This window comes from Lactuca virosa, chromosome 7, assembly GCF_052849685.1.
Source record: "Lactuca virosa cultivar CGN04683 chromosome 7, Lactuca_virosa_CGN04683_v6, whole genome shotgun sequence".
Taxonomy (NCBI): domain Eukaryota; kingdom Viridiplantae; phylum Streptophyta; class Magnoliopsida; order Asterales; family Asteraceae; genus Lactuca; species Lactuca virosa.
The window spans coordinates 46,995,844-47,067,932 of record NC_136432.1 but is presented as its reverse complement, the minus strand read 5'-3'; the positions used below and the strand labels follow the sequence as shown (position 1 = coordinate 47,067,932).

Here is a 72,089-nt window from a genome sequence, read left to right as displayed (position 1 = left end):
ACCCAAACTTCGATTGTACTGAGTTCGAAGTATTTAATTAGACCCGAGGTATAGCTGACAAGAGCAGAAATAAATTCCGAATTGATTTATTTTTAACGTTTTGGACGAAAGAAGTTTCGGGTTGTCACAACATGTAATCAATATGTGAATTATATGTGATTTACATGTGAATCACATGTAATTCATATGTGAATTGCAGGTGAATCATATGTAATTCATAGCTTTTCTTCTCAATTCCTTCTATAGAACATACTTTATTCCTTGCATTTTTCCAAAAAAAGTGAGTATGTGGGATTTGTGGGTGCCATCTATATTTTCTCCACATGTGCAAATTTTATGAGCTCCAAACTCGCTAGCAATATTTTACACTTTTCACTGGTTTTTAGCTTTTCTTCTCAAATCTTTTTTATAAAATTGACTTTCTCTAATCATTCTTGCAAAAAAAGCACTATTTTAGTGGGATTATTGGAGCAACTTAACTTTGTAAACTATATATTGTTATATCTTTTTGACTTAATACATAAAGAATGACTTGATAGAAAAAGTCAGCCATTAAGTCCTAGGTTTTTAATATGTGCCCTCATTTGTTCAGACAGCACAAGAAAAAAAAATAGCCTTAGTTTAGAGAACTTAAGAGAAGAAGTTATAAAGTAAACTAACTATAAAGTTGTTAGTTAAAACAAGAGTAAAAGATTTGAAATGAAAAACTATAATTATAACAAGAACATAAAGGGTTCTAAGCACATACTTGTTGATAACTTGATTGCAAGTTTTGCATTGTCCAAAATCAGCAGAAGTTTCGAACTTTAACACTTGTGGAGCAGAAAAAACTGTCAAAGTAAATCCTGATTTCTGAAAAGAAATTGATACAACAAGGTTGATATTATATTATTATCCCTATTCAAATACAAATATAAGCACAAAGGTTGCATTTATCACACAAAACAAGACTAAACAACCTTTCTTGTTCTACTTTCAATGATGATGATGAGAAGGGCATTCACGTCTTTTGCACAAAGATGATATTAAGAGTAAAAACTAGTACCGATTTTGCGTTCTTCCGAACTTCACAATTGAATAGAGCAAAGGTTGTGCCAATTTCTTCTTTACTGTTCTTTTGATAGGTATTTCCAAACAAGAAAAGGGAAACAGTTTTTTCATCTAAGCATCCAATAGTCCATATGTTGTAGGGTTTCCCTGTAAAACTAGTCCTTATTTCCCCCTTCTCACATAAAACTCCAATAGTAGCCCAGCATGCAGAAAGAGTGTCTCCTGATAAAAGATTCCTAAAATAGTACACAGGTTATAAAATGAACTTTACAATCAGAGTAATGAAGAAAAAAGTAGAGGTTTATGATGTTTACTTTATTGTTGTTAAACGAACAAATCGAATATCAGCTAATCAATCAATCAATTCTGTTCGAGAGACCAACGGATTCCTGAAAATAAAGGGGATATAAGAAAAACATAGGGTGTCAGGCTAGGTTTCACTATGTGCACTGGCACCTGTTATCACAACTTTGCTTTGTGTTAGGTACATGCCTGATGCAATCTCAATCTCTAGCTCGTTCACAACAGGGAAGACAACATACACAAACACTTGTAAAAGCAGTCTCACTTTCATTGGTAACACACAACCACAAGGTGACCCAATAAGAGTCAAAGCCAGTGGTTCCAAACATGTTAGGCCACAACCTGCATAATCATCTTTATTTTAATAATAAGATTGTTATTGAGTCTAGAAAGTAGATGAAAGATACTTATATACCTGGTCCAGAGGATGGAGATGGGGAGACTGCATGAGTTCTTATCCCACGAGGATGATGATGGCGGCCGTGGTGGTGGTGGTGATGTGGCGACAAGCTGCTACCAATAGGACCAGGCTCATAATCTAGACAGTCCTTAACAGTAGTTCTGAAAAAAGTCATGTCTGCATGTCCCCTCTGTCTTGCAGAGATAGATATCCTGTATTCATATAGATATTGGGTGAGATCCACGTAATTTTTTTTGAAAATGAACAGATTCATTATAAGCTTAAAGGCTAGGAACTTCATGGAAATTAAGAAAAGTTACAATGCAGTTACAAAGAAATTGTGAGAACCCTTTCAATGTTCTATAAGTTTAAGCAATCGGAAAAAAGTTAAAGTGTTTGCATTGCCCTAATTGGATATGGGGATGGTGAAACAATAGATTATGTGCAATTAAAAGTTCACTGACCTAAATCGAACAATCAAACAACCAAACATGCGGATTAGGGCTTATGACATAGGTATCCTCGTCTGAATTTGATCAAATCTAAAAGCTCACATCTACAGGGACCGCCATTAACGGCCATCAAAAAGCTGATATGTGAGGTTTTGTGAAGGCGTTAGAGATTTGTTGACTCTTCGATTTGTAGCCGACAATCTAGAGAACAAAGAGTCGATGGCCGGAGGTGGCATGGATTCCGGACGGTGATGCTTTTGGGGGAAACAAATCGACAGAGGGAGAAGGTGAGTAATTATCGGTGATATGCAATTGCGAAATTGGTTTTGGAGAAATGAATAGATTCGACATATTTTAATGCCAATAACACCCTTGGATCCAAAAATCTACATACCCTCGCGTCTCTTTTTTACCACTTATTTACAGAACTGCCATAAGAAATCTAAGTCCTCTATTTTTTTGATCTAAAGGTCTAAAATTAATTCTCAGGTTATCGGGAAACTATAGGTTCTCAAATGATCCTCCCTCATATATATATATATATATATATATATATATATATATATATATATATATATATATATATATATATATATATATGGTGGAGATCGGTTGAGAACTCATAATTTCCCGAAAACCTGAGAACTAAAGGTGGAGCGTTAGATCAAAATTAACTCATTAAAGGCATGATCGTCATCTTACCAATCTTATTTCATGTTTAATTATTTTTGTTATTAGAAAGATTAATAAAAAGTTCTAAAAAATTAACATAATAAATCAAATTTCAAATTTAAAAAAAAAATTGTTTTTTTTTTAAATGGAGATTTTTTAATTTTTTCAGAAAACATGAATTTTTTAAAAAAAATGAATTTTTTCAAACAAAAACTGCAATTTTATTTAAAAAAAACTGTATTTTTTCCAAAAATCTGCACTTTTTTCAAAAAAAAAAACTATAATTTTTTTTAAAAACAAACTGCAATTTTCTTAAAAAAAACTGTATTTTTTTTAAAAAGTAAATTTTTAAAAATCTGTAAATTAAAAAAAAAAACTAGAATATTTTAAAAAAAAAAACTTTCATTTTTTTAACAAAAAAAAATCAATGTTTTAGATGCATATATGCATATTTTTTCAAATGCATATATGAATATTTCTTATACTATAATATTCGTAAGTAAATTATAAAAAATCTCATTTTTATTAATCAATCTATAAACATAATACTACAAGTATTTTATTCGATACAAAATAAAATATAAAAAAACTACAGCGATTCACAATGTGATCATTTCTTCATATCACAATTTTTATATTTTCTTCAATTTATCACTTTTCACCTCTTCAATATTTTCCACAAATTCTTCAAAATCTACAAGAAAATTAAAAAAAAAATGATTAATGCAAGAACACTCACAAAAATGCACATGTATATATCATGTAAGATTCACATGAGATTATATCATGTAAGATTCACATGTGATTATATAATGTGATATTCACATGTGATTGTATCTTTTAAGATTCAAATGTGAAATTCACAAGAAAATTTTAGAAAGTAATTAACAAAGAACACTCACATAAAATGCATGTATGCATATAGACGTAATTCATATGTGATTCACTTGTGATTTACATGTGAATCATATGTAATACATATGTGATTCACTTGTAATTTACATGTGAATCACATGTAATTCATATATGATTTACATGTGATATATATGTGAATTACATGTGATTTACATGTGAATCACATGTAATTCATATGTGTTTCACTCGTGATTTACATGTGAATCACATGTGATTTACATGTGAATCAAATGTGATTTGCAGGTGAATCAAATGTAATTAATATGTGAATCACATGTGATTTTCATGTGATTAACATATGAATGTGTGCATATATACGTAATTCATATGTAATTCACTTGTGATTTACATGTGATTAATATGTGAATCACATGTGATTTACATGTAAATATATGAATCACATCCAAATTAATACAATGAAAATTATATACGACAAAAAAGATAATAGTTGAGACTACATACCTAGAATCCAAATTAATGTGAAGGGATTAAAATACAATTCATAATGCAGCTGTAGAAGAACATAAAACTTGTCTGTAAAAAATTATTAAAAAAAACTAAGAAATCTGAAATTAATTGAGACTACACACCTGGAATCCAAATTGATGAAGCATTGCATTGACATCAGGCTTTTTTAGCATTTCCAGAATATCAAGAATAACCTTCAAACAACTGATATGGATAAGGATTCAAATAACAACATTACAACAACAACAAAAGTCAAAAGGAGACTATATCAGGAACCAAAGTTATCAAACAGTGGGAAATAGCAACATATTACCATTTGACACAAAAGCATGTGCATCCTACAGAATTCATTAGCTAATACATGTTTGGGCTAGAGAGGGAAGTTGAACGTCTTGTAGCTCTTTTTAAGTGGTTTTTAGCAAAATTTTGTAATTTCATTCTTAATCAACGAAACGGGGTTATGCTAACTAATTTCATAAACTCAGCATTCCATCTCATTAAACAATTCCATTCAACCCTATGGTTTTAGGTTGACAGAGATTTCTAAAAACAAAAACTTGGTGTAAAAACAAAGAAAAAGTCTAAAAATGCCTTAAATGGGAGACACAATTTCACAGCAAATAGTCGCAGCTCCCATTTGCAAAATTGGTGGTTATTTGTGAAAAAAAATCAAAACAGATAACTATTTTTGTAAAAGAGCTTCAAAGAAAGTGGCTACTTTTTGTCCTTTTTTATTTCTAAGTTCTAACAATAACATACATACAAACCCTAAACACAAAATTTCATCTTGAACCATGATCCCCTGTGTAATTTACACCATTACATATAGATAAACAAGATCCCCTGTGTAATTTACCTGGAAGAGAGTTGATAGATGGATGGATTTTGTATTGATTTGTATGAGGGGCAGGAATGTAATTAAATCTGGCTAATAAAGAGAATATACAATGTAATGTATCCAGAGTAGTAGAGTAGTAATAGCAGTATTCTAAACTTTCTGACAAAAGAGGCTTTCATCAATCATGATTTTCATTTTCCTCTTGTGAACAGAAAGAAACAACAACTATTTTTGTTCCTCTCCCTCATACTCTTTTTTTTCTCTTCATTCATATGACCAAAGTGACTGTACATCTGGAGTTGAGCATAACCCACCAACAGCTCTTGCACTTCCACCTTTCCCTTCAACAACAGCTCTCTCTTTTCTGTCACATTATTAAATTCACACAACATTATATAAATATATAAATATATTTATATATTTACAAATCAAATAATCAGACACTTACTTGGCCCAAAAATTGCCTTGAGAAAGCTGGTTATTTGAAGATCCATTAGGCGTTGACAACAACCATGAATCATCATGAAAACCTCGAAGTGATCCTGAATTTTGCTAGGATCAAAGGCCTGGCATGAGGACCAACACATGGAGTCATCATATCAGGACGTTGATACATGTTGGAAAGCAATAGGTAGGGCTGATGTTGGGTTTAGTATGGAGACTTGAGCATCGATCCCCATGGCGACAAGATCTGGAAGTTTAAGGAATTTGAGTTATAAGAAACAATAATTTTAATTGTTTCTTATATTTCAGTACTCTGGACACCATCAAATCCATTCAAGTTTCTTTTTCTTCATCTCCGATTGCATTTATGATCGGCAAATCGACAATACGATTGAATAAAAAAATTAGATATCGAAAACGATTCCAACCCTCCGCAAACCCTAGGTAGCGATTCTTTAATAAAATCCCCATCGGTGAGGAATTTCATCGATCTGCCGAACCGTAGTACACCGTCGGTGTATTGTTTCTTCGATTCGCCATCGACGAGCTGAAGTGTTCATTGCGGGAGGTGGAATGAAGATCAAAGGGAGGCGGGATGAAGAGACCGAGAGAGATAGTAGAGGCTGACGTGATTCAATCCGGGTATGAATTATTTTATTCTTTTTTCCATTCCTAAAATGCTCTGATTCTTTTTCAAAAAACATACCCCGTGCCTTATGTTTCCATATATTTACAAAAATGTCATAAAGCATCCTAACCATCGTTTATTTTGATCTAACAATCATCGTTTGGTTCTCAGGTTCTCAGAAATATATGACTTCTCAAATGATCCTTCCTATATATATATATATATATATATATATATATATATATATATATATATATATATATATATATACCTATTGACTATTGATTTGGTGATTAGGGTTAAAATATTTTTTACTACGACGTTGTTTGTGTGTGCACGAGCCAAAAGAAAAGAAACATAATACAATCTAATTAAGATGAGCACGTCTAATTATAAAGCACATACCAAATATGTTTACCAAAATTTCAACTTTGGCCATTGACTTTGAAGTATTGTTAATTTTAAAGACAAAAACCATAAATTTCAGTGAACAATAAGATTTATTGAGTCTATATTAAGTTTAATAAACTCAAAAAAACAAATACTCTTTTTCAAACATTTAATTGTTCTTTGTTTTCAACTCTTTTCCATGTTCTTCTATGAAATGAACTCCATCTAATTTTTGCTTGCTTTGGCGTCAGTTGTGAGTGAAAGATGACATAGAAATGGTTGTGGGCAGAATCACACATTACAAGCTCGGTAGTTGTACCCACCCGCACACTGCATGGTGGTGGCATGTGACCGCGGTTATGTGGTGAACACCACACTATAACATCCAATTTTTTAAACCAATTTTTTTAAGTAAACGACCCAAAACCATTTCATAATAAAATGCAAGTATCAAATTGTTTCATTCGTCAAAGAAAAGTCAAAAACATGAATCAGAGTTTGTAGAAGTCAAAACATAATAATCTCCAAATGCGTGTACAGTCAAGCCACATCATTCTCTTTGCCAGAAGAACAATTAAAACACATGCACTAATTATTTTTCTACAAAATTCTAATGATTTCACCTGACCATATAATTGCCCCATTTTCTAGACCAATCGGTAAAAGTTGTCATAACCACCCTAGAAGGGATGAGAATCATTCCATGGAGACATTATGTGATAAACTAGACCCTTCTATCTAACCTCAGCTTTTGGATTCATGCAACTTGGGTTTTCTTAGATTTATTTACACATTTTACAAAATGACTAATAAAAACAACATTTTTCTGGACCAATATGTAAGGAATGCCAATTACATCAAACTTAGGAATGTAATTAGACCAATCCAAATTTATAGAAGAAACTACACATTCCTACCAAAATCCAAATGGAGTTTGTTATATTTAATTATGATGTTTACAAAAAGACCAAAGTGATCACTTACTACCATATCTTGCAACCAGGTCGTCCTACACTTCTTTATGGTTATCACATTGCCATATTTCCTAGTCAAATTCCCATCTCCCATAAGCGGACAAAGCATGTTGACATTGATTAACACTTCGTACGAAAAAAATCAAGTATTATACAATTTTTTAGGTGTTAAACCACTAGAAAAAAACTCATTTTTATGCCAGTTTCCATCACAAAATCAGTTACTAAAGGGTCACCGACATATTTACACTAAATTTACATTTATCGGACTCTGTGACGACTATGACAGATTCGGACGGATTTACACTAAATTTACATTCGACGAGAAAATTTGAAGAGTGACACGTGCTACGTGTGGGGTCCGCCTATGGTACCCAAAGTCAATGTTAGCGTGTTTTTGTATGAGTTGTCAACCCTTTTTTTTCCTTTTCACTGAGTTGTCAAATCTTCAATTTTTTTTTAATATTTCTTTGACATTTCATTGGAAATTAAAAGAAATTAATCATTGTATCAAAGTTTCTTATTACAGACAGACGGAACTTTTATTTGTTAAGAGTTTATCGACATGTTTTTTCCTAATTGAGATAGCGACTACACAATGTCACCTATCAAATTTTATTAACATTTAATAGATAGAGATTTGCGTGTTTAACTCTTAATAAAGGACAAATAATATTGTATCAAAGTATAACCACACTTTTGCCTAGGTTGATATTATATGTTGAATTTTTGAGGTTTAACTTATAATTATGATCTTTGATTTAGATATTTTTATATCTAAGGTTGCATGTTTAATATTTTACGGTTTGTATATTGGTGGTTGTCGAGGCCAACAAAATTAATAACCCTAATTATTACACACTAAAATAGTGTATAGTGGTAAAGGGATCGAATCCACGGGGATTGGTTCAATTTAATAACTCTATGAAAAATCTCTTTGTAAAAATACTTGGAAAATGACAATAAATTAAAACTGGGGGTTTTGGTGTTTTGAAATACTTGAAACAAACTAGAATTAACTAAGATTTAAATAGACAATTTCAACAAAAATAAGAGTTTGATGTAAAATCAATAAGAGAAGGATGGTTGACTTAAGGTTCCTCACTTTGACTTTTGATGAACATATCATTAGAATCAAATGGTGCAATACTTGTTTTAAACCCTTAATTTGGCTATAGTAATCCAAGGAGCTTGAGATTACCTAGACTTTTCTTAATTGTTGAAATGGTTAGAGAAGCTCATAACAATTTCCTTAGTTAAAGTCACTAATTCCATTAAGCATGTAATTAGTGAAAGTCAACTAGCATTAAGAACCAAAAAAGTCACCAAATCCAAGAGGGGTCAAATGTTTTCACCACCATGTTGGAGAAAATGTTTTTATGATTGTGTGAAGTAAAACTAACACAAGAATCACTTGTTGCTTGCTAATTTGAAGATCCTTTACTTAATCAAGAAATTAGCCAACTAATCACCACAAACACATTTAAACTCATGAATAAAAACATGCAAGTAATGATAAGATGTTAAAACACAAAACATTTTCATAAAGATTCAAACACAAATTCATGGATTCTTCAATATTCAACAAAAGTTCAAAGGATTCAACAAAAGTCAACCAAGATTAGTTTAACCAAGCATGACTAAACTCAAGGAAACAAAGTTAGTTAAGATTGTACCAAACATTTAGCAAGAATTAAGAGATGAAATGGTGAAGTTCTTGAGGGTTCTTGGCCTTCAAAAATGCTCCAAACTCCAGAGAGAAAGTATCAAAATCGGACCTCCAAGATGATGCTAAAGAGGCACACCAACCTTCCCAATATAGAGCTCTAAGTAAAATCCCGAAATTGCCCTTGTCAGGAATCCACGCGGGCCGCGGGGAATCTTACGCGGGCCGCGTGACTTCGACGGAAATTTTTGGGCTTCTTCAAGTCTTGGGCCCCCACAGCTAATCCATTGGCCCAGTTCGAATCCAATCTGCTTCTAACCCAATTCTCTTCAATATTTCTTCAATTTGAGCCCAATTTGTCTCTCCACATCACTCAAAACTTCCGCAAATTCCTAAACATCGATCTTGCACACTCAAGAATTCTCCCGTGGCTTTCAAATTTAAAGTTTAATTCTTCCAACCCTTCAAATAATTGACAATCCCACTCCATGCATCACCTCTATAGCCATCAAGCCTAAAATCCTCGTTGTCCTCCAAGTCCAATTGCTTTCCAAAAGATCCCGCTCCGCTAGTCTCCTTAAAATCTGTAATTAAGCTCACAAAACTCGAAAGAACCCGAAAGTGGTCATAAAATAACAAAAAGGAAAATATGCATGGAAATTATCTAAATTGTGAATGAAATATGCTAAAATAAACTATAAAAAGAAGTAAATAAAATGAAGCTATCATATATTGACAACAAGAATCAATTTACATTATGTTTACATAGAGTGTTGTGATAAAAACTCAAATGAACCTCACATGTCTGACCTAATGAAAATGTTAATTTGTTTATTTAGTTATTATTTTTTCAAGTCGATTAGACTATTCCATGTAGTAAAATTGTTGTCTTCCTACATTTTTTTACCAGCAAAGATCTATGGCCCTTAAACGATAATGTTTATTAAATATATGACCACCTTATTTACTTTTATCCATATTACACATGGTTTCTGTAATTTCGGGATATGTTTTAGTGTGTATAGTTATGTTCAAAGATTTTGAAATTTTCCTTATTATTGTGTCAATTACAAATTTATAAATATTAGGTTGTCAATAATTTTAGTTATGATGGTATTTATTTTTTTTGGTAAATTGATTGACATATTATATCACCAACTGATCTATTTTGTGAAAAATATTTTATGAAGAACTTAAATGTTATAGTTTAAGTGTTTATTAATGTAAGTATTAACCTACCCAAAAGTAGGTTAATATTTGATCGAATAAACACATATGTGGCCGTAAGCATGTGACAATTCCTGGGTTCCGTGTGATTAATAAATCATTCCAAAGAAAGGCTTATTGAAATAAGTACATTTTTGCAACGTTTGATTTCAGTAAGAAATAAGGGCAAAGGAAAACTATAACACCCGTTCCCAGGTATGATTCTTCCGATCTAAGTTTTTGGGGTTTTGGCTTGGCCACGATGTGGTGATTGAGTGACCACGACGTGGCAGCTTCGTTCAGAAAACGCGCATTCGTGATGCACCACGATGTGGCAAGTTCTTGGCCACGACGTGGTGGCGGTTGGGGTTCAAAACCCTAGAATTTGGGATTGGTGCCCTATTTAAATGCACTAAATCTTAGGGTTGCCTCATTTAGCAACCTCCATCACCTCTAAAGTGTTCTTGTCTAAACTCTAGCCCCCCTTCAAGCTTTTGAACTCATTTTGTGTGTTTTTGTGATCTTTGAAAAAAGAAAAAGAAGCTCTAGTGCTAGAAATCATCAAGAAACTCATATCCACCGTTGTTAGCATCTTCTGGACCTTTGTAAGTCATCAAGACTTGATCTTTTTGGTTCCTTTCTTATAGATCTAGGATTATTTGCGTGTTTTGATTCATATTTGAGATTTGAATGGTTGAATGAGATAAATTTTGCAACTTTATAACTCACCAAGGTCCCTTGAGCATAATACCTTTTGTATCTAGATGTTAGATGAGATTTGTAAGTCATGCATGTGGTTTTGGTCATTTTTCCATCTTTTGACCTACTTTGATTGGAGGACATGCATAGGGCATGCATGTCCACAAAGTTCGGATTTTATGTATCTTTAGGGTCCCAAGAAGCTTACTAGAACGTATGAATCAAAGGATTAACGGATTAAGGACTCAATCCATTAAGTTGTCCAGATGCAGAAACCACAACGTGGCAAGGTGCTAGCAACAATTCTGGAAAATTTTGGAATTCTTCTCCGAATTTAGAAGTTTTATTGGTCTATGTACGCATTGGTGGGATCTGTTTGACTTCATTTACTGCGTGGGAGATTGTTTTGGTTGTTAGGAGAGTGTTTCTATTAGCGGTTGAGGTTCGTCATTTCATTTGATCCGCTGGTACTTCACCCTTTGGTTAAGGTTATGTTAAAGAAGTAACACATTCGGCCTGAGGAGTGTTGTGTTTTCTCCTGGGGAGTATGAAATGTTGTGTTTTCAAGTTGGAGCAAGCGTTCAACTGTCTATCTTGTTTTCTGGTTGTGTACGGTCATGTTTCGTTTAATGATCAGTCGGTGGCAGCCTGGACTGTGGAGGAGTTTGGACGAAAATCTCTAGGAAGGCCCTATAATTTTCGTCCAAGGGTTCTTGGATGGGGATTCTTGGGCTGCTTGGTCCCTAAGCTAAGGGAATTAGGGTTTCCTCCTAAAACCCTAGCTTTGGCTCTAAGCTACCTCACTATATAAATGGCATTACCCCTTCACATTTTCAGCCACTTGATTCCTTAGAGGAATAGTCGAAAATCCTAACACTCCTCTCCTCTCTCCTCTCTCATCCTCTTGCTTAGTTTGGGTGTGAACCATTAGAGGCGTGACACTTGTGATGCATGCTCTCAAGGTTTCAAGAAGACTAGAATTTCATTGTTATTACTACATAAAAATCAAAGGTATGTTTTCTAACCCTAGATCTAAATTTCGAAAATAACATAGGTTTCCTAGGTTTCCCAATTGATCAAATGTTGTATGTTCAATCAGAGAAAACATAGATCAGGAAAATTAAGGTTGCATGCACACATAGGTTTTTGTTTGTTATGCTCAAACCCATCAAGTAACTCTAACTCATGCATGGGCCAAGATGACTCATCAAGATTGCATTTTTATGAACAAGGGACCTCAAAAATGCCAAGATCTACCATCCCTAGCTTCTGGAGTAGCTCATACTCTCAAGCATGGCTAGATCTATCATAAGGAACCATCAATTTAGGATCTTTATACCTCAAATAGCTTGTAAAGTTGATGAAGATTATGGATCTTCAAGCTCCAAGTCCACCAAAGCTTCACCACCAAGCTTCACCTCCTTCAAATGATCCAAAAACACCTCAAAATCACAACAAAGGCTCACAAACACTCAAATGAGGACTAGGGTTTCGTTCTTAGGGTTTTGAGAGATGGAGGTTAGTCATAAGAAACCTCAAAGGCAACTTAAGGTGTTTAAATAGGGCACAAACTCTAAAAATTAGGGTTTGTCCCTGCCAAGCGTACACCCTGCATATTCCCACATACGCGCAGTGTACGTGGGCGCCTCCACGACCATCTTGAGAACCATTACGCTCAGCGTACTCGGCTCCGACCAATCTTGCAAAGATTTTTATATAATAAGGGCTTAAAGGGAAAACCTAGAAATACAGTGTTACATATGGACACATGTCGGAATGATGTCCATTTTGGGCACAAAAATCGCAAGGAAGAGGTGTAGGTTGCACACTTTGGTCACTTCCAATCATCATAACTAACTCAGCTAGATCAAAAAGTTGGTCTTCAATGCAAGGAGTGTTCATTTCCGAGCCACACTTTTTTTTCAAAATCGGAATTGTAAATTACAGTACATGCATGATGAGATCTAGGCATAGAGAAACAAACTAATTAAAAATAAACCAATCACCGGCAACGGCGCCAAAATTTGGTGGTTTTCGAGGCCAACAAAATAAATACCCTTAATACTGTACACAAAAATAGCATATAATGGCAAGGGGATCGTATTCACTGAGATTGGTTCCTTTTATGACTCTATGAAAGCCTCTTGTTCAAGCACTTATGAAACAAAAACAAAAGTAAAAAATAGGGGTTTAAATGTTTTTGGTTGTTTTAATAAAAATAAAATTATGCTAGAATATAGAAATTCCAAGAAAACAAGTAAAGAGTTTGATTCAAATCAATGAGAAAAAGATAGTTGACATTGAAATTTCATCACTTGAACATTTGGTTAATAAATCATTAGAACTCAAGGTGCAATACTTGTAGTGAATTTCTAATTTAGCTATAGTAATTCAAGAAGCATGTAATTACCTAGACTCTTCTTTGTTAATACAATGGCAAGAGAAGCTCAAAGCACATTTCCTAAATCAAAGTCACAAAACTAATGAAGCATGTAATTTTGTGAAAACCAATTAGCATTAGGATTTAAGAGTCACCAAATCCAAAGAGTAATCCATTGCTTTCATTACCACTATGGAGAAAATATTTTCTTATTCTCAATGAAATGAAAACAAACATTTAAACTAATTGTTGCTTGTCAAATTGAAGACCCATTACTTAGCCAAGAATTTAACCAACAAAAATAACATTCACATATCAATATTCATGACTAGAGATATATAAACATGAAGGAAGTATTTGATGGGTTTTATACAAACAATCCTATGTGTGCATGCAACCCTAAAATTGGATCTATGTTTTGCTATTAGATATACAACATTATGAACACATGAAGAACCCTAGCATGCTCCTAGTAATTTCAAAATTTACAAAGGAGAAAGGTTTACATACCTCTTGTTGTTATATTGTAATAACAACTCAAATCTTCAATCTTTTTGTCTTGAAAGCAAGTACCACAATTTTAGTACCTCTACTGGCTAACAAACACCAAGAGCAATGGAGAGGTAAGAGAGAGAGGGGGGAGAGGTAGAAAATCGGCTCTAGGACTTCTAATGATCAAGTGGCCGATTTTCCTAAGCCAGGGGGTCTTTTTATAGCTGTAGGGATTAGGGTTTCAGTCCTTATCCTTATCTGGTTGCTTAGCCACCAAGCAGCCCAAGGATAATTCTATAAGCCCTATCCTTGGACGAATTCTAGGGCCTTATTCCCTTAAATTCGTCCACCCTATCCCTAGGGCATCCTTTGCCCTACTTTCCAACTATCACATAATTGCATTTCAGTCCCCCTAGTTTAGTTAATTTCTTTTGATCACAAAATTAATTCTTAATTAATTCTTGAACAATATTAACTAAACAAATATGATTACTCTTTTAATATATTATTCTTATAATATATTAATAAACCATAACAACCTCTTTCTCTATTATTTCTCCAATCAAGTTGCTTTGGTGAAGGCAACCCAAAAGGACCATGCACAACCGGGTCAAGTACTTACCAAATATGGTTACGGGCTTAGACACTAATCCAACAGTCTCCCACTTGGATAAGTCTAGTAACCATAAATGCAAGTAGAATCCGATTAGCAATCGTAGCTCTCAAAGACGTTGTCTAACTCTGATCCTATCAGTAACCTGTCCTTTAGATAAGGGATCGGATGATCCTCTGTTCTAGATATCATGTTGACAATCACATGGAACATAGTCATACTTATTGTCCATCAGTTTGTTTCTCGATCTCATATTCATTTGACATAGAACTTAATTGAACACATCAATTTAGTCCTGACCAGTCCCGGCACATAAGTCAAATCAAATCATCGAGGGGCCCTGATATCGCTTTTACCCTCTTAGGATAAAAAGAACAGATAAACTTCAACTTATATGCATTTACTATTCACTAATCAAATCATACACAACAATGTGTTTTATAACATCAAGTTACTGATGCGTTTATGCATTATCAATGCACAACCAACCAGCAAACAATAAACCATATATCTAGGTTTTAAGACCATATGATATTATCGTCTTGCGATCACTCGTGATGAATTCCATGAAGTGATTCCAGCAAGCGTGGGTTTATTCCAATGCTCAAAACTTGTTCATAAGCACTCATGAACGTTGTAGCAAACTTTTGCTATGTCTAACACACTTTAGACAATCTACACACCAATTCATGACAGTCTTCATTCATACCTACTTCCAACATATGAACGATTGTGGATCGTTTGAATAATCCTTTTATTCAGGAAGTCAAAACATGCAAAATGAAACAACAGGTAAACAATTAACATAAGACAGTAACATTACTTATAAATAATACCCTTTTATTTAATCATCAAATGTCAATGACATTTATCTATTACACGTTTCTAAACTATCTAATCTAAACTAATATCGTCCTTCAGCCCTATGCTCCTAGCGTGCTGCAAGTGCTTAACCCTACTCAGTCCCTTCGTAAGGGGATCTGCTGGGTTATCCTCCGACGATACCCTCTTTACTACGAGGAGTCCTTCTTCCACCCGATGTCGAATAAAATGATATTTTATGTCGATATTTCGAGATCTACCATGATCCCTTGGTTCCTTGGTCAAGGCAACCGCTCTTTCATTATCACAGAAAATTTCCATAGGCTCTCGTATGGCTGGCACAACTCCAAGGTCTCCAATGAAGTTCTTCAACCATATCGCCTCCTTTGACGCTTCGCTCGCCGCTATATACTCTGATTCGCACGTTGAATCAGCTACGGTTTCCTGTTTGGAACTTTTCTAAGTCACTGCTCCTCCATTGAGGGTAAAGACCCAGCCCGACTGCGCACGGTAGTTGTCCCTGTCGGTCTGAAAACTGACGTCACTATACCCTCGCACCTTTAAGTCATCACTCCCACCGAGGACTAGAAGCCATTCCTTGGTCCTCCGAAGGTACTTAAGAATATTCTTGACTGCGATCCAATGTGCTTTGCCAGGGTTCCCTTGATATCTGCTGACCATGCTCAAAGTAAAGGCCACATCAGGGCGAGTATAAGTCATAGCATACATAATCGAGCCAACTGCAGAAGCGTATGGTACTCGGCTCATTTCTGCTATCTCGACTTCGGTGCTCGGACTTTGAGTCTTACTCAACTTGCCATTACTTTGGATTGGTAGTTCCCCTTTCTTTGAATTCTCCATACTCAAACGTTTTAGTACCTTGTCCAAGTAAGTATTCTGACTAAGTCCTATTAGTCTCTTACTTCTGTTTCTCACTATCCTTATTCCCAAAATATAGGCAGCTTCTCCGAGGTCCTTCATAGCGAAGCACTTCCCGAGCCAGGACTTAACTTCCTGCAGTGTCGGGATGTCGTTTCCTATGAGTAGTATGTCATCGACATACAATACGAGAAAGCTAACTATACTCCCACTGGCTTTGACATATACACATGATTCATCCTCGCTTCGCAGAAAACCAAACTCTTTGACCTTCTCATCAAAACAAAGATTCCATCTGCGAGACGCTTGCTTAAGTCCATAAATGGACTTCTCAAGCTTACACACTCTATTAGGATGCTTTGCATTGACAAAACCCTCTGGCTGAGCCATGTAAACATCCTCAGCCAACTTCCCATTTAGGAAAGCGGTTTTGACATCCATTTGCCATATTTCATAGTCATGAAATGCAGCAATGGCCAACATCACCCTGATAGACTTTATCTTCGCAACTGGTGAGAAGGTTTCATCATAGTCAACTTCGGGAGTTTGAGTGAAACCTTTCGCAACCAATCGCGCCTTATAAGTGTGCACGTTTCCATCCATGTCGGTCTTCTTCTTGAAGATCCATTTGCACCCGACCGTCTTACGACCTGGTACATTGTCAACCAAATTCCAAACTTGGTTGTCATACATGGACTGAATCTCGCTGTCCATAGCCTCTTTCCATTTCGCAGACTCCGGGCCTGCCATGGCTTCCTTGTAGCTGTTAGGTTCATCCAGATTTACTAGTGTACTATCACTAATGAACGTATCCCCCTCCATAGTAATATGAAAACCATAAAACTGGGGTGGAACACTAACCCTTTCGGAACGTCTAAGAGGTAAGGACTCGTCAATTAGTTCAACCGGAGTTTCCTCCTCTGGTTGAGCGCCAGTGTTAGAGGTTCCTTCATCGCTCGACTCTTGAATCTCTTCAAGATCGATTTTCCTCCCACTGTCTCCTTGGCTTATGAGTTCTCGCTCTCGGAAAACCCCTCTCCTCGCAACGAAGACAACATTATCACTTGGTCTATAGAAGAGATATTCAAAGGATTTCTGCGGGTAGCCGATGAAAATACATCGCTCACTACGAGGTTCGAGCTTGTCGTGAGTCTCTCGTCTTACGAAAGCCTCGCAACCCCAAACCTTGATATGTGCCAACGAGGGAGCCTTCCCTGTCCACATCTCGTGAGGTGTTTTGGCAACCTTTTTTGTAGGGACTAAGTTAAGGATATGGGTGGCAGTCTCTAAGGCATACCCCCAGAATGAGATAGGTAGTGAAGCACGACTCATCATGGAACGAACCATGTCTAGCAAGGTTCGATTACGCCTCTCAGCCACACCATTCAACTGCGGTGTCCTAGGTGGCGTCAATTGTGAAACACTTCCGCATTCCTTGAGGTAGTCGTGGAATTCAAGACTTAGGTATTCTCCTCCTCGATCAAATCGAAGCATCTTGATTTTCCTTCCCAATTGATTCTCCACTTCTTGCTTGAACTCTTTGAACTTTTCAAAGGTTTCTGACTTATGCTTGATTAAGTAGATATACCCATATCTGTTATAATCGTCGGTAAAAGTCACATAGAAGCGGCTCGCATCCCTTGTGGTGGATCTAAAGGGTCCACATACATCTGTATGTATGAGATCCAATAAACCCTCACCCCTCGCACAAGTGCCAGTGAAGGGTGACTTGGTCATCTTTCCAAGTAAACAAGACTCGCATGCGTCATCATCCCTAAGGTCGAATGACTCCAACACTCCATCCTTTTGGAGTTGGCCTATGTGTTTCTTGTTGACATGTCCAAGACGACAATGCCACAAGCATGCTTTATCCATACTATTGGAAGAATCCACACACAATACATCATTTCCTAAGTTATCTATAACCATCACAGTTTCATATATTCCATTACAAGGCAATGCTTCAAAATATAAAACATTATTAAAATAAGCATAAATAGAACCCTTTTCATTATCAAATGAATATCTAAAACCTTGTCTATATAAACCATGAAATGAAATGATGTTTCTTGCCATATCTGGCGAATAGCAACAATTGTTAAAATCTAAACCTAATCCATAAGCACTAAGGAATAAACTCGAATCTTGGTCACAGGCGACGATCTTCTGTTTCCCATGATCAGATTCATCCTTCCATGCTCCACATCCCTATTTCTTTTTAGTCCCTGCAAATCAGAACATATGTGAAAACCACATCCTGTATCAAGAACCCAAGAAGTAGCATGTGATGAACTATTAGATTTAATTGTGTAAATACCTGTGAAAGATGGCTTGATCTTCCCATCCTTGATAGCCTGCAGATATTCTGGGCAGCTTCTCTTCCAATGCCCTATCTTGTGGCAGTAGTGGCACTCTGCCTCCTTAGGGTTAGAGTTGGGTTTAGCAGAACCAACTTTGGTTCCACTAGAAGAGGTACCATCTTGGGACTTTCCCTTGTGGTGGCTCTTTGAGGGAGCCTTCCTCTTCTTACCCTTCCCTTGTCCTATAGCCAAGATAGGGGCAGCAGTGGGAGTTGGAGTTGGTGCAATAGATTTGTCCTTGAGGTTGCTCTCAGCAGTCCTCAACAAGCCCTGAAGCTTGCTCAAAGAGACCTCCTCCTTGTTCATGTGGTAGGTCATGCGGAACTGGCTATAGCAGGGAGGCAAGGAGTGAAAGATGATGTCAATTGCATTTAGCTTTAGCAGGCGATCGACATATCTCTGCATCTTTTGCAGATGGGCAGTGAGGGACTCTCCATCCCTCATTTTGGTAGTGATTATCGAAGTGATGATCTCGTACCTTTCTTGCCTTGCGCTTTGGTGGTACCGGTCCAGCAGGTCCTGATGCATTTCATAGGGGTACATGTCCTCATAGGACTTTTGGAGTTATGCACTCATAGTCGCTAGCATGATGCAATGGACTTTCGTGGCATCATGCTTGTGGGCCTCAAAGGCCGCGATCTCTTCAGCAGTGGCAGTGTTGATGTCAATCTCCTTTAGCTTCTCATCAAGGACATACTCTTTGTCCTCGTAGCGAGTGATCATGCGAATGTTGCGGATCCAATTGTTGAAATTGGTCCCATCAAAGATCACTCTCCCACACAAGTTCATGAGTGAGAATGTGCCAGAGGAGTTTGAACCAGAAGCGTTGTTGTTGTTGTTGGTCGACATCTGAAAAGGAAAAGAACAAAGTTTGATTAGAAATGAATCCCCAATTAAACACCCAAATGAGAAATTAGGGCTAGGATCCAACAATATTATTTACAAATTAGAAGAGGGATGCCGTAATCTAACAGGTAAATAATTTGAAGGTAAGTAAATGACGATTCACTAATTCTCCACCATGAAAAAAAATTAAAGCTAAGTTTTAAATGTATTGAAAACTCCTAGATCTTTTGAGATTCATTAAACTTTTCAATTGCATGTTTAAATCTCGATGTGCCCCTCTAGTTTGTGACTGGGATGCCGAGGATCACAAAGTGGGTGTGAATAACCATGCAAATGTACATGGTGCCCTCATTGTTACAGTCACCTATTCGATGTGCCGGTTAGCCACACACGCTCCATCGAACTATGAAAAACAATGAGTCATCCTTTGCCACCTATTCTTAGAATCCAATTAGTGTGCCGGTTAACCACACGCGCTCCACTAACGTCTTAGCAAGGGTGCAAAGTGTAATTTCATGGAATTGCACCAATTCACTTTTCCTAAAATAACTAAGATTGGGAATTGTTTGTAAAAACATCTAGTTATTTTTATAGTTCATTATACTTTTAATGAGGAAGGGTTTGCCCTATCCTACCCGTTCGGCTAACGACCCTCCACCAATCAAGGAAACGGTGGGTGAGAGTGGACACCCATTAAACGGCCATTTTATAGGCTATAACCTTATACCCCCCTTATAGATTGGCTTCGTGAATGAGGCCTACTAACGGTAAGACTAGCATTTTAAGTTTTATATATATATATATATATATATATATATATATATATATATATATATATATATATTAATCTTGTAATATTATAATAGTATAGGTTGTATTTTAAACATTTTAAAACACTAGGGTTTTAATTTCAATTTAAAATTTTTTTGAATTTTAAACCTTTTAATTTAAAATTTTAAATATTAAAACTCTCTTGATTTAATAATTATCCTTGAAATAAACATTTTATTTTAATTATCAAATCTTAAAGGATTATCATTTAAATTAAACAGTTAATTTAACCTAATCCCTTAAATCCCCTAAAATCGAAAATATGGGATGGGATAATTCAAAATCTTTAATTACCATATTTTAAACACTTAAAAGATAATTACAAGATAAGGTATTATCCTAATCCCTAAAATTTAGGATCTTATCTTGGGGAGGAGGCTAAAATCGAAACCCTAGGGTTTGCAAACCCTAGATTTCGAAATCTTGGGGGCTAAGGAAAGGGTTTGAAAAACCCTTATCAATTTTCGAAATTTAGGGTTCAAGAACCCTAATTTCGAAATCTTGCCTCCTAGGGTTTATTGGCCATAAACCCTAATTGTCTAATTCATACTTTTGTATAAACTAATTGAAAACAACAAAACCAATGGCTTTGATACCACTGATGGGTTTTATACAAACAATCATATGTGTGCATGCAACCCTAGAATTGGATCTATGTTTTGCTATTAGATATACAACATTATGAACGCATGAAGAACCCTAACATGCTCCTAGTAATTTCGAAAGTTATAAAGGAGAAAGGTTTACATACCTCGTGTTGTTATATTGTAATAACAACTCAAATCTTCAATCTTTTTGTCTTGAAAGCAAGTACCACAATTGTAGTACCTCTAATGGCTCACAAACACCAAGAGCAATGGAGAGGTAAGAGAGAGAGAGAGAGAGGGGGGGGGGGGGAGAGGTAGAAAATCGGCTCTAGGACTTCTAATGATCAAGTGGTCGATTTTCCTAAGCCAGGGGGTCTTTTTATAGCTGTAGGGATTAGGGTTTCAGTCCTTATCCTTATCTGGTTGCTTAGCCACCAAGCAGCCCAAGGATAATTCTAGAAGCCCTATCCTTGGACGAATTCTAGGGCCTTATTCCCTTGAATTCGTCCACCCTATCCCTAGGGCATCCTTTGCCCTACTTTCCAACTATCACATAATTGCATTTCAGTCCCCCTAGTTTAGTTAATTTCTTTTGATCACAAAATTAATTCTTGAACAATATTAACTAAACAAATATGATTTCTCTTTTAATATATTATTCTTATAATATATTAATAAACCATAATAACCTCTTTCTCTATTATTTCTCCAATCAAGTTGCTTTGGTAAAGGCAACCCAAAAGGACCATGCACAACCGGGTCAAGTACTTACCAAATATGGTTACGGGCTTAGACACTAATCCAACAGTATTCATAGAAAATATAATCATAGATATTCAACACAAGCTCATGGAGTTCTTTAAAATAACCAAATCATTCAAACAATTACATCCAAGTCAATCCAAGATAGTTTAGCCTAGCATGGCTAAACTCATAAGAACAAGGTGAAAGTTATAAATACCAAACATGAAGTAAGATGGAAAGATGTAAATCTTCAATCTTCAAGTTCTTCTTGAGAGAAAAAGTGTGTTCTTCAAAGAGTTTCTCCCTTTTTTTCTCTAAATTGCAGCAAATATACCCCAAAAATCGAATCCAAGAGTGTCCCAAAAGTGCCCCACCAACCATCCTTCAATAGCCATAAAACTTGAAAACCTGGAATTACCCCTGTAGGAGCCACGCGACCGCGTGAGCTGCAGAGTAAAATCTCACGCGTCCTGGTGAGATGTGCTAATCAAGAAAAGTTTGTTGCCCCCTTTCCTCTTTGGTCCAATTTTGTCCTCCTGCTTTTGACTTTGTTGACTGATCCAAATGATCCCAATGTAGATACCAAGGAGCCCAAAAATCATTCAAAGACCCATTAATTTCATAGCTCATAAATTCCATCTTCCAATCCATCAAGCTCAAGTTTCTTCTATACAATCTTCAAAGTAAGCTCCAACGATATCAATCTTCAATCCAACTCTCTTTGATAACCTCCAACAATCTCGATCATTCGCTCAAACTTCATTAGTCTTCCAAATCTCCCTCCACGCTCTGCTCCATTTCTCCAAATATCTATAATAAAGTTAAAAAAACTCGAAAGTACCCGATATAGATATAAAATAATGAAAAGGGAAAATATGCATGAAGATTAACTAAAAATAAAATAAAATATGCTAAAATAAACTATAGAAAGAAGTAAATAAAATGAAACTATCACTCTTGTATGTATTGTATGTATTTGTATGTATGTTGGGCGGGGCCCACTATGTATGTTTGGGCGGGCCCATTACATGTTATTAATAGATTTGTACCGGGCGGGGCCCGATGTATGTGTGGTATGTGGTATTTTGGGGAATTCACTAAGATTTTTGCTTACCGTTTTATGTTTATGGCTTCAAGTACCTCTGGTTCGAAGGGGAATGGCCTGATATCATCGCATTGCATGCACCAATGTTCCGCATTCTATGATTTTGATTTGTAATCTGATAACTATTTTATACATTGTCACATTTTGATTGGCTTATAAAATAAATGTTTGATGGTTTTGGTTGACTTAAAAATATAGTTAGTATTTTTGGGACGTTACAAATATATCATGATTCCTATTATTGTTTATAATAATCTGCAAAATTTTGTACCTACTGGAATTTAGGAATAAGGATCGACAATGTTATTCAATACCCTATTAATAATGAACAAATTCAAGAACCTCAGCTTAATAGATTATGTTGTAGTAACACAAGTTTCATCAAATCATTATCTTGTTTGTTTTTGTGATAGATTTGGTTAATGATTTATGTATCACAAGTTCATTAAGAGCAAATGTATCCTTGTGATTTCTTACTTTGGTTTTGAGAAAAAAATTATCATATAGTAAAACATATGTTCACATATAGGTTTTGAGATGTTTCAGTTATATTATGACATTAAAACATTCAACAATCTCATCCTCAATAGCCTCACATGATAATCTAGTACCCCAAAAAATCCATGCACCAAGTAGGTTCCCTGGCTATAAGATGATCATAAAGAAGCATGAGTAATTTTCTTGATCTTATCCGTATTGATCATGAAACCCCTTAACAGTAGGTTTAGTAGCTACCCAAAACATGTTTTTGAACTCTACCCCACCATATACTTCTGAAATTGGCATAAATATATGCCTTACACATTGTTTGTGTTTTACATGGGGTAGGATTTCCTTTACAACTTCAAGAAGACCCTAGTAATGACATCGACATATTAATTATTAATTACTATACATAGATACATATAAAGATATATAAATTTATAAATTACTTGTGTTGATCACAAATAACATATATACCCCTTCCATCTTGCAATCCAAGATTATCATCAACCATTTCCAAAAACCATTTCCAATTTGGCTTGCTGTCAATGTCAACAACAATCCAAGTTGTAGTTAACATTTCCCATTTACACCTTCCTTTTATAAAAGAACCATCAAGCTTAAACGACAACATTTTTTCCGTCATTATTTAATTGCCTTAAAACATATGTAAAGTCTTGAAAAGTAATGGTGTTATCAGGGTTTACACTAACACTAACTTTAAATGTACTTCCTAATTGGATCTTATCAACTCTTGTGCATAATCTCATACATTAACATAGCGATCACTTAATTTTCCTTCAATTAAAGACATTATCATACACCTTGATGTGTAACAGGTTGACGGGGATCTTGTAATGAAATTTACTTTGGATAATGGCTTGTATTTTCTCACTTTAATTTCGATTTTCTAATCACCTCCTTCAGAATTGCCTTGTTATACATGTGGGATTCACAAGTGATGCAATATTGAAACCCCTAACACACTTATGTTTATCAACAATTTTTTTTTATACCTTTCAGTAGTACTCATTTAGTTTTCCCTAACAATAAAGGGACACTGAAGTTTGTCTTAATTACTGACACATATAGCAACTAGTCTCCCATGATCACATTTCTTGAAACGAATATGATAACTATTACTTATGGCATAATTGGTTAAACATATTTTAGTTGGTGCGGTGATTCATACCTCTCTCCACATACTAGTTTTATTTTATTCCATTTAACCTTTGGATTGTGGATGTAGTACTCGAAGCCAACTCCATATTCTTCCTTGTTTTCACATGTCAATTCTTTCGTATGATCTTCTTCTTTACAGTTGTCATGTTTTGAATCCTCTATATAATCCCCTTCAACATTGTCCCATTCAGGGATTTCTTGGGCATCATCTTGACTAAGTGTGTTCAGAAAGTATCGTTGCATCTTGGGGTTTGTTTCTTTTTAAAGTCTTCATCAAGTTAGAAAGCATCGTTGCATCTTGGGGTTTGTTACTTTTTGAAGTCTTCATAAAGTTCAATGTTTGTAGTGTGTAGTGTCCAAATCAGTATCTTCTCCATAGTCAACACTGACCCCAAGAACTTGACTTTAGTGAATTAGTACTAACTATCAACAAACCAAGAAAAAGATAGATAACATGGATAGTTTCACCAATTTTTACCTGCAATGTGTGGATTCCGTGATTTTCATTGCATCTTTGAGGGTAAAAAACCAAGTAATGAGGACCAAGAAAGGAAAGAAAAGGAGGGTGAGTTTTTGGCCAGAGTGTACCCTCGATTAATGAGACAATTACTCAGGTGTTGTTTGTTTTTTTGAAGGGAAAATTCATGAAGTCTGCGGATCACCTCTGCAAATCTCTGTAGCCGAAGAGGTGGACCAAACGACTGCAGTCTGTAATAAGAAACATGTTTGTTTTTTAACATCTGCAGACTGATGTAGTAAACTGAAATTTAAATAAACTAATTTTACAAACTGAAAATTTGTTTTTCAACACCAAATTTTTAATAATTCTAGTCTTAAAACATTGAAATAAAATTCATACAACAAAGTATATATTAATGAATGGGCTACTGGATCGTTTTAGTTTTCTAGAATTTGATTAATTTCATAAATAGGTTGAAAAAGTTCTTATCCACAAAAAAGATACTTAAAACATTTGATCACATAAACAATATGATAAGAACAAACACAACATTGGAATCTTTCAAAGCTAAAACCTTTACTCCTATTCTTCTTGTTCTTGTTCTTTTTCCATATGTTATCTGTTCATGGGTTTCTCCTTTGGGCTTCCATTGTTTTTTGATTCGTGTTGGAATCTTGGCCATAAGATTGTCAAACACCATAAGATTGTCAAACATAGAGGAAAATGAAAAAAGTCTCAAAATCATGTTATATATACATGCTGTCAGCACCAATTGCATAATAAAGCAGAAAATATAAACAAATTCGATTATTGCAACAACTACATAGAAATTAGAAAAAAAAAACATACCTTTCAATGCAACCTAGTTAGCCTTTAGATTATACACGAAACTCACATACATACCCAACTGCAATTTTAACAAATAGAAAAAAAAAACACACACACACACAACAATCGATTTCATGTTCTGCTTAGTATCCACATCCCACCAAAACACAACTCAAATGATAGTTCATGAACAATCAATTTCAAGAAAAGATTAATCAGAATCTAGCAATCGATTAATCAGAATCAGCAGAGATTAATAAGAAAAATTGATTTTAGGATGATACAATCGATTTTAAAAGCTGATTTCAGGAAAAGAAACATACTTGTTCATGAGGCGGCGACGGTGAAGGCCTGGCTGCCCGACAACGATGTTATGCCGATGTGAGGTAGCGAATCGAAGGTTGAATAGAGAAGGAAGCTACAAATCGAAGGTTGAATGGAGAAGATAGGTGCGACGGATTCGATGGGGGGAAACAAGAAAGTGGCGTTTTTTTTATGTTGAGCCCATTTTTTTTAGGTTTTAGGTCAGAAGTGGTTTAAAGAGGCAAAACAAATGCTGCATGGCGCAGAACACGCGCAAATGTTTTTTAAGCTGAACCGTTGAAGGCTTTTAAAAAACAAGCTGTTGCGGGATGGATTAGTTGGGCGTGCTGGGCCGTGCAGCAATAAGTGGTTAGAAGAATTTAAAAAAAAAAACATACAGTACCTTATATTATTTTAGGCAAATTAACTTAAGAGTTTTAAAATTATTTTTTCTATAAAAATTACAGATCACCGGGAAATTATTCAAATCATCATATTCCTCAGATAATTTATCTGGTAACGGTGCTGAGGTGGCCTAAATTACCAATAATCTTATTTGTTATTATAAATTATAAATTGTAGAACTGTTGAAATTGCGCAGGAGAAACCACCAAATTCCCAACGCCCAACGGATTGGCGTGATTCATCGCAACAATCAACAACTTCACTACAACCTCTGATGGCGATTTCTAGGGTTTTAGTTTTACACTTCCCAATTCGAAATTCTTGTTACAAAAGCTTCAACATAAGGTATCACTTTTCAATGTTCAGTCTGCTGTTCGGTGGGAAGTTGGTGCGTTGCAAATTGCAGATGTGATATTTCCCCTGCATTTGATGTTTTATATGTTTACAATCTCCATGACCAGGTCCGTTTACGCAACCTTCTCCTTTCTTCCTTTAAATATCTTATACATTACTTCATCACTATTTCTTTTTCTTTTATCCAATCTATTGTTTGCCTTTCATTTTCACCTAATTTAGCTTCACTTCCAATCCAGAATTTGATGCTTCCTTTTTATCTTTATATTTTTTTTCCACAACAAACTCTGACATTCTCATTCCAACGATTTAAAATATATGATAACAGTAAGTGAAAGGAACACATGTCATGACTTATTAGTATCCCTATATAGAAAATTCAACTGGGGCTCTCTCAAATCAAATTATTTGGAATGATAGTATGAATTAGTGGGTATTTCATACTGTATATGAAACGTTTTTGAGAAGTGAAGCTCTTCATACATTATGGGGAAGTCAGGGTCTAAACAAGGAGATGCTAATTCACCATGTGGGTCGTTTAAGTATCAGTTTAGGTATCAAAAAATGGTGCAAGGAAGTGATCCAACAAAGGGGAGGAGGGTGTCAGGGGGAGTCTACCAGTGGGATAAGCTTGAGTTGTTTAATGGATTAAGGAGTAACTCCATGAAATTAGGTTCTATAAAGGGTGCTTATGTTGGAAAAAGGCATACTTGGATCCGTAAACATTTTTCATCAATTGTTTTCACACTTTTATTGATGGGTTTTCTTTTTCTTTTGGATTCTCTTATGGGTTCCATCTTTGAACCTTCGGTTCTTCAAAGTAATCCACCTCCCAAAAAATTGTCTACTGAAACTGAAATGGTATGTGTTTTTGTGTTTCTTTTTTGGGTCTGCATCAGCAAAGGAAATTGACCAAAACCAATTGTCAGTTAATCTAATAACCAAATATCAAATGTAAAAATGGGTTAAATGCAAGAAATAGCAATGTACTTCCATTGATTTGTTTATTATAACATTCTACTTTCATTTCTTCCTATTAAAACATTTTATTTTAAAAAATCTACACAGTTAGCAATGTCATCTGAATACAAAACAATTTTCACTTCTATAATTGGGTAGCTTTTTCAATATACAATGCCTTAACAAAGTAATGACTCTTTTCTTGAAGTTTGGAGATAAAAGTGGCAAAAATGTGGTGCAAATGTATGGTCACCTTGCAAGCATGGCTTCTAGTGCTCTTGTAGAGGTTTGATTACCATTTTGACCTTGCTCATTGCTCAATATATAGTTTTTGACTTTTTGTTTTGTTTATAGTTGATATGTTTTGTTGTATGTTCATGAATAACTTCCAACACAGAGAGAGCTTAAACAAGAGGAATCAAGATTTTGGAAGGAATCTTATCGAAAAGCATCATTATGGAGTCCTTGTGCAGATAGAAAGGAATCAAGAAATACAGGTTAAAAAAAAACTGAATTTACTATAATACTCATAATGAAATTAGTGATTCAATGGCTAGATTGATAAAATGGTGAATTTCTTTCCATAATGAAATATTAGAGATTATGTTTTGCATGATCTTTTTCATGATTTGTCAAATGTTGTTAGGACAGGAAGTTTTCAAAGCAACACTGGTTATATATTGGTTAGTGCAAATGGAGGTCTAAATCAACAACGTGTTGCTGTAAGTAAAATGTTTTCTGATACTTATTAACCATTTTGATCATTTTTATACATATGATTGAAGGCTTTATGGAATTTATTATATAAAAAAGTTTGTTACTTTGTATTTAGGTATGTAATACTGTTGCTGTAGCATCATTATTAAATGCAACATTAGTTATTCCAAGGTTTCTTTACAGCAATGTATGGAAAGACCCAAGGTTTGTTACTCCAACTCTTTTTTTTTTAGTCGACTTATTTTCTCTTTTTTCATTTCTAAATTAAAAAATATAGTTTTGATGATTATGTTTATGATTCAGCCAGTTTGGTGATATTTATCAAGAAGATTATTTCATGAAAACATTGAAAGATGAAGTTAATATAGTAAAGGATCTCCCACCTCATTTGAAATCACTAAACTTCAAAGAAATCGGTAGTCTGGTATGTTGTCTTTTATTCCCTAATTTGCCCTCCATTAATAACAAAACAAGGAATATCAATATATTACTCCAATTCTTTATGATAATGTTTTCACCATTGAATTTCAGATAACTGATGCAGATCTCACTAAAGAAGCAACATCAGTTGAATACATCAAGAAAATTCTTCCAATTTTATCAAAAAATGGAGTTGTTCACTTTCTTGGATATGGAAATCGCCTTGGATTTGATCCTTTGCCTTCTGATCTTCAGGTTACATTACAATTATCAGATTTTCAAATTTCTTACAATATATATTCACATGCATAATAAATCTTATTTATTCAACTTCAGAGGCTAAGGTGCAAATGTAATTATCATGCTTTGAAGTTTGTGCCAAAAATCCAAGAAATCGGTTCATTGTTAATTAGAAGAATAAGAAAATACGATGAGCCAAGGAACAAATTAGATAAGGAACTATTAGGAGATTTCATCACAAATCCTCGTTCAAAGTCAAAGTCAAAGTCAAAGTCAAACAGTCAAGATACAGATGGAGAACCACTTAAGTATCTTGCTTTGCATTTGAGATTTGAAGTTGACATGGTTGCCTACTCTTTATGTGATTTTGGTGGTGGAAAAATTGAGAAAGATGAACTTCAAACTTACAGAGAATCCCACTTTCCATTACTAATGCAACGATTAAAGAAGTCAAAGTGCGTATGTCAAAAAAAAAAAACTTCCCAATTTTAGTAATTGAAACTAAAACTAAAACCATTTTTTCTTTCTATAATTGGGTAATTGTAGGCCTATTTCACCAGAAGAACTAAGAATTTCAGGAAGATGTCCATTAACACCAGAAGAAGCTGCACTTGTTTTAGCTGCTCTTGGTTTCATGAGTGATACATATATTTATCTTGCTGGATCACAAATATATGGAGGAAAGTCAAGATTACGCCCTTTGACTAATTTATATCCTCATTTGATCACAAAAGAGGATCTCCTTTCCCCTAATGAACTCGCACCTTTCAACAACTTTTCTTCTCAGGTACCTTAAATAGCAACATACTTTCTTTTACTTTTATTTATTTATTTCTTATTAAAAATTTGATGAAAGTACATTGCTATTTCATGACTTTGGTTTTTAGTTAGCAGCAGTGGACTTTATTGCGTGTGCAACTTCAGATGTATTTGCAATAACAGATTCAGGAAGCCAATTATCTTCATTGGTGTTGGGTTTTAGAACATATTATGGTGGTGGAAATGCTCCGAGTTTGAGACCTAATAAGAAGAGACTTGCAGAAATTTTATTAAAGAATAATAAAACTGTAATAAATTGGAATGATTTTGAAGCAAGAGTAAAGAATATGATAACTGAAGCACAAACCGTAAGATTGAGGGGTTGGGGAAGAAGCATTTATAGACAACCCAGATGCCCTGAATGTATGTGTCGTTTTCAGTAATCGTTGTTCAAAACAATCTCTTTTTGTTTTTTCTTCTGAGTTTTTAAGGTTGTCGTTTCCTCGTTGTGTTGCATGGATATGACAATGTTGCACATAAGAACGTTCTTTTGTTGTATATTTTTTGAGAAACGATTATGCACAAATTTAGACTTGAAGTATAAATTTTTTAGGGGTTGAAGTAGAAATTTCTTTCAAAATTTAGACTTGAAGTACAACTTTATTAATTAATATGTTTTAATAAATTTCTATTTCAAATTTCATCTTAAAAGTAAAAGATAAACGATTAACAAATGGAGAACTCTAAATTAATTCCATTTAATATGGCTAAATAACTCGAGACAAAAAATTTACATGAAATTAATGAAATTTAGAACAACAACAAAGCTATCATGCTCTCATGAAAAAACAACACATCACAAACTTCCTAGCCTCGAAAAGGGATTGTGATCAGCACAATCTCTATCTTGAAAATGACAAAACTACCCCCAAGGAAAACCTCATGACGGTGGGAAAAAGCGGTTAAGATTGAAAGGGAGAGTGTAAAACTCTTCATTTCGGCTATCTCCTTTGAATGTTCTGAACTTGGCCCACCATGGCATCCCTCGGTCTTTTGCACTGTCTTTGAACTCGAGTGTGTTGTCAAGAAACACTGACACCATCAATGCCACCGTCGGGGAGGAGAAGAAGATGGTGTTGAGGAAATCATTGAACTGCATACACAAAAAAAAAAAAAACATTATTAATAGATGTGAAATGACCAAAATGCCCTTCCGGTTATGTAAAGATATGCTAACATGTCTATCGTGTGCAAAAAGATATGGGACCTTTTGTATGAAAACATACTTGAGAACAACATGTAAAGATGTAGAGATATGAGACCTTTTGTATGAAAAGACCAAAATGCCCTTCAGGTTAATGTGGAATATATATAGATAGATGTAAAGATGCTAACATGTCCCTCGTGTGCAAAAAGATATGGGACCTTTTGTTTGAAAACAACAAAATGCCTTTCCAGCTATCGTATGTGGAAGGACCATGAAAAATAGATGCGAAAATACCAAAATGTCCTTCTGGTTGTGGTTTGTGGAAGGACCATGAAAAGTAGATGTAAAAAAAGGATGCAGATTAAAAAGACCAAAATGCCCATCTGGCTTTGGTATGTGGATGATGGACCATGAAAGATATATGCCGATATGGACCTTTTGTATGTAGGACCAAAAGGCTCTTCTAGTTATTGTATGTAGAAGGACAACCGTAAAAAATACAAACTTGTCATGTATGCAAAAAGATATGGAACTTTTGTATGAAAAAATAGTAACTTGCCGATGGTATGTGAAATGACCAACTTACCCATTCGGCTTTGGTATGCGAAGGACCATGGAGAGCACCAGCCGTGTACTCCCTAAAGTATTCGGGAATAGACAAGCCAAGGAAGAAAGACACGCCCACGATGAACAAGTTTCTCATCGAGTTCATGTTTGTGAATTGCAAGAATGACAACCCCACAGAAGCTGCCAAAACAACAAAACAATTATTTTTCACATTTCACACTTTCATTATTAACCAATCAAATGCTTACCAACAAGACCAAATAGCACACAATATGCCGCAGCAAAAATCGGGAAAGGTATCGACGCAAATAAAGCTCCAAATTTCCCTACACATTATATTATAAAAAAGATGATCAACAAACTGAATTTCAATCTTGCAAAAGACGTAAATGCCCCCGTGAAATATTGGATTAATGAGATTTGTGGGCTTACCTAAAATCGAGAAGAAGATCATGAAGCCAGCTGAGATTTGAATGACTCTTCGGCTACCTACACGAGTGCTTCCAAGAAGACCGACGTTTTCTCTGTTTTGTTTGGATTTATGTTTTAGTTTCATATCTTTTCTTTTTTAAAACAAATGAGAAATGGTGAATAGAATTTGTTGAATATCGGAAACACTTACACAGAAACTGTTGAACCGGTTGCAGTTCCAAAAAGTCCACTCAAAAGAATCCCGACACCCTGAGTGACAAAATATATATTTCTTTTTAATTAAATTAAAATCAATACTTTCAGTTTTATCTTGTAGTTTGAAAAATCTACCTAAGTATAATATGGTGATTTTTTTTATTGGTTGAATTTTTAAAAGTACAATGTTGTAAAATTTTCGTAATTTATAATGGATATAAATAACACTGACCTGCCACCCAATGCCGCGACTGAGAACATGAGCAGGGGGAGGTGTTGCACTTGCTAGACGGGCTGCCGCCTTATATGCACCTGTTGACTATTATTATAACACGAAAATCATCAAAATGTTACAAAAGTATAAAATCATCAAAATCTGGACACAATAACCATGTTGTAGAGTGTGACAAATGTCATTAAAACAAAAAAATACAATATTTACAAGATTTTCACCTCAATAAGGGAGACGAGAACTGCAGCCATCATACCAAAAGCATGTCCTGCTTGAAAAGTTGGCGCACCCCATTGAAGTGGATACGGAAACTTTATCCTGCATCAAGTAACCTACTTTGAGAATCGACTTTATGCTTTGAAAAATCTATGAATCATAATAATTCATGACTCAAACTACTAACCATGGTGCAGAGGATATGAGATCGGCTTTATCGGTTCTGCAGTGCAATTGGGTCTGTTCTGGGTGATGTTTATATGCACCACTAGCGGTTAATAGGTGTGCATAGGCCCAGATCACTGCTATTGTCAAAAGAAGAGCAAAACGTTCCAATATCGGCAGTTGTTTCGCCTGAAACTGTTTCAGGTACTGTTTTTCCACCGGAAAATCAAGAAACGGGAAGATTAGCGTTTTCGTTCATCAAATACGACTAGTTTTAGTAAACGTAATGGACACTAGTGATATACCTGAGAGAACATGATGAAAAGAATCAGCATTGGTATGCCGAATTCCACGCATCTCCCGACCTATGATTATGAACATTTTGAATCAAATCGTCATGAACAAAGATAAAGTTTTGATTTTTTTTAGCTCAAATTGAAGGTCTTTGAGTCTTTATATATTAGATTTGTGCCAAGTTCGTATCATCTTGAAACCGAAAACGAGTGTAATTTGACCTCCAGAAGTACTCGCGTTATGAAGTTGAACCCAGAGCACTTTGACTTTCTTAGGTCAAATACTTTTCTTTGCATTCTAAAATATGGTAAGGTGTTTATACAAAATTGAGTCCGCTTTTCCTCTACGATGTGTAGTTGTTATACTACTTCAATCGGGTTATCAAAATTTACTAAAACAAATAAACGATTTGTATGAGTTTTAATGATGAAAACGAGTCTATATGACCTCAAAAAGTCAATCTAAGACTAGTAAAGTAAGCATACCACGGGAAATCCTCTGTCAAAGAGACCAAAACCAGTCAATGCAATCACTGGAACCATACCAACAGGGCTAAAGAATCTGAAATAAATGAAAAATTATTAGAATTCGATTACAAAATCGTATTGTTTTCTTTAAGAAATTGTAAATTTACCTTGAACAAATGGCCCACAACTGACTATATCCCAAGATAATCTGCACGCTTGATGCTACTATAAGCGCACCTTGTATCGCTCGCATTGTAGCAAGAAATCTCTGAAAGTGCAAGAAACTCATTATTATATTAAACTGGTTGCTATTTCTTGCATTTAACACTTGAAAGAAAGCATCATTAGCAAGTTTGTAAGTTTAGATTTACCATATGATCGTCAACAATGGTGGCAAGAGAAGGGTCATGGATGATTGAGATTATAGGAACCATGAAAGCCCAAGATCCACCAACAACAGTTGGCAATCGAGTTCCAAAAAGTGTTTGCAGAAATGTATTAATCCCTTGAACAAATAACAATGTTTGCACCACCCTCACCTTATCATTCTGCAAATTTTTAGTGTACAAGTTGTAATGCACAGTTATACATACATGGTACAAGTATATGATGCACGTTTTGGAGAAAAATCACTCACAGATGTACCACCCATCAAAGGAACAAGAAAACTGGGAATCATTACAGCAGTCCCTAAAGACAAGATGTAATGTTGAAACCCCAAAGCTATCGCTTCCCCTGTTTTTTTTCAGTTTTAAGCTAAAATCAGCATGGAAAGTGTGAAAATTTCGTTGATTTTAAGGAAAAGTGAAGAAATTTACTTACCCCAAGATGGATTGGAGTCGATACAGTACTCTAAACCCTGAAGTTGGTCTGTTGGAAGATGAGTGATATCCTCTGCTTTTGGAGCTTCAGCCATGGTGGAACACTTTTGAAAGATTTGGAAAAAACTTAAAACAACCCAGAAATGCTTCTTGTTTCGATGCTGAAATAAAGATTATTTTTTGTTTAGAATAAGGTTCTGGTAGTGAAAACGAATTCAAGATTCTTTCTAGCTCCAAATGTGTTTATTAATGAGTGAATCAACAGAAACAGAATCGAGATTCGTTGATTCCTTCTTCTTCCAAATGAGGTTTTTTTTGCTGAAAATGACTGAATCGGCTCAAATGGATGATTGGATTCTATGTGAGAAAAAGAAAGAAGAACGTAAAAGAGAATTTGGCGGATGACCAATGAGATAGAAAGAGGGGGAAAAGCTTATAAGGGTCAACAATGGTGGAGTTGAAAAAGCCCTAAAAGCAAAAGTTGATTGGAGAGTTGCAGGGGGGAGTCTTTTTGTTTGCTTAGTGATGTTGAATCTCTTTGCTTTAAGTAGTGATCCGTTAGATTTGAGAGTGTGTTGACAGAAATGCCCCTCGAAAATACTTCCAAAGTTTATGTTACCGTTGGTCCCTCTGTATGTATTTAATATATTGTTACCCCACTTACCAGAAAATATACTAATTTTTTTATTTTACTTAATTAATATTACCTATTTGCTCTGCAAATTTAATTAATTAATTACTGTTTTGAGCATCAAATCGTACACAAGATAAAATACACAAAAACAAAAAAGATATTGTGAAACTAAAGTATAAAAAAAAAACGTTTTTCTAGAATACTAGAAGTTATAAATCATAGTATGAGATTTTATTCCACAATTGTTGATTTGTTTCTAAACTTTTTAAGATAAAGTTACATAAATGATCCTCATAGTTTATAAAAAGATCATATGTTCGGTTCGTAATTTTTTCTTGGTAAATATGGTGCATGTAAATATCTAATTTAAAAAATTTGTACGGACCGCCCTTTTGTCTCACACAATTTATTTTCTGCCATTTTTTCTTACCATATGGCCTTTAAGCGAGGATAATTTAGTCTTTCTTCTTTTTTTATATATATATATATATATATATATATATATATATATATATATATATATATATATATATATATATATGATCCGTTGAGAATTTATAGTTTCTCTAGAACCTAAGAATTAAAGGTGGAGCGTTAGATCAAAATTAATTTATTAAGGGCATTATCGTTATCTTATCAATCTCATTTAATATTTAATTTTTTGTGTTATTGGAAATATTAATAAAAATATCTAAAAATTAACATAATAAATCAAAATTTTGGATTTTTTTAACTAATAATTTTTGATTTTTTTAAAAAGTGCAGGTTTTTGAAGTTTTTTAGAAACATGAATTTAAAAAAAATATATATTTTTTTAAAAAAAACTGCAATCTTTTTTTTTAAAACAGTAAATTTTAAAAAATCAGTAAATTAAAAAAAAAACTAGAATACTTAAAAAACACTATATTTTTTAGCCAAAAAATCAACATTTTAGTTGTATATAAGCATATTTTTTCAAGTGCATATATGCATATTTATTACACTATAATATCCGTAAATAAATCATAAAAAAACTCATTTTTATTTAATAATCTACAAACATAATAGTACAAGTATTTTATTCGATACAAAACAAAATATAAAAAATAAAAAATGCTTCAAACTTTCAAAGCGTTTTCATGTCTTCATGTCAAAATTTCCATATTTTCTTCAATTTATCATTTTTCACATCTTCAATATTTTTCACAAATTCTTCCAAACCTACAAGAAATTTTTAAAAAATGATTAATGCAAGAACACTCAAAAAATGCATATGTGCATATAGACGTAATTCACTTGTGATTTACATGTGATTCATATGTGAATTACATGAATCACATGTAAATTCATATGCGATTCTCTTGTGATTTATTGCTAAAAAGAAACAAATTAAAATAAACTATATAGTTAGAAAAAATAAATAATTAAGATGATTTACATGTGAATTACATGTGATTCATATGCGAATCACATGTGATTTACATGTGATTCATATGCGAATCACATATGATTTACATTTAATTCATATGGTATTCACTTGTTATTTAACTAGAAATGAAAAAGGACAAATAAGTCATTTAGCACATGTGGTATGTATACATCTTTGGTCATTATAGCAAAGGTCCAAGTTGTGAATATTTATTTACGTTACACATTGCTCCATTAATTTGATTGAACTTTTAAAGTTCATCCAGTTGACTCAAAAGCCAATCATTAGTTTCCAAGTTTGAATAATTAGCAAATATTTCTATATGGATATTGATGGGTTTTAGGTAAAACAAATAAACTAGAAAAACAATTCCTAAGTTCACATGCAACCTACTTTGGATCTATGTTTTAACTATTTAACTTATAACTTTGAATTGCAAACAAGAACCCTAGAGGAGAGAGGCTAATTTCGAAATTAACAAACTAGGGTTTTAGAATTACATACCTTTCAATTGTTATAGCAAACAATTGTTAATCCTCTTGAACTTGATCTTCTTGGAAGCCTAGCACCACAAATGTAATGCCTCTAATGGAATCACACCCAAGAACTAGCAAAAAGGAAACTTGAAGGGGAGAGAGGCTAGGGTATGCAAAATTCGGCCTAGGGTTTCTTCCAAGGTAGGAGTGGCCGATTTTAGGAGCTGGGAGGCTCCTTATATAGTTGAGGGATCTAGGGTTTAGGGAAAACCCTAATACTCCTTTGCTTAGGGCCTAAGCTAACCCAAAGGCCTTATCCAAAGCCCCTTGGACGAAATCCTTAGGGTTTCCCCTATAGATTTCGTCCACCTCCTTCCAAGGAGGTTTTGGAGCCTTCCACTCAACTATTAGATAATTGCAAACTAGTCCATGCACTTTATAGTTAATACTTTTAACCCCAAAATTAATTCTGATTAATTTCTGGCTAACTATTAATTAAACATAATGATTTCTAATTAATATATTAATCTTTTAACATATTAATAAATCATTTATATTAATTTATTAATCTTATAAATTAATATCTCTCCTTTCATAATTTCCTTGTCCAGTTGCTAGGTTGAGGGCAACCCAAAATGACTGTGCTGCTATCAATTCAAGTACATACCAATTATAGTTATGGGCTTAGACACCTAATCCAACAGTCTCCCACTTGGATAAGTCTGTAACTATAATTGCTAGTATGACTTCTAAATTTGACCAGCAAATTGTAGCTTCCAAAAGCTGCTGCTGAACTCTGACCCAGTCAGTTACGTGTCCTTAGATAAGTGATCATATAATCCTTCGTTCTGCAAGATATCCCCAGACATAAGACATGGAATGTAATCAATCTCTTTGTCCAGAATCTATATTTCTCGATTTCTGATTTGTGATGATGTAGGACTTCTAATTGAACACATCAATTTAGTCCTGGCTGGGCCCAGCACATAAGTCAACACCAAATCATCGAGGGGCCCACATATATCGCTTTTCCGGTTAGGGCAAAAGGAACGAATAAACGTTGACTCATATGCTTGTATCTTTTACTCATCAAATTATACATGACAATACGTTTTATAACACCAAGTTACTGATGCGTTTTCGTATCACCAATGTATAACCGACTTTGTAAATTACAACTCATATATCTTCGTTTCAAGATTATAAGATATTATCGTCTCAGTATTACTCGTGATGAATTCCATGAAGTGATACTCTGAGCGAGGGTTTATCCAATACTCAAATCTCAATTTCTGAGTACTCATGAACATTGCAACAATTCTATTGCCATGTCTATCCTCAGACAATCTGCAATCCAATTCATGACAGTCTTAATTCACTACTTACTTCCAAAAGTACGAGCGACTGCGGAGTTTGAATAATCTTATTATTAGGGAAGTAAAACATGCAAAAATGAAACACAATAAACAATTGACAAAAGGCAGCAAACAAACTCATAAATAATACTTTATTATTTAATCACCAAAAGTCAATTACATTTACTTTGTTACAAGTTTCAGAACTAATCTAACTACTAAAACTAATATCATCTTTCAGTCCTATGCTTCGAGCATGCTGAATATGCTTAGCCCTACTCAGACCCTTTGTGAGGGGGTCTGCTGGGTTATCTTCAGATGACACCCTCTTTACTACAAGATGGCCTTCTTCTACTCTATGTCTGATAAAATGGTACTTTCTGTCGATATGTCTGGTTTTACCATGATCTCTCGGTTCCTTTGTTAAGGAAACCGCTCCCTCATTATCGTAGAACAGTTCCATAGGCTCCTGGATGGTTGGAAAAACTCCGAGATCTCCGATGAAGTTCCTTAACCAAGCTGCTTCTTTCGACGCTTCACTTGCTGCTATGTACTCTGATTCACAAGTAGAATCAGCCACTGTATCTTGCTTGGAACATTTCCAAGTAACCGCTCCTCCATTCAGTAAAAATACCCAGCCAGATTGAGAACGGAAGTTATCTCTATCCTTTTGAAAACTGGCATCACTGTAACCATCTACTCTCAAAGTATCATTGCCACCAAGCACAAGGACCCAGTCCTTTGTCCTTCGTAAATACTTGAGTATATTCTTAACCGCTATCCAATGAGCTCTACCCGGGTTTCCCTGATAGCGACTGACAATGCTCAAAGCAAATGCCACATCAGGGCGAGTACATGTCATAGCGTACATGATCGATCCGACAGCGGAAGCATAAGGTACACGACTCATGTCTGCTATTTCCTCATCTGTACTCGGGCATTGAATCTTACTCAATTTGGTATTGCTTTGGATAGGTAGCTCTCCCTTCTTGGAATTTTCCATACTAAACCTCTTTAGTACCTTATCTAAGTATGTGCTCTGACTAAGTCCAATTAGTCTCTTCTTTCTATCTCTCAATATTCTAATCCCAAGATTATAGGCAGCTTCTCCAAGGTCTTTCATGGCAAAACACTTTCTAAGGCAATACTTAACATCTTTCAAGGTTGGAACGTCGTTACCAATGAGTAATATGTCATCGACATATAACACCAGAAAAGTTACTATACTCCCACTAGCCTTGATATACACACAAAACTCATCTTCATTTCTAGAGAAACCAAACTCTTTGACTTTCTCATGGAAGCAAAGATTCCAGCTGCGAGATGCTTGTTTCAATCCATAAATGGATTTCTCAAGCTTGCACACTCTATTGGGAAACTTTGCATCAACAAAACCCTCTGGCTGATTCATGTAAACATCCTCAGCAACTTCCCGTTAAGGAAAGCAGTCTTGACATCCATCTGCCAGATTTCATAGTCATGAAAGGCAGCTATGGCGAGCAATATCCTAATAGATTTAATCTTAGCTACTGGCGAAAATGTCTCATCATAGTCAACCCCTGGGGTTTGAGTGAAACCTTTTGCAACCAGTCGAGCCTTGAATGTGTGCACATTTCCATCCATGTCTGTCTTCTTCTTAAAGATCCATTTGCACCCAACTGTCTTACGACCTGGTGCACTATCAACCAAATTCCAAACTTGGTTGTCATACATGGACTTACTCTCGCTGTCCATTGCCTCTTTCCACTTGGAAGCCTCTGGGCCTGCCATTGCTTCCTTATAAGTGACTGGTTCATCTAAATTTACCAGTGTCCTATCACTGATGAATGTTTCATCGTCTGAAGTAATATGAAAACCATACAACTCAGGTGGCACACTCACCCTAGTGGATCTTCGAAGAGGTAATGAGTTATCAACTGGTTCAACAGGAATTGTTTCCTCTGGTTGAGTGCTAGTGTCATCTAAGGTTCCTTCATTGGCTAACTCTTGAATTTCTTCAAGGTCAATGGTGCTCCCACTGTCCTCTTTGAATATGAGTTCTCTTTCTAGAAAGACTCCTCTTCGTGCTACAAAGACCACGTTTTCACTAGGTCTGTAGAACAAATATCCAAAAGACTACTTTGGGTAACCAATGAAAACACATTTCTCACTTCTAGCTGCTAGCTTGTCGTGAGTCTCCCGTCTTACGAAAGCTTCACAACCCCAGACTTTAATATGTGCTAACGAGGGAACTTTCCCCGTCCACATTTTGTGAGGTGTTTTGGCAACCTTCTTTGTAGGGACAAGATTGAGGATGTGGGCGGCTGTCTCTAAGGCATACCCCCAGAAGTGAATAGGAAGCGAAGCATGACTCATCATAGAATGAACCATGTCTAACAAGGTTCGATTACGCCTCTCAGCTACACCATTTAACTGTGGTGTCCTAGGAGGAGTTAATTGTGAGACTATCCCACATTCTTTCAGATAGTCGTTGAACTCGATACTAAGATACTCCCCGCCTCTATCGGATCTAAGTACCTTTATCTTCCTGCACAACTCATTTTCGACCTCATGCTTAAACTCTTTGAACTTTTCAAAGGTTTCTGACTTATGTTTGATTAAGTAGATATAGCCATATCTGCTATAATCATCAGTGAAAGTCACATAGAATCGATTAGCATCCCTTGTAGTTGATCTGAAGGACCCACACACATCTGTATGTATGAGATCCAACAGACCTTCACCTCTTTCACAAGACCCTGTGAATGGTGATTTTGTCATCTTTCCCAAAAGACAAGATTCACATATATCATCTGATTTTAGGTCAAATGATTCCAACACTCCATCCTTTTGGAGTTGGGCTATGCGTTTCTTGTTAATGTGTCCAAGACGACAATGCCACAAGCATGCCTTGTCTACACTATTAGACAAGTCAATATTAAATACACTATTTCCTAAGCTATCAACACAAGTCACTGTTTCATACACACCATCACAAGGCAAAGCTTCAAACACAAAAACACCATTCTTATAAACAGAAATTGAACCATTCAAATCATTAAAAGAATATTTAAAACCTTGTCTGAACAATGCATGAAATGAAATAATGTTTCTCGTCATCTCAGACGAATAGCAACAATTTAATAAATCTAATCTAACATCATTACTAAGCAAAAGTTGATAAACTCCGATCTTGGTCACTGGTGAAGACTTCTTGTTTCCCATGATCAAGTTTATCCTTCCTCGCTCTATCTCCTCACTTTCTTTTAGCCCCTGTAAATCAGAACAGATGTGAAAACCACATCCTGTATCAAGGACCCATGAACGAGAAGATAATGAGTTATTAGAAGAAATAGTGTAAATACATGTTGAAGATGGCTTCACTTTGCCATCTTTGATATCCTGCAGATATTTTGGGCAACTTCTCTTCCAGTGCCCTTTGTCATTGCAATAAAAGCAATCTGCATCTTTTAGATCAGAAACATGGGGAATGGTAGCATTGGGCTTAGCCTTTGGGCCATTACTAGATGACCCAGCTTGAGCCTTGTTCTTCCAGTTTTGCTTAGGAGGACCTTTCCTCTTTTTCCCCTTTCCCTGTCCAATAGCCAAGACAGGGGCACTTGCAGGAGTGGAGGCTATACTTTTACTCTTCATCCCTGCTTCAGCTGTCTGCAACAAGTTGTGAAATTGGGTCAGTGTCTGCTCAGTGTTGTTCAAATGGTAAGTTAGAATAAACTGACCATAACAATCAGGTAATGAGTTCAAGACCATGTCAATGGCCAATTCCTCATCAAAGTGAATGTTGAGCTTGACCAAACGCTCTATGTAGCGTTGCATTCTTTGCACATGAGACACAACCGATTCCCCTTCTTTCATCTTGCAAGCCATGAGTGACTTGACTACTTCAAACTTTTCTTGACGAGCTCGCTTATGGTACTTCTCCATAAGGTCCTTGTTCATCTTAAAGGGCCAGTAGTCCTCATAGTACCTCTACAGTTCTGGGGACATGGTTGCGACCATGATGCATGCCACTTTGGTAGCATCATCATAATGTTTCTTGTAGGCAGCATACTCTTCAGGAGTAGCTTTAGACTCATCAAGCTCTTTGAGCTCCTTTTCAAGGACATATTCTTTGTCCTCAAAACGAAGCGCCATCTTGATGTTGCGCATCCAATCGTTATAGTTAGAGCCATCCATAACAACTTTGGAGCAAATGTTGAGCAAAGAGAAGTTGTGGTTGGAGGATGATGAAGCAGAAGTGTTTCCAGGAGTAGACATCTTGAAAAGAAAGAAAGTTTTAGTTAGATTTCAAGATACCTCAATATAATAACCCAAAGATACAATATTAAGGTTAGGATCCAACAATGAAGATTCACAACTTAGAAATGGGATGCCGAGATCCAAGTGTAAAATTCATAAAGGTAGGTGAATGACGATTCCACCATTTAGACGAAGTGAAATTCCTAATTCTTTTGAGATACATTGAAACTATTCAATGGCATGTTTTAATCTCGGATTATGCTCTTCTATTTGTGACTGGGATGCCGAGGATCACAAACAAGATGTGAATAACCATGCAAATGTGCTTGGTAACCTCATTGTCTTTATCATTAACTATTGATGTGCTGGTAAACCACACACGCTCCATCAAAATGACAATTATGAGATACCCATTACTACTCTTTATTAGTGCCTTTTAGTGTGCTGGTTAACCACACACGCTCCACTAAGGACCAATAAAGCATAATGTGCAATTTCATGGATTAGCATACTTTTCACATTTTTCCTAAAGTAACTAGAGTTGGGATTTTGTAAAATAATGTTCTAGTACTTTCTTTAATAACATTATACTTTTAATGAGATGTAGTTGTCCTATCAAACCCGTTCTGCTAACGACCCTCCACTAATCAAGGAAGCGGTGGGTGAGAGTGGACACCCATTCAACTACCATTTATAGGCTAGCTTCGTGAATGAGGCATACTAGCGATTTGACTGACCATATTCTTATACATATATAATATTAAACTTTTAATTATAATACATATATAAGGTGTGTTTTAAACTTTAAGGTTTATATAAATTTCGAAAAATTAAACTATTAATTTAAATTTAAAATAAACCAAATAACTAGATTTAATAATTATCTATTAATTAACTTTTAATTAACCTGTTAAATCCTGTAAGGATTATCTAATCAAATTAAACAATTAATTTAATCCTAATCCTTATCCCTCTAGATTTCGAAAATTAGGGTAAAGGATAATTTCCTTATTTTTCTCAATTATCCAATTAGGCAATAATTATCCAATCAAGTAATAATTATCCAAAATAAGATAAAACCCTAAAATAACAAGCAAATTTCGAAATTCAAGGGAGGAGGCTAGGGTTTTCTAAAACCCTAACCCTAATTTCGATTAGGGTTCATGGAGGCTAGGGTTTTTCGAAAAACCCTTTGAACCAAAAACCCTAAAAAACGAAAATTTTGGCCTTTAGGGTTTAATGGCTATAAACCCTAATTTGCAATTCTACTATTATAGCAATTCAATTTAAAACAAACAATGGCTCTGATACCACTGATGGGTTTTAGGTAAAACAAATAAACTAGAAAAACAATTCCTAAGTTCACATGCAACCTACTTTGGATCTATGTTTTAACTATTGAACATATAACTTTGAATTGCAAACAAGAACCCTAGAGGAGAGAGGCTAATTTCGAAATTAACAAACTAGGGTTTTAGAATTACATACCTTTCAATTGTTATAGCAAACAATTGTTAATCCTCTTGAACTTGATCTTCTTGGAAGCCTAACACCACAAATGTAATGCCTCTAATGGAATCACACCCAAGAACTAGCAAGAAGGAAACTTGAAGGAGAGAGAGGCTAGGGTATGCAAAATTCGGCCTAGGGTTTCTTCCAAGGTAGGAGTGGCCGATTTTAGGAGCTGGGAGGCTCCTTATATAGTTGAGGGATCTAGGGTTTAGGGAAAACCCTAATACTCCTTTGCTTAGGGCCTAAGCTAACCCAAAGGCCTTATCCAAAGCCCCTTGGACGAAATCCTTAGGGTTTCCCCTATAGATTTCGTCCACCTCCTTCCAAGGAGGTTTTAGAGCCTTCCACTCAACTATTAGATAATTGCAAACTAGTCCATGCACTTTATAATTAATACTTTTAACCCCAAAATTAATTCTGATTAATTTCTGGCTAACTATTAATTAAACATAATGATTTCTAATTAATATATTAATCTTTTAACATATTAATAAATCATTTATATTAATTTATTAATCTTATAAATTAATATCTCTCCTTTCATAATTTCCTTGTCCAGTTGCTAGGTTGAGGGCAACCCAAAAGGACTGTGCTGCTATCAATTCAAGTACATACCAATTATAGTTATAGGCTTAGACACCTAATCCAACAGATATATCATGTAATGTTCACATGTGAATATATCATGTAATATTCACATGTGAATATATCGTGTACTATTCACATATGAATAACGGACTTTCAAACGCTTAGATCCAAACCTATATTTTTACATATCAGATCATAAGTAAATTCATAAACAAGTCAATGATCTTCATGTAAAAATAAATTAAAACTAGATACAAATACATCTACATGATATAAGGACCATGCACATATTAGATTAATATAATAATATGATGATAAGAGTATATGAATAATATAATAATATGATGATAAGAGTATATGAAGTGAAAAATGAACATACCATCCCTGTAACTTTCTTGTTTTCTATAGATATAAGAACTTGCACAACGAGTTGATTACACCATAAGATAACCTAGTGCTCCATTGATAGCCATACATTCTTCATGCCCATACTACTAATCATAAAACCACGAGTAAATGGCAGAATATCATCAACTGATTCTAGCTTTGACCTTACCTACATACAATGAGAATAACACATCTTTTACTTTGGGTTTAGGGTTCTTTTATGTGACAACCGTCAAATTTCGGTCAAGTCAAAGTCAAACAAAGTCAACAAGTCAAACCGGTCAACTCCAATAACCCTTGTATGTTAGGGTTTACGTTATGTAATCACTATACAATTCACTATTTTAATGAGAAATCATCATTTGGAAAGTTCATGTGTTTGATTTTCCTTAGCCTTAACAGTGCTAAACAACGAACCAAAGCGATAAAACACTATTGCACAATCATCGGGATTGTGTACGACACTAAAACACGGTTTAACGGGGTTTACGAACCTTGCGTTGTGAAGCCGGACACTCAAATTAATCACAAACGAAACCTCTCTAAATCGTTTTCACTCTATCTCTTTCTATTTGAAATCTCTCCCAAATCTCTCTCGCAGACGGCCCCTTTTTACCGGTTTTTCGACTACGACTTCGTTTTAACTCCGTTTTTCATTATTTTAACGTGGGATTTTCACCCAAAACTTTATTTTATAAACTAAGCCCCCAAAATATATAAATCTCCAGGGTTTTTATAAAAATGTATTAAAAGAATTGGTGGTTGGACTAATTATTGAGGGAATATTTGTTTTTCCTTATCTTATGACAAAAGCAAGCCACCACCACCTCACTCTATGATCATCCACTCTTTCCCACTACTCCTTGTCACCTTAGTGGACCTTTACACCCAATCTCCAGCTCTTCCCACGTTCTAAGAGCTGGAGGATTGATCCTCTCTCCTCATTCTCCATAAAGTTCTTTCATTCTACACTTAGCAACCAAAGGACACTCTCCAAAATTCTCTCATCTTTTCTCTCAACTTCAAGAACTTCAAGGCTTTCTCCAGGGATTTCTTCCTTCAATTAGTAAGTATCTTCATCATTCACATAATTATTAAACTCCATTCTACTCAAATCATTGATATCTTACACAAATTCCATCTTATTCGGTGTTAGATTCTCGAATCATCAAGACATCTTCTTAGTGTTCTTGGGTTGAACACTTCCTCTATCTCACTTTCATCTACTGAAATCACATAAGGTGAGTTCATACCCCTACATTTACATGTTTTCTTAAGTTTTAAGGGGGGAATACAAGTAAAATCATCAAGAACACAATTAAACTTTTTCTAACAGATTACATCAGAAAAGATGGACTTTAATCATGGACTGTTTTGGTCAACTTAAATATTTTAGTTTTCAAAACTGTTCCAGGTGCAAGTAGTTCAAACTCTTAGCTTTAAAATGGCTACTTGCACATCTCCATATGATGTTTCTACAATTTATGGTGATTTTTACAAAACTGCCTATCATTTCAGAGGCAAACCTGGACCAGCCTGTGATTATGGACATTTTGACCTCTGTTAGAGATCACTAAAAATCATGATAAAATTTATGAACAAACTAGACTCATATTCCAAACTCTCATAATTTGTGGATTTGGATTTGGAGCTTTGATGATTTTTCTATAAATTTTCTAAAAACAGTAACAGAAATTGTATTCAACGAAAAGTTGCTGTCAATTTCATTTCACCTTGTAACATGTTGAGCAAGGTGTATATCTTTATGTGATTATATGTTATTGCAATATATGCCATTTTATCTTAATATTTAGACACACATCAGTTTACAAATGGATTTGGACATATAAAATATAAAGAATAACAAGTGATTATAATCAAAGTACAACCGATACATTCAAACATTTAATAAACTATTTTGAATATAGTTTGCATACATTACTACGTACTACCCTTGGTTGATAAACTATAATAGGTATAGTTTATGATACATTACATAACACATACATTTAAAAAGGGTACATTTATACAAAGGATATTTTCATTAAGCAAGGTACGGCCATACGGTACCAAGTTTTCATAACACGTAATTCCGTTAATGACTTTGTGAGACATTTACTTCAAATTACCATTAAGTCCTGTATTGTAACCAGAGTCTCCTTGAGGGAGAGCGTGATAGTTGTGTATAGATCTATATTGGGTTTGACAAACCCACACCTAAACTGCATGCAACAGTTAGACCGATAGGTCTGGGGTGACAAATGTCATAACATTTCCGACGCCCGAAGAACGTCGTTTTAGGCAACCTTGGTCATAGCATGGTTATAATAAACTCACACAAAGTATTAATAAATATTGGAATTTACGGGAACTTCATTAAAATTAAACGAGTTTATGTCGATTTAAACTTACATTATTTATTATAAGTAAGAAAAGTTACTTATACATTTCGGTCTTTGAATTTAAGACTACATATACATTTTAAGGAAAATATTGGATTTTCTAAAACAAATACTACTTTTACAAACGAAAGGCTTTTAATAATACCAAACAAAAGCTTATGAACTCACCAACCTTTGTGTTGACACTCTTTCAAAACAACTTGTATTCTCAGGAAATCATTAAACAGGTAACCAAGTGCTTTTGAGGATGGGGCGCTAAGGCGTCTACTATTTCATATTTTGTCAACATATTGTAATTGATTCGTAAACATGTAATTCATACAATGATGTAACTTTTTCAATTATATATATGTTGGTTGTGTTTGCTTCAATTACTATTACAATTGTTGTTATGATACTATACATGAAGTCCTCCACCCCTGGACGTTTCCGCCATCCTTGGTTTGGGGGTGTGACAGATTGGTATCAGAGCACAGTTTATAGTGAATTAAGTATATCAAACCACATAAGATATACAAACTATAAACACAATTGGGACTAATAGTCTCTGATTTGTGCATTTTTCAAATAAATATACTCTTAGAAAATAAATGATTTTCTTGATTAAAGTATACATACATACATTACATGCTCGCATGGTATCATAACTAGCGAAAACATAAAGCAAAAGAAGAAGAGTTGAACATTTTGAGTATGCCTTAGTATATGTGGATTAAATCTGGGAAGAATATAGCCTGATCAACTATATATGTCCGGGAATTAACTTGCATATACCGGGGGATGGTCAGGATGGGCAACAAATCTAACAAACCTAATAACACACTACAAAGGATACTTTAAGAACTCAAAACTAAACATTTACAAATACTATAGGAGTATATTGTGTTACTATAATAAATTATCTGAGAATTAAATAGGTCTTTATTTATAGATCAATAGCTGCTAAGTGGATGCGCTAAGGTCATATGTAACTAAGATGCTATAGACTTAGAATTTATGTATCTTTGTTTCACTTCCTGTCCTTGTTTGGTTGTGGTCTTGGAGTTAGGGTCATCTATTCGAAGGACTATTATATCTTAATCACATATGACTGGTAAGCACTTTGCAACTAATGAAGTAACCGATAAAGATCTTTTTAAAACATAAATATATTAATTATGTCCCGACTAAATTAGTATGTGTGAAACTTTTACAAACGGTCATATACTTGGAAACAAGGAAACTCAAATAAAATATTTTATACTTTCATTTTACCTCATAACCCAATGTATTGGGTCAATTAAAAGTATAAAATCGTATGTATCATAAACATACCGGAAAACAACGTAATAATATACTTTATGTATAAAATATTTTCCTATAAATATACTTTCACTAAAAGAACATTGGTTTACAACTTATGACAGAACCATGCCGCCAAGGAAGGAGACTAGACTATCTAGCAGCACATCACCACCCCCACTACCACTACCAACACCACCATCACCATCACCGACACTTCCACCACCACTACCAACACCACCATCATCATCACCGACACCTCCACCACCATCACCATCACTGACACCTCCACCACCATCACCAACACCTCTGCCGCCGCTTTCACAATTTGATCCAACAATACTCCAAGCTGCAATAGCAGCAGCAGTAGCGGCAGCCGTGTCCTAAATTGTCTCTAATGGGAATGGTGGATCTGGGCCAGGTGTTACACCCTCTAACCAGGGCGACAGATGGGTGCGCACAAGAGAGTGTTCTTACAAAGACTTCACCAATGGCAAACCCGACAGTTTCAATGGGAGCGGGGGAGTCATCTCTTTAATGCAATGGTTTGAAAGGACCGAAGTAGTCTTTCAAGTGTGCTCTTGCCCCGAAGCGAACAAAGTTAAGTTCGCAGCCTTCACATTCATCGGTCGGGCCCTTACTTGGTGGAACTGCCGGATTAGTTCACTTACTCTCGAAGTGGCTAGCTCCATAACCTGGGCAGAACTAAAAACCTTGATGATGAAGGAGTACTGCCCGAGAGGCGAAATTCAAAAGCTGGAACAAGAACTTTGGAACCTCAGGATGACGGGCTCCGACCTTGAAACCTACACCACCCGATTCAATGAATTGGCCCTCCTCTGCCCAGCAATGGTCACTCTAGAAGATAAGAATGTGGAACGATACCTCTGGGGACTAACATCCCGGATTCACGATAGCGTACTAGCCTCGAAACCCATTACTTTTGCAAGTGCCAAAGAATTGGCACAACAACTTATCGACCATAGAGCCAGCCAAGGCACTATAGCGACCACCACTGATCAATCAAAAGGGGCAAACAACAAAAGGAAGTTTTGGAACCAAAAGAAGAGCCAACCAGCACAAGACCCCGCTAAGAAGCAACAAATTGTTGCTGTCTATGCTGCCACTACTGCTACCACTCCAGCACCACCGAAGCCATATGCTGGAACGCTACCCAAGTGCAACAAGTGCAACTTTCATCACAATGGTGCTTGTAGGGAGATGCACTGTAACAACTGCGACAGGAAGGGGCACACTGCTCGTTTCTGTAAAGCGCCAGCTCGACCAATCAACCAAGTCGCCAGTACGGGGGCAACCCGAACCTGCTACAACTGTGGAGACGCCGGTCACTTCAAAAGAAACTGCCCCAAAGCACAAGCCCCTAATGCTGGTGGAGTAGGAAGAATTCTGGCAATAGGACATGGGGAAGCAGTTGAGGATCCCGCGGTGGTTACCGGTACGTTTCTCCTCAATAACTCTTATGCATGCGTACTATTCGATAGTGGAGCGGAGAGGAGTTTCGTGAGCCACCAATATAAACAATTACTTGAAAAAAATCCCCAAGCACTAAAGGATAATTATGTAGTAGAAATGGCAAATGGGAAAGTAGAACGCACTAGCGATATATACTCAGAGTGTACTCTCACTCTAGACAACCATACATTTAAAATTGACCTGATGCCGGTCACCATAAAAAGCTTCGACGTAATCATCGGGATGGATTGGTTAGTTCCTCACCGTGCCGACATTCTATGTTACGAAAGGGCCGTTCGCCTCAATCTACCAAATGACGAAACCCTTCTCATCTATGGTGACAAACCTAGTGCGAATTTACAAATCATCTCATGCATCAAAGCCCAAAAGTATCTCCGGAAGGTGTACCACGCCTTCTTGGCCCACGTAGTAGACAAGAAACAAGACGTGAAAGACATCAAAGACATCCCCGAAGTGTGTAACTTCCCGGATGTGTTCCCAGAAGATCTTCCTGGTGTACCACTCGCACGACAAGTCGATTTCAGAATTGACTTAATACCCGGAGCTACCCCCGTAGCCAGAGCTCCATACCGCCTCGCACCAACAGAAATGCAAGAGTTGTCCAGTCAATTGAACGAGCTTTTGAGCAAAGGGTTCATCAGACCAAGCTTCTCACCTTGGGGAGCACCAGTCCTTTTTGTAAAGAAGAAGGACGGATCCTTTCGCATGTGCATCGACTATCAGGAACTAAACAAACTCACCATCAAGAACCGATATCCTCTACCCCGAATCGACGACCTTTTCGACCAACTCCAAGGAGCAAATTTCTTCTCAAAGATCGACCTAAGGTCAGGTTACCATCAGCTACGAGTTCAAGAAGAAGATATTCCCAAAACTGCATTCAGAACTCGCTATGGGCACTACGAGTTTGTGGTGATGTCCTTCGGTTTAACAAACGCACCTGCGGTATTCATGGACCTAATGAATAGAGTGTGTCGACCCTACCTAGACAAGTTTGTAATCGTATTCACCGACGATATCTTGATCTACTCGCGAAGCGAAGAAGAGCATCGCCTACATCTACGCCAAGTGCTAGAGACACTAAGAGCGGAGAAGCTTTATGCTAAGTTCTCTAAGTGTGAATTCTGGATTAGAGAAGTGGATTTCCTTGGCCATGTGGTAAGTGAGAAAGGCATACATGTGGATCCCTCCAAGATCAAGGCAATCGAGAATTGGTCAGCACCCAAGACGCCAACCGAAATTCGACAATTCCTTGGGCTTGCTGGCTACTACCGAAGATTTATACAAAACTTCTCCAAGATTGCGAAACCACTCACCACCTTGACGCAGAAAGGTGTGATATTCAATTGGGAAAATAAACAAGAAACTGCTTTCCAAACGTTAAAACAAGCCCTATGCAGCGTACCGATCTTGTCTCTCCCAGAGGGAACCGAAGACTTCGTAGTGTACTGTGATGCTTCGAATCAAGGCCTCGGATGTGTGCTCATGCAGAGAGGGAAGGTTATCGTGTATGCATCAAGACAGCTTAAGACGCACAAGGTTAATTATACGACCCACGACCTGGAATTAGGAGCAGTAGTATTCGCTTTGAAGATCTGGAGACACTACCTCTACGGCACGAAATGCACTATCTTCACTGATCACAAAAGTCTTCAGCATATCCTCAATCAGAAAGAGCTCAACATGCGACAGAGGAGATGGGTAGAGTTGCTGAATGACTACGAGTGCGAAATTCGTTATCATCCGGGCAAGGCCAATGTAGTGGCCGATGCTCTAAGCAGGAAGGAGTACTCGGGCCGCCGAGTAAAATCCTTAACAATGACAATCCATTCCCACCTGACCATACAAATCAAGGAAGCTCAACTGGAAGCTTTGAAACCAGAAAAGGTGGCAGGAGAGACATTAAGGGGAATGGATAAAAACTTAGAAGTCAAGGATGATGGAGCACGTTATATCATGAACCGGATTTGGACACCGAAGTTCGGTGGACTCCGAGACGTCGTCATGAATGAAGCACATAAGACTCGATACTCCATCCATCCCGGGTCGGATAAGATGTATCTGGACCTCAAGAAATTATACTGGTGGCCGAACATGAAAGCTGAGATTGCTACCTATGTGAGCAAGTGTCTGACTTGCGCCAAGGTCAAAATCGAATACCAGAAACCATCCGGGCTATTATAACAGCCGGATATACCTGAGTGGAAGTGGGAACGAATATCCATGGACTTCATAACCAAGCTGCCTAAGACATTGGGCGGGCTTGACACCATATGGGTAATCGTAGACAGATTGACCAAATCAGCACACTTCCTACCGATAAAAGAAACCGACAAGATGGAGAAGCTGACTAGAACGTACATCAAAGAGATTGTACGACTCCATGGTGTGCCGATATCCATTATCTCCGATAGAGATAGTAGATTTACCTCACGGTTTTGGCAGTCTCTATAAAAATCATTGGGAACTAGGCTTGACATGAGTACGGCCTACCACCCACAAACCGACGGACAGAGCGAACGAACCATTCAAACGTTGGAAGACATGTTAAGAGCTTGTGTGATAGACTTCGGTAAAGCATGGGATACCCATCTACCGCTTATCGAATTCTCCTACAATAACAGCTATCATACTAGCATCAAAGTGGCTCCATTCGAAGCTCTTTACGGTCGCAAATGCAGATCACCCCTGTGTTGGGCTGAGGTGGGGGATACACAGCTAGCTAGAGGGCAAGTCTCTAATAGCACCCTCACTGGCCCTGAAATCATAAGGGAAACCACAGAAAATATCGTTCAAATTCGAGAAAGACTGAAAGCGTCTCGCGATCGGCAAAAGAGTTACGCAGACAAACGACGCAAACCCTTGGAATTCCAGGTGGGTGATCGTGTACTACTAAAAGTTTCCCCTTGGAAAGGAATGATACGATTCAGCAAACGCGGGAAACTAAATCCAAGGTACATCAGGCCATTCGAAATCCTTGCTAGGATTGGGCCAGTAGCATACAAACTTCGATTACCATCGTGAAGGACCGTTGGAACGCTAAACGAGGACCCGAATTCACCTGGGAACGCGAGGATCAGATGAAACAAAAGTATCCACATCTCTTCCCAAACTCTTGAAATCCCAGTCAAAATGAAAATTTCGGGACGAAATTCCTTCTAACGGGGGGATGATGTGACAACCGTCAAATTTCGGTCAAGTCAAAGTCAAACAAAGTCAACAAGTCAAACCGGTCAACTCCAATAACCCTTGTATGTTAGGGTTTACGTTATGTAATCACTATACAATTCACTATTTTAATGAGAAATCATCATTTGGAAAGTTCATGTGTTTGATTTTCCTTAGCCTTAACAGTGCTAAACAACGAACCAAAGCGATAAAACACTATTGCACAATCATCGGGATTGTGTACGACACTAAAACACGGTTTAACGGGGTTTACGAACCTTGCGTTGTGAAGCCGGACACTCAAATTAATCACAAACGAAACCTCTCTAAATCGTTTTCACTCTATCTCTTTCTATTTGAAATCTCTCCCAAATCTCTCTCGCAGACGGCCCCTTTTTACCGGTTTTTCGACTACGACTTCGTTTTAACTCCGTTTTTCATTATTTTAACGTGGGATTTTCACCCAAAACTTTATTTTATAAACTAAGCCCCCAAAATATATAAATCTCCAGGGTTTTTATAAAAATGTATTAAAAGAATTGGTGGTTGGACTAATTATTGAGGGAATATTTGTTTTTCCTTATCTTATGACAAAAGCAAGCCACCACCACCTCACTCTATGATCATCCACTCTTTCCCACTACTCCTTGTCACCTTAGTGGACCTTTACACCCAATCTCCAGCTCTTCCCACGTTCTAAGAGCTGGAGGATTGATCATCTCTCCTCATTCTCCATAAAGTTCTTTCATTCTACACTTAGCAACCAAAGGACACTCTCCAAAATTCTCTCATCTTTTCTCTCAACTTCAAGAACTTCAAGGCTTTCTCCAGGGATTTCTTCCTTCAATTAGTAAGTATCTTCATCATTCACATAATTATTAAACTCCATTCTACTCAAATCATTGATATCTTACACAAATTCCATCTTATTCGGTGTTAGATTCTCGAATCATCAAGACATCTTCTTAGTGTTCTTGGGTTGAACACTTCCTCTATCTCACTTTCATCTACTGAAATCACATAAGGTGAGTTCATACCCCTACATTTACATGTTTTCTTAAGTTTTAAGGGGGGAATACAAGTAAAATCATCAAGAACACAATTAAACTTTTTCTAACAGATTACATCAAAAAAGATGGACTTTAATCACGGACTGTTTTGGTCAACTTAAATATTTTAGTTTTCAAAACTGTTCCAGGTGCAAGTAGTTCAAACTCTTAGCTTTAAAATGGCTACTTGCACATCTCCATATGATGTTTCTACAATTTATGGTGATTTTTACAAAACTGCCTATCATTTCAGAGGCAAACCTGGACCAGCCTGTGATTATGGACATTTTGACATCTGTTAGAGATCACTAAAAATCATGATAAAATTTATGAACAAACTAGACTCATATTCCAAACTCTCATAATTTGTGGATTTGGATTTGGAGCTTTGATGATTTTTCTATAAATTTTCTAAAAACAGTAACAGAAACTGTATTCAACGAAAAGTTGCTGTCAATTTCATTTCACCTTGTAACATGTTGAGCAAGGTGTATATCTTTATGTGATTATATGTTATTGCAATATATGCCATTTTATCTTAATATTTAGACACACATCAGTTTACAAATGGATTTGGACATATAAAATATAAAGAATAACAAGTGATTATAATCAAAGTACAACCGATACATTCAAACATTTAATAAACTATTTTGAATATAGTTTGCATACATTACTACGTACTACCCTTGGTTGATAAACTATAATAGGTATAGTTTATGATACATTACATAACACATACATTTAAAAAGGGTACATTTATACAAAGGATATTTTCATTAAGCAAGGTACGGCCATACAGTACCAAGTTTTCATAACACGTAATTCCGTTAATGACTTTGTGAGACATTTACTTCAAATTACCATTAAGTCCTGTATTGTAACCAGAGTCTCCTTGACGGAGAGCGTGATAGTTGTGTATAGATCTATATTGGGTTTGACAAACCCACACCTAAACTGCATGCAACAGTTAGACCGATAGGTCTGGGGTGACAAATGTCATAACATTTCCGACGCCCGAAGAACGTCGTTTTAGGCAACCTTGGTCATAGCATGGTTATAATAAACTTGTTGGATATAGTGTCTAAGTCCATAACTTTATTTGGTATGTACTTGACCCGACCCGGCATGGTCCATTTGGGTTGCATGGCATTGTAATACTTGGATAGACTAAATGAGAGAATAAGACACTTATGATTATTAATATATTATAAGTTCTAATATATTAATAATAGTATTATTTAATTAGTATTGATCAAGTATTAATCTAGTATTAATTTGGTGATCAAAGTGAGACTAATTAAATATATAGGGTTGATTATGACAATCATCAATTCTTTTATGGTGGATTAATGATCCATGGTTTATGGGGTTGGTTATAACCATATGGAGCTCCATGGATAGTCCATGGGAGTTACAAACCCATGGGTCATGGGAAATAAAGAGTCATGACAATTAAGGGCATTCATGTGTAAACCCTAATTGTGACAACACTATAAAAGGAACCCTATGGCTAGCAAAATGATGACCTAGTGGACATAGTGTTACTAGAGAGGGCATAACCGATTTTGAGTGCTAGAAGTATTCTCTCAAGTTATTCCAAGTCTTGTGGTGTTGTGTGAAGCATTTGAGGCACAACATTTGGGGTGCTAGGCTCACAAAGTCTTGAAGGAATCCAAGCAACAACAAGGTATGTATTTCTACTAGTTTTTATATTTTATGTAATCCCCATGCCATGCTAGTTAGGAAATAACCTTGAAAAAGAAATTTGCATGTATATAGAGAAAACATAGATTCAACGTTATTAGGGTTGCATGTACACTTAGGAAGTGTTAGAATGCTCAAAAAACCCATCAGTGGTATCAGAGCCAGGTTTGTTTTCTGTATACTTGATGCAAAACTGCTTAAAAATCGAAAATTCTGCATTCTGGCGACTGGACTCGCCGAGTCCATGGGGAGGACTCGCCGAGTCCATGAACAAATTCATTCTACTCGCCGGGTAGAATAATGCACTCGGCGAGTAGGAGCGTGCTGGCCAGTTTTTCCGAGTTTTGTTGCTGGAAATGGATTAAGATCATTATCCCAATCTGTTTTGGACTTGTAAAATCTGTTTTTCAAAATGATAATGATTATGTTAACCCATTTTACATGACTTTTATCAATTTTCAAGTATTGTATATGTTTATATGATTTTCTTGAAATTGTTTGATATGAATATTTGTTCTTATGAGTTTTTAGAAGATCATAGGAATTTTGTGTAACTTACATGCTTGTTTAATTCATGATCTTAATGCTAATGATGGTGTCCATAACTTGTCCTCAAGTTATGGATAACCAAAAGTCACTTCTTTTAATTATGATTAAAGAACTAAAGAGGTTTCATAAAATGAAGAGTTTTCATTTTATGAACCATTAAAACTCATAAGTTACAAATTGAAGAGACTTGGAATAGTTTCAATTCTTGCCCTCAAGTTTTGGAATTTGAAAAGCCTTACACTTTAATTCCAAATTGAACTCTTAGAATTTTTTAAAGGTAAAATTCAAGTTTTATGGACTTCATTAAATTAATTAAAGTGTTTAATTAAAAGAGTTAATAATTCCATAAAGACATGGTTTAAGTTTAATTAAATTAAGTATAGTTTAATTAATAGATTAAACCACCAAGTATTTTAAATGTTTAAAATACACCCTTATACTATTATTATAATTTTAATTATATAGATATGTATAAGAATATGTCATTCTTACCGTTAGTAGGTCTCATTCACGAAGCCGGTCTATAAGGGGGGTATAAGGTTGTTGCCTATAAAATGGTGACTTAATGGGTGTCCACTCTCACCCACCGCTTCCTTGATCGGTGGAGGGTCGTTAGCCGAACGGGTAGGATACGACTTTAAATACTCGTTAAAAGTATAATGAATTATAAAGTAACTATACATTATAAATTCCCAATCTTAGTTACTTTAGGAAAATGTGAAAATGGTGCTAGCCCATAAAATTACACTTTGTACCTTACCAAGTCGTTAGTGGAGCGTGTGTGGTTAACCGGCACACTAACATGGACTAGTAAGAGTGGCAAAGGGTAACTTGACTTTATTATAGATCGGTGGAGCGTGTGTGGTTAACCGGCACATCGATTAGGTAATATTGTTGAGGGTACCAAGTCAATTTGTATGGTTATTCACACCTTGTTTGTGATCCTCGGCATCCCAGTCACAAACTTGAGAGGGCACAATCGAGATTCAAACATGCCATTGAAAGTTCAATGTATCTCAAAAGATCTAGGAGTTTCAAATCCAATTAAAACTTAATTATATTTTGTTTTTCATGGTGGAAATTGGTAAATCGTCATTTACCTACCTTTAACTATTTTATAATTTGGATTACGGCATCCCTCTTCCAGTTATAAATAGGTTATTGGGTCCTAGCCTTGATATTTCATATTGGGTGTTATATTAAGGACTTTAAATCAACTAACTTGAATTTCTCCCATTATAGATGTCTAGTTTAGACAGTTATGGTCTTCCCAAATCTTTAGGAAGAAGTTTTCTAATGAAGATGATATCCCGAATGGCAATCAAGGTGAAAGATCAATCTCTTTGTTATGTATTAGTGGGACTGGAAATCATATTTCACTTCCTCCACCTCCTCCAATAAATCTCCTTATCCCACAAGTTTCAAGACATGATAAGTTCTAAGTCACTCAATCCCTATTGGCAAACAAAGTCTATATGTGCTTAGGTCTTGGAGATTAAGTCACATATTGACAAGCCGGGAGAGTAGGGTGTCGGAGTCTCAAGGTAGCTGGCTGTTGACTTGGTCACTCCTTGATAACAGATCACGACATGACCCTTAATGATCTTACCTATTTGCTTGATGATGCTGAATCAGCAATGATTTGGAGCATTGGTAAAGCAAAATTTGATTGGAAGATCAACTTCCCAAACTTCCATGGACATTGACAATGGTAACATTGGAAGTCCAGAAAAACTTTCTCTTCCCAATTGAAAGGGATTGGCCATAGTCAACTCGGTTGACCAAATGGTAAAGAGAAAGGCTAAGTCTGTGATTGTCCCGTGTACCGTTTCCAAAGAGTCCATATGTTTCTGTTGCCAAAGGAAGGGCATTGGTTGCGAAGCTGCCAAATTTACCTAAAAGTCCATAAGGATAGTAAAGTCAAATGTTTGACTCTACTTCAGGTAAAGTCCATTGTCTAACTCTATTAAGTTTCTATTTTGAGATTCTTATTGCATGATGTGACTGGGTCACATGTTGATGTTTTAAGAATCAAAGAAAAGTGAAGAAACTTAAAGGAAGTATATGCTGATTCTGATCGCGAAGAGGGATTTTGATCGCATGGTTCGGTGATCAGAATTTTGAGCTATTACTTAAGAGTTGAGACATATTGCTTAGGAATAGATAACAACAAGGTTTTCATATGGGTTGTAAGGATAAGTTTTCCGCAAAGTTTTAAAATAAAGAAAATTTTTGATTTTATTTTAAGTATCCTTACAATGGCATTTGTGAAAAATTGTTGATTATATGTTTCCATTAATAGCAATATTTGAAAATGGATTTGATTCTTTCATTTGTGGTAGTATCATAATTTACCAAATAAGGAAAGATTCTCATCGCCCAAGTTTCAGTTAGATAGAAACTTGGAATCATGCAACTTGTATTGTATGATGAATGAGAAGTTTTCGTCTTTGGGAAATTAAGACTAATTCCTTGTTCACATGTACATGTGAGTCAAGTGAAGGACTAAAAGATTGGGTACACTTGGTTGTGTGCTGGTCAGGTCCACCACAAAGGTAGATAAGATTATTCGTTATGATTTACTAAAGTTTAGTAAATATGGTTATGCTTACGAGTTTAAGTGTAATTCTGAAACATTGGAAAAGTTTCAATGTATGGCAGAATGAATAAGAAGAATCAAATAAGGCAGAAAGATAAAATTTTCTCCAATCTGAAGAGATGGGAGAGTACTTGTGTATTTTGTTTTATGATTATCTTAGTGATTATGGATCCATATCACAATTGATCCTCTAAGGACACCTTAGTGTGTTTGTTGCCTGAGGAGAGGAATCGTGAATTGTTGAAATGGTTAAATCAAAAGATAATTCATACTTCGTGCCAAAAACAAATCCTGGAGTTATACTCCAAGATTGTAACTTGAGTGACATAGTCTTTAGAAAGTTCATATCAAATGTAGAGTAAGATGTTTCCTATTCTTGTACATTTGAGATTGGTAAGTTGTGATGTTTTGGATAAAACAAAGACCAGCTAAGACCAATAGTGAGAAGTGTTTAACTTGATAAGAATCCGCACTAGATCTTGAATATTTGTTTTGTCAAGGAATGGTTCTTGACAAAGAGAAGTCTTATATGTCAAGAGGATAGTGGGAGTCTAAATGATTCTGAAATAGTTTCAAGAACTAAATCAATAGTTGTGTTAATCACTAGCCCACGACTTGAGGTTAGTAACCTATCGTGTTGACATATTCTTGTTTCTGTGTCTATTCCAGTTGAAAGTTGATTATGCTTGTGAGTTCTATGAGTTCTCAATTGTTTGCATAACAACCCGGAAGCAATGGTGGGCATTGTGCTACCAGGTGGCAAGAAATTAAGATTGCACAAGTTCAGTCCATATGAATTTGGAAGTGTCACTAACCTAGTCCTGTGATTATGGTTATGACAAATTCACATGGATAGGAACACATACACCATAAAATCTAAGTGTCATAAGGTTTCTCTTCGATTCATGAAAATGATGGTGAGGAAACGCTTCCACTAAGAAGATTTTAAGTAGATAGCGGTTGTGATATTTGCATTCTCATATAGTTAGTGGAGCGTGTGTGGTTAACCGGCACACTAACTAGTGAGAATTGCAAAAGGTTTAGACAAACATGTGAGCTATCTAAGGAAAGGTGTATGTTTTTGATAAAGACTTATCAAAGCAATCTACTATCAGAAATATGAACTTTGGTAAGAAAGTCAATAAAGTATTGATTTCTAGAAGTCCAGTTGATTTCTGAGTACATGTCAAAGCTAGTGGGAGCATAAAGTGTTATGCTGGTAATCATTATGCTAGTGGGAGCATGACGATTATGTTAAATATTGCAGGTTAGCAATGTTAATTATAGAAAACAAAAGTTTCAATTCGCCTTGAAAAAGTAGTTTTGCTATAATTAAGGGAGAAGATTTTATACTTCACTCCAATTCTACAAGCTTAGATTGAGAATTTAATCTACTTTAGTCAAGAATATATATGAATGTTATGTTGGAATGGTTTAACATAAGGAAATTCTATATATGTTGCGTTCTCAAAATTCGATTATGATTACGGCATCCCTCTTCATAGTTCGAATTATGAAAACATGGCAAATAAAAAATTTTATAGCATAAATCATGTCCCATATGCTTTGGGTATAGGTTTGATTACATGTGCTATAATATTCATCCATTCTAAATTTTCCAAATGCCTAGGGCATTAAGATGGAAAAAGGAATAGAACTGGAAATGACTAAAATGATTAAGCAAAGTTGTCGAGGACAATCTGAGGTTTACCAAAGATTGGTTGCTCATGGACAATTAGAAGTATAAAGTAAGGACCATATTGACATATTTTGAAAAGAGGCAACTCTTGTTTAGAAGTGATGGTCAAAATGGTAATATGGAATTGTCTCCATAGGTGGAAGTTATTCTTTGAATATGTGTAAGATTAAAGAACTTAATGCTAAGAAGGATGTTCAAAGGAATGTACTTTGAATTTGAGACTTCATTTCCATGGAATTGTTTTCCATTGGAATACTTTGTAACTTCTGTTGCCAAGTCTTTATGACTTCTGTGCATAGTCATTACAAGGGGATCATTGCATATAAGTTTAGAATCTAACAGATTACAGTAAATGGCAAGAGTTTGGTATTCTTTCATTTACAAAAAGGATTGGAATTGTGAAATAAGCATCATTGGAATATTGTCAATTGATCTATTTCACAAAGAGAGGACCATATGTAAACATAGTATGCATACTTGGAGTATGGCATAATTGTTGTTTGGAAAACCATAGTGTACATGCTTGGAGCATGGGACAACTAATGTTTTAATTCAAGCATAAAGTTGATTAATCGAAACATAAATAATGAGTAATCAATATGGTGGTTAAATAAAAGGTGTTTTATTTACACTCAAAGTGTTGGGGCCATATAAGATTAGTATTATTCTTGTGTTTCACTTTGCATGTTTTGACTTCCAGAATAATTATGTTATGGTATATATCATATTATTCAAACCATCCACAGTCAGTCATATGTTGGAAGTAGATATGAATCAAGACTGTCATGAATTTGGCTTGTATGATTTGTCTAAAGTGCTTTGGACAATGCAATGGTTGCTACAACATTCATGAGTACTCATAAGGGCTGAGTATTGGATTCAACCCACGCTCACTTGCATCACTTCATGGAATTTATCTCGAGTGATCGTGAGACGGTAATATCATATAAATCTTCAAACCTAGAGATATGAGTTGTTGACTATGAGTTGGTTATTCATTGATTGTACGAAAACGCATTGGTAACTCGATGTTATAAAATGTGCCTTTGTGAATAATTCAACAAGTAGTTAGTACAAGCATATCAGTCGAAGTTTATCTGTTCCTTCTAGAAATAGAAGCGATATCTGGGCCCCTCGATGATTTGGTTTTGACCTATATACCGGGCCCGGTCAGAACCTAATTGATGTGTTCAATTTAGTTCTATGTCGAAACAAATCAGAGATCGAGAAACAAATGTTGGACAATAAGTAAGACCATGTTCCATGTGTTTGTCCGGCTGATATCATGAGAACAGAGGATTATATGATCACTTATCTTAAATGGCGTATCACCATCATCTCAGTCCCAAGAGACTTTGAAAGAGCTACGATTGCTAGTCGGATTTTGAAGTCATATTTGCAAATATAGTTATTAGACTTATCCAAGTGGGAGACTGTTGGATATAGTGTCTAAGTCCATAACTTTATTTGGTATGTACTTGACCCGACCCGGCATGGTCCATTTGGGTTGCATGGCATTGCAATACTTGGATAGACTAAATGAGAGAATAAGGCACTTATGATTATTAATATATTATAAGTTCTAATATATTAATAATAGTATTATTTAATTAGTATTGATCAAGTATTAATCTAGTATTAATTTGGTGATCAAAGTGAGACTAATTAAATATATAGGGTTGATTATGACAATCATCAATTCTTTTATGGTGGATTAATGATCCATGGTTTATGGGTTTGGTTATAACCATATGGAGCTCCATGGATAGTCCATGGGAGTTACAAACCCATGGGTCATGGGAAATCAAGAGTCATGACAATTAAGGGCATTCATGTGTAAACCCTAATTGTGACAACACTATAAAAGGAACCCTATGGCTAGCAAAATGATGACCTAGTGGACATAGTGTTACTAGAGAGGGCATAACCGATTTTGAGTGCTAGAAGTATTCTCTCAAGTTATTCCAAGTCTTGTGGTGTTGTGTGAAGCATTTGAGGCACAACATTTGGGGTGCTAGGCTCACAAAGTCTTGAAGGAATCCAAGCAACAACAAGGTATGTATTTCTACTAGTTTTTATGTTTTATGTAATCCCCATGCCATGCTAGTTAGGAAATAACCTTGAAAAAGAAATTTGCATGTATATAGAGAAAACATAGATTCAAGGTTATTAGGGTTGCATGTACACTTAGGAAGTGTTAGAATGCTCAAAAACCCATCAAAACTCACACAAAGTATTAATAAATATTGGAATTTACGGGAACTTCATTAAAATTAAACGAGTTTATGTTGATTTAAACTTACATTATTTATTATAAGTAAGAAAAGTTACTTATATATTTCGGTCTTTGAATTTAAGACTACATATACATTTTAAGGAAAATATTGGATTTTCTAAAACAAATACTACTTTTACAAACGAAAGGCTTTTAATAATACCAAATAAAAGCTTATGAACTCACCAACCTTTGTGTTGACACTCTTTCAAAACAACTTGTATTCTCAGGAAATCATTAAACAGGTAACCAAGTGCTTTTGAGGATGGGGCGCTAAGGCGTCTACTATTTCATATTTTGTCAACATATTGTAATTGATTCGTAAACATGTAATTCATACAATGATGTAACTTTTTCAATTATATATATGTTGGTTGTGTTTGCTTCAATTACTATTACAATTGTTGTTATGATACTATACATGAAGTCCTCCACCCCTAGACGTTTCCGCCATCCTTGGTTTGGGGGTGTGACATTTTAGGGTTTGTACAAGTGATTAATGTCAAATTAATAATCACTAGCTCCACCAGAAATGGAGACAACAATCACTCAAGATAATGTTTGAACCTCATAAACCATTTTTTATTCCTGATTTATATACTCGTAATAGTTGTTGTAACATCCCGACTCCCGGGTATAATATTTAATTAATTTTTATGCATTTTGCCAGGGCAACTCGACGAGTTGGAGGCCCCAACTCGCAGAGTAGAGATTGAGATGGCCACGTGATTTATAGAGTGTACTCGACGAGTTGGAGGACCCCAACTCGACGAGTAGGAGTTGAGTGTGAAAACCCTAATTTTCAGTGTTTGTGCCCTATTTAAAGGGCCTTAAGCCTTTCATTCCGCCTCCCTTATCACTTTAGCACCCTGAGAGAAACCCTAAACGAGCTGGTATCATCTGAGAGAGAGAGAGAGAGAGAGAGAGATAGGCTAAAAGTGTGTGATTTGGTGCATTCTTAAAAGGAGATAGAAGAGCAAAAGGCTTGGAACGAGAAGAAGCCCTTGGATCCAGTGTTCTTTCAATGCTAGCTGGTATTTGGAGGTAAAAAGTTATCATCTTGATCATTGTTTGGTTAGATCTCTTCACAATGGAGTTTGTGGCCATTTACATCTTCCCTTGAGCCTTTAAGTTGTTTGAGCATGCCATGAAGTTGAGACTTCAGATCTGGACAATATGAGGTCCCTTGGGCCTAAAGATTCAAGCTTTATCAAGCTATTGGCCAACTTTCTCTCTATAAAGCTTTGGTTTGGCATTTTGAGCCCTAGGTGCCATGCATGGACGTAAAGCTTGCAGCTTTACGTGATACTTCAGCCTTAGAAGGCTAGATCTAGAGTATGGGGCCTTAGTTCTGATTAAAAACGTCTGAAAGAGAAAATGGACTGAAAGGACTCGGCGAGTTGATGAGCCAACTCGACGAGTTGGTTAGGGTTTTCCCCAATAGTCTGGACACGTGCAAACTCGACTAGTTGATGAGACAACTCGGCGAGTTGAGTTGGAGTTTTCTCGATTTTCTGAGAACAGGAGGAACTCGACGAGTCATATAGATGCACCCGATGAGTTGGGTCAACATGGACTGTTGACTCGAGTGTTGACTTTCATTGACTTGTAGGGTTTGGTCAAGATATGGATTATGGAGACCATGGAGGGGTAAAATGGTCTTTCACCCTTTCCGAGAGTTAGAAAAGGGGTTAGCTTAACATTGTTAGTGTTGTTGTTATAAAGTGTTAATTAGAGATGGTTATGATATGTAGGCAAAGTCTAGACCGATCGTTGAGTACGAGACCTACTTGCTTACATACGAGGTGAGTCTTCTCACTATACTTACCTGAGTGGTAATACTGTGTGACCGGAGGGTCTTATTGAGCTATTGACCGGAGGGTCTTATCTGAGTTACTGACCGGAGGGTCTTATGTGCTTATACTGAGTTATGTGATATCATGCATTTTGTCTTTGTGATTTATGATGTATATTATTTCTGGGCTTTATTGAGTTAAGATCGGAGGGTCCAAACCGAGTTGTGAGACCGGAGGGTCTTCACTGAGATACTGGACTGGAGGGTCCGACCCGATTTGTGAGACTGGAGGGTCTTCACTGAGACACATGACCGGAGGGTCCTTATTGAGTTATAGCCATGAGAGGCTAATTATTTGTGCATGGTATTTTTGGGAACTCACTAAGCTTCATGCTTACAGTGTTGTGTGATATGTGTTTCAGGTACCTCTCAGGATCGCAAGAAGGCGCCGGCTGGATTGTACACACCAGCTAGAGATTATGTTTTTGAGGATTCTGGGATATTATCAAACATTTTTGTGGTCTTGTGTTTTGAACAACTTGTACATTTGGGTTTTTGAGAAATGTGAGATTGTGTTTTATGTGGTTTTAAAAATGAAAAAATTGTTTGAAAATTTTAGAGTGTTACAAGTTGGTATCAGAGCCTTGGATTGGTGGATTCGGATGTACTCTCGGGTATGTCTGGACTCAAACTGAGGAATTGAGAAAATTTTCTAAAAAAAAAAGAAATGATTTTTCTAAAAACGAGTAAGAGCTTCTAAGAGAAAATGAGATGGAGTAGTGTGTACAGTCAGCCAAAGCCTGAACGGTGATTTCCCAAAATGCCACTACTTGTTTATATTATGAGATACTTATGAGATATTAGAGCTGCATGTTAGAGGATAGGCTAGGTATTTCAGGAATTTAGAGCTAGAGTTGTCTGATTCATGATGCCTTAGCCTAAGGAATGCTATTGATTGATATAGTCTGATATTTGCTCTGTGTAGGTGCTGGGTAGGGATACATAGCAGGAATCTTTTAGAGAGAGTTTTGAGTAATCTAGGAAAGATACCTAGATGAGCATTTAGGAAGCTATCGAGAGAGTAGTTTGATATCCATGAGGGATAGAGTACTTATGAATTAGGATCCTAGGAGGAGGACTTGGGACGACTACAGGTTGGTGTGGAAGGTAGTATTGGGCTCGTACTACTGAACGCTCTGAATCCGTACACGACCCAAGTAAGTACCTTAGGATACTAAGGAGCATGTAAAGGTGGGTAATGGCGTGAGTGCTTGAGCTAGTCTCTGATGATTTCCGTGTTTGTGTTTCAGAGACACTATGGTGATTACCCGTAACAACCCCGGGGGCAGTGGTACTAGTGACGAGGAGATCTGCATGATCATTCATGAGGAGGTGGCCGCAGCTATTAGAGAGGCCATACCAGAGATGTACGGGTCTATTAAGACCACGCTTATTGAGACATTTGATGAGCGATACGCTGCTGTCACGGAGGCTGTTGTTGCTGCAGCCACCGCAGCTGTAGCTGCTGCGAGGCCACAAGGGGGTGACTCGTTGTTGTTCCGAGAGTTCAGCAACACGAAGCCACCAGAGTTTGACGGGACCCAGGACCTGATTTATTCCATGAGATGGATCTCCGACATCGAGGGATGTTTCTATACGTGTTCATGCCTAGAGCATTTGAGAGTTAGGTTTGCGTTGAACCAGCTTCGCTTGGGAGCGAAGGACTGGTGGAAGTTCGTGACGACTGATTTTACTCCTGCAGATCATGCTGCAGTTATTTGGGAGAGGTTTACCAAATTGTTCAGAGATGAGTATGTTCCCCAGGTGGAGAGGGAACGTTTGGCACATGAGTTTCTGTCTCTCAAGTAGAAGACAAAATCAGTGACAGAGATTACGAGGATGTTTCATGAGAGGGCGTTTGTTCTGCCCTGAGCACGTGTCTACTGAGCAGGCACGTGTGAGCCGATATTTGAGCATCTTGAGGAGATATATTCGGTAGTTAATAGCGAACTCGTCGTATCGGACATTGGCTGAGTTGCAGACCAATGCCAGGAGGAGAGAGATTGAGCTAGAGATTCAGACCAGATAGGAGGGAGAGTCTTAGGGGAGAGACAGGAGACCAGTACAGTCGCAGCCGGTGACTAAGTAGGCTAAGCCCGCTGATTCGAGAGCAGGAGGACAGAAGGGCCGAACTTGTGGCAAGTACGGTAAGAGCCACGAGGGATCTTGTCGAGCAGGGATTTGCTACAAATGTGGCAAAGAGGGGCACATGGAGAAGGACTTCCCCAAGGGATTTTCGATTTGCTTTCATTGCAACTAGACTGGCCACCGAAAGGCCGAGTATCCTCAGCTCACTCAGGGATCAGCCCAAGCTTCTGCTCCTGCAGCTTTACATGTTACTGATGGTCGGCAGGGGAAGGCCGAGCTCCGAGAGCTCGTGGGAGAGCATTCCAGCTGACTGCAGAAGAGGTCCGTGCAGCGCCTGATGTTGTTGCTGGTATGTATCTCCTTATTCATGTTATTTTGAGATTTGTTTATGCTTATAATGTGCTGCATGTAGGTACTTTTCTTGTGAGTTATGTACATGCCTTGGTGTTATTTGACTCGGGTGCGGGTCGATCTTTCGTGTCTTTATCCTTTAGTCGTCACATTAATGTTAGACGTGAGGCGTTGAGTCGACCGTTGAGGGTTTCTATAGCCGATGATCATGCGTTTTTTGCCACCGATGTATTCCGAGGATGTGTCTTAGAGATTTTCGGTGTTGAGTTTCCGATAGATCTGGTGCCGATAGCAATGGGTGATGTCTGTGTCATAGTGAGCATGGATTGGTTGAGCCGGTTTGGAGCCGTGATTGACTGTGAGCGTCAGATGGTGACCATACGAGACCCTAGTGGGGGAGTACTTAATGTGTATAGCGAGGGAACTAAATCGGGATCAACTTTCTATTCTGCCGCTAAGGCGAGGCAGAGTCTACAATAGGGGTGTATGGGCTTTTTAGCGTACGTGATGGATACACGAGTTGCCACTAGGAGGTCGAGTTCTATTTATGATGTTCCAGTAGTGTGTGAGTTCCCGGATGTTTTCCCCAAGGAATTTCCGGGTGTGCCTCCTGAGAGACAGGTGGAGTTCCGGATCGATCTGATTCCGGGAGCGACGCCTATTGCCAAGGCACCTTATCGCCTGGTGACGCCTGAAATGCAGGAATTGTACTCGCAACTCCAGGAGCTGCTGGGGAAGGGTTTTATTATACCGAGTAGCTCACCGTGGGGAGCGCCGATCCTTTTTGTCAAGAAAAAGGATGGTTCACACCGGATGTGCATCGATTACAGGGAATTGAACAAGCTAACGGATCCATTACCGAGGATCGATGATTTGTTTGATCACTTGCAGGGGGCGTCTTGGTTTTCCAAGATTGATTTGAGATCTGGGTATCATCAGATGAGATTCTGCGAGGAGGATATCCAGAAAACGGCCTTTCGGACTCGTTATGGGCATTACGAGTTTGTGATGAAGCCTTTCGGGCTCACCAATGCACCAGCAGCGTTCATGGACCTCATGAACCGAGTGTGCAGGCCCATGTTGGATCGGTCGGTGATCGTGTTCATCGACGACATTTTGGTGTACTTGAGGTCAAGGGAACAACATGAGGAGCATCTTCGGGAGATTCTTGGAGTATTGAGGATGGAGAGGCTTTATGCCAAATTCTCCAAGTGTGATTTCTGGTTACGAGAGGTCCAGTTCTTGGGACACCTCGTTAATCAGAATGGGATTTTGGTCGACCCGGCCAAGATTAAGGCGGTTATGTGATGGGAAGTGCCGAGATCCCCATCTGAGATCAGGAGTTTTCTGGGTCTGGCAGGTTACTATCGGAGGTTTATCAGAGATTTCTCCAAGATTGCCGTTCCTCTCACTAGATTGACCAGAAAGGGTGTTACTTTTGTCTGGGGACCTGAGCAGCAGGCTTCATTCGAGACTCTTCGCCAGAGATTGTGCGAAGCTCCAATGTTAGCCCTTCCGGAGAGAGTGGAGGACTTTGTAGCCTACTGTGATGCATCCATTTCAGGGTTGGGTGTCGTGTTGATGCAAAGGGGGCACGTTATAGCATATGCATCGAGGTAGCTGAAGCCTTACGAGATGAGATATCTCACCCATGATTTGGAGCTGGGGGCGGTGGTATTCGCCCTCAAGATTTGGCGCCACCATCTTTATGGTGTCTGATGTACCATATACACGGACCATAAGAGCCTGAAGTACCTTATGGATCAGCCAAACCTGAATATGAGACAGAGGAGGTGGTTGGATGTAGTGAAAGACTATGACTGTGAGATTGTGTATCATCCTCGCAAGGCTAATGTGGTAGCCGATTGTCACAACTAGCATTCTAGCTAGGAAATTATGTACTCTTGTAAACATTATCTACTGTAAACTCGTAACCCTAATTCATGTTATGCTTGAAGTTCAACCTATGGAAACACATTCAAACCTAGATTCATCAAGTAAAGTTGAAAACCCTAGAAATCCCGGTTTAAGTCCTTTATGGACTAGGGTTTCCTTATTGGGCCTAATGGGCCAATAAGCTTCCAATTTGACTATTTTGGGCTTAGAACTCTTAAATGGGCTCTCATTGGACCCACTCTCATAAGACTTAACCTTTTTGGGCCTTATAAGCCTAAAATGGACAAGTTTATCTTTAATGGGCCTTATTGGGCCATAACTAATCCAATTAGCTTTAATGGACTCAAATCCATTCTCTTATACAAAAATTGGGCTGTGAGCTACCCTAAGGGCCCAATGGGCCGTAAGTTTTCCTTATGGGCCTCATGAGCTCGAGCCAAGGCAAGAATGGGCCAAAGTGATTCCTTCCTCCTTCCTTAGCCCATTTCGACCCAAGTAAAACAAAAAATATATATATAAAATAATGGATAAATGAGGGTTGACAATTGTAGTGCCACCTCATAAATATACATAGGGTATCCATGCACCATTCTCATGTTTCCATGCATGTCAACTCATCTCACTCTCTCCCCTCTCCCTTCTTCTTGTTTCGGCCGAAGACACACAACACACACACACACTACACAAAAATTCTCTCCATTTCTCTCTAAGGCCATCTCATTCCTTCCTTCAAGGAATTCTCGAAAATTTGGCTTGGATTCAAGAGTCTTCATCAAGTGTTGTCAATCTTTGGTAAGTCTTTACACATCCAAGCTTCATAACTTCACTCTCTTGTTAGATCATTCCTTTACACAAAGTTTTTGGTGTTTATACTCTTAGAAATCTTCTTGAGTTCGAGATCTACTCAAGGAAGTTGCTAGGACCAAACTCTTACATTTCTTTCTTCAAAACCAAACCCACAAACCTAAGGTGAGTTCATACCCCTCTATTTTTGGTTTTCATATGATTTATGGGGGAGAATACAAGTAAAATGTGAAGACCTATGTGTATTTGTATGTTATGTGTGATTTCTTGTGTTTTTGTGGTAAATATGTGCTAAAAATGAAAGATATTTCGAGATCTATAGTTCAAGAAGGAAAAATATGTGATCTAGGTCATATTTCACTTAACATGTCAAGATAAACTACTATACAAGCTTTAAAATAAACACACTACAACATAAAATTTGTTATTGGACCATTTTTGATAAATAAACAAAAGATGGGGAAAAAGATGTCATTCACGGTTTTTACAAGGATCAAAAGATCAAAACAGCTAAAATAAGAGTTTTTATAAATATTAGGCTTTTTAGAGGACTAAAAATGTAAATTTTAGCCTAATGGGCTAAAATTTGGGCTTTTCGACTATTTAGGCCCAAAAATGCGAAAAATCAAATTTAAGGGGCTGAAATGGATTTTGTTTTCTCAAAACAGGGGCTATAAACATATATAAACCTATTTCAGGGGTTAAAATGGCCTTATTTGTCAAAAGGGACTAAAAATGCAAAGATTTTGGATTTTGGGTAAAAATTGTAAAAACTGCAAAATGTGTGGATTTAAATGCAAATCTTTTTAACTAAGGGGCTGAAACTGTCCTAAATAAAATTTTGGGCTTAAAACATCATTTAATTAAGTGTTTAGGTCAAAAATGTCAAGAAAAATAGTTCAAGGACCTAATACGTCATTTTTCATAAAAAGGGCTAAAAATTGCCAACTTTACCAAAATAAGGGGCCGAATTGGTCAAACTAATATTTTTAGTCAATTATGTTAATAATAAAATAATTGGGTCAAAATATACAAAACTTTATAACTTATGGGTTTTAAATAGAAAAATAACTATTTTTATAAATCTATGAATCGTTATAAAACAAATTGGTGATTATTACGACATGTCGATTAAACAACTTCGCAACACTAATACTATACAAAACAAGTAAACATTCTAATTGTTGGGCTTGAAAGATTCTAATCATGCTTATTGGGCCTTCGTGACCCATTAACATGACTTTTGGGCCCAACATAAATAATACATGTTATTGGGCCTCCCGTGACCCAATTACATGCTTAAGGGACCCTCAATGGCTTCTACATGCTATTGGGCCTCAGTGGCCCATTAGCATTGCTAGTAAGGTCCAAATAAATCTTATGCGAAATGGGCCAACGCGCCTTTCGTATACTCGACAGCCTTAAATAACATACGTAATTAGTAGGGCCTAGTAGTCCTCTTCTCCTCGTCTGTTAGGCTTACCTTCTCTTCAAGTAAACTAAAATCAGGTCATTAATCAAGGTTAATCAAATTCATTTGGATTAAGTGAGTAATAACGGGCGACACCAATAAGTGTCGGTCGTAGTCTGTAGTTGTAATCAAAGTCTCCCGGAGGGAGAGCGAGAGTTTGTGTATAGATCTATACGGGGGTGACTCCCCCACACCTAAGCTGTTCGCTACAGTTAGACTCGGCCAGTCTAGGGTGACAAAATCTTAAGATCAATTCCGGTGTTCATTAGAATGCCAAGACAGACGAACTAGTCATTATCATGCATGGTTATAACGAGTCACATAGAGATCC

The 72,089-nt window shown here is 36.4% G+C and overlaps 2 protein-coding genes and 1 long non-coding RNA gene across 5 annotated transcripts; 1 reads left to right on the top strand and 2 right to left on the bottom strand.

The window, feature by feature from the left end:
• Window positions 1-3,381: 3,381 nt before the first annotated feature.
• Window positions 3,382-6,215, bottom strand: LOC145126196 (uncharacterized). 2 transcript variants are annotated; one of them, XR_013716367.1, is made up of 5 exons: window positions 5,547-6,215; window positions 5,117-5,462; window positions 4,383-4,464; window positions 4,255-4,303; window positions 3,382-3,571 (listed from the first exon to the last, which is right to left on the bottom strand). It is a non-coding gene; the product is annotated as an uncharacterized LOC145126196 (long non-coding RNA). The 2 variants fall into 2 exon arrangements; XR_013716366.1 differs by having other exon boundaries at window positions 4,383-4,454; window positions 5,547-6,214.
• A 20,388-nt stretch (window positions 6,216-26,603) lies between these two features.
• On the top strand, window positions 26,604-30,503 carry LOC145125546 (O-fucosyltransferase family protein). Of its 2 annotated transcripts, none has more exons than XM_079060991.1 (10): window positions 26,604-26,886; window positions 27,948-28,025; window positions 28,137-28,236; window positions 28,391-28,461; window positions 28,572-28,660; window positions 28,760-28,880; window positions 28,988-29,131; window positions 29,213-29,571; window positions 29,663-29,903; window positions 30,004-30,503. In XM_079060991.1, the coding sequence occupies exons 2-10, from the start codon at window positions 27,981-27,983 to the stop codon at window positions 30,316-30,318; spliced, it is 1,485 nt and encodes a 494-aa protein (XP_078917117.1). In that variant the 5' UTR covers window positions 26,604-26,886; window positions 27,948-27,980; the 3' UTR covers window positions 30,319-30,503. The 2 variants fall into 2 exon arrangements, with proteins under 2 accessions (XP_078917117.1, XP_078917116.1); XM_079060990.1 differs by lacking the exon at window positions 26,604-26,886 and adding an exon at window positions 26,902-27,640.
• Window positions 30,504-30,601: 98 nt separating this feature from the next.
• On the bottom strand, window positions 30,602-34,982 carry LOC145124474 (Xanthine/uracil permease family protein). The gene is made up of 14 exons (XM_079059817.1): window positions 34,473-34,982; window positions 34,288-34,385; window positions 34,022-34,198; window positions 33,818-33,918; window positions 33,669-33,744; window positions 33,195-33,254; window positions 32,912-33,096; window positions 32,730-32,826; window positions 32,509-32,595; window positions 32,272-32,330; window positions 32,082-32,173; window positions 31,898-31,975; window positions 31,669-31,829; window positions 30,602-31,028 (listed from the first exon to the last, which is right to left on the bottom strand). The coding sequence occupies exons 1-14, from the start codon at window positions 34,564-34,566 to the stop codon at window positions 30,816-30,818; spliced, it is 1,578 nt and encodes a 525-aa protein (XP_078915943.1). The 5' UTR covers window positions 34,567-34,982; the 3' UTR covers window positions 30,602-30,815.
• Window positions 34,983-72,089: the final 37,107 nt, after the last annotated feature.

What these genes read in the sequence shown, in the direction of transcription:
- LOC145125546 (XM_079060990.1), top strand. Translation starts at nt 27,266, where the DNA reads ATGGGGAAGTCAGGGTCTAAACAAGGAGATGCTAATTCACCATGTGGG. An exon ending in AAAGGAATCAAGAAATACAG is followed by an intron (nt 28,237 to 28,390) that starts GTTAAAAAAAAA and finishes TTGTTAGGACAG; the next exon opens with GAAGTTTTCAAAGCAACACT. An exon ending in AATGTATGGAAAGACCCAAG is followed by an intron (nt 28,661 to 28,759) that starts GTTTGTTACTCC and finishes TTTATGATTCAG; the next exon opens with CCAGTTTGGTGATATTTATC.
- LOC145124474 (XM_079059817.1), bottom strand. Translation starts at nt 34,566, where the DNA reads ATGGCTGAAGCTCCAAAAGCAGAGGATATCACTCATCTTCCAACAGAC. An exon ending in CTTTGATGGGTGGTACATCT is followed by an intron (nt 34,199 to 34,287) that starts GTGAGTGATTTT and finishes AAAAATTTGCAG; the next exon opens with AATGATAAGGTGAGGGTGGT. An exon ending in TTGTGGGCCATTTGTTCAAG is followed by an intron (nt 33,745 to 33,817) that starts GTAAATTTACAA and finishes CATTTATTTCAG; the next exon opens with ATTCTTTAGCCCTGTTGGTA.